Source organism: Dasypus novemcinctus, chromosome 18 (genome assembly GCF_030445035.2).
Source record: "Dasypus novemcinctus isolate mDasNov1 chromosome 18, mDasNov1.1.hap2, whole genome shotgun sequence".
In the NCBI taxonomy this organism is placed as follows: Eukaryota; Metazoa; Chordata; class Mammalia; order Cingulata; family Dasypodidae; genus Dasypus; species Dasypus novemcinctus.
Genome location: NC_080690.1, coordinates 66,899,332 through 66,960,279, shown reverse-complemented (window position 1 = coordinate 66,960,279; position 60,948 = coordinate 66,899,332). Strand labels below are relative to the sequence as shown.

The 60,948-nt window shown below is 52.1% G+C and overlaps 1 protein-coding gene and 1 long non-coding RNA gene across 2 annotated transcripts; one reads left to right on the top strand and one right to left on the bottom strand.

The window, feature by feature from the left end:
* The first annotated feature begins 882 nt into the window (after positions 1–882).
* On the top strand, positions 883–31,380 carry NOVA2 (NOVA alternative splicing regulator 2). The gene is made up of 4 exons (XM_058280460.2): positions 883–1,162; positions 9,312–9,455; positions 14,494–14,660; positions 29,969–31,380. Exons 1-4 carry the CDS (start codon positions 898–900, stop codon positions 31,049–31,051), a joined length of 1,659 nt encoding a protein of 552 aa, XP_058136443.2. The 5' UTR covers positions 883–897; the 3' UTR covers positions 31,052–31,380.
* On the bottom strand, positions 28,779–30,457 carry LOC139436882 (uncharacterized). The gene is made up of 2 exons (XR_011646380.1): positions 30,398–30,457; positions 28,779–30,094 (listed from the first exon to the last, which is right to left on the bottom strand). It is a non-coding gene; the product is annotated as an uncharacterized lncRNA (long non-coding RNA).
* Positions 31,381–60,948: the final 29,568 nt, after the last annotated feature.

Below are 60,948 nucleotides of genomic sequence, written 5' to 3'. Positions count from 1 at the left end.
TGAGTCGGAACGTCCCAGCCGCCAGGGTTGAGAGGGACACCGTCAAGCGGGATTTCTTATCTTGACCAAGTGAGGTCAGTCCTGTAAGGCTCAGTTTCCTCATCTGTAAAATGGGGAGAGTGAGATCATTCTCAGGGTTGGTTCCTTAGGGGATGAGAGGTGATAAAGTATGTACGGGGCAGCGTTTACTGAGGCCCAGACCTGACACATAGTAAATGCTCTAGAAACGTTCCTGAAAGGTGAGGGCGGGGATGAGCCCAGGGACGTGGTTGCGGGGGGTGGGGGGGAGGCCGGGAGGGAGGAAGGGCGTGGCCCTATAGAAGGGGCGTGGTCCGGGCTTCAAGGGCGGGCCAATGGGGGCGCCGAGGGGCGTGGCCCTGGCCGGCTTGGGCGTGGCCTCGCGCGGGTGGGAGGGGCCGGGCCGCTGTGGGAGCCTCCGGGAAGAAGATGCTCGGGCGACCAGCCACCGCCAGCCCTGTCGCCGCCGCGGCCCGCGCCCGCCGCCCCCCGGGCCCCCACTAGCGGTCGCTCCACCTCGCACCTCCGGCCCCCCCGCCCTGAGCCCCTAGGGCTTGGGGGGGCTCGGCCCTCCCCCCCCCCCCCCCAGGAGGCCGAGAAGGGAGGTCCGGTCCCCCCGGTGGCGCGGCCAGTCCCCGGCCTCAGTGATCAGGAGCGAGACCCCACCCCTCAGTCCTCTCCGGGCCCGTGGGAGACCCCCCCCTCTGCCCTCCCATCCCGCTCACACCCGCTCTCCAGGCTCTGTCAGCACCCCGAGAACCCGCGCCCTCCCTTCCGCGCTCTCCGGGGCTCCCCCTCCCCCACCCGCCGCCGCCGCCCCCTCCCCCTCCCACATCCCCTTCCCTCCCCCGCCCCCGCCCCCGCCCCCGCCCCCCCACCATGAGGATGATGGCCGCCGGCGCGGTGCACGGCCTCTTCACGGCCTCCGCGGCCCCGCAGCCGCCGCCGCCCCCGCCGCCGCCGCCGCCGCAACCCCAGCCTCCCCAGCAGCCGTCGCCGCCGCCACAGCAGCCGCCGCCGCCGCCGCAGCAGCAGCAGCCGCCGCCCCAGGCCCCCCCCATGGAGCCCGAGGCCCCGGATTCCCGCAAGAGGCCCCTCGAGACGCCCCCCGAGGTGGTCTGCACCAAGCGCAGCAACACGGGAGGTGAGCGGGGGCTGCGGCGCGGCGCGCGGGGGCGGGCGGGGCCTCGCGGGTCCCCATTCTCCCCGGCCGACCCCACCGGCAGGTGCAAGGGCGCTGGCGAGGGAAGGGGCGTCCCTCCCCTGGGCGGGGGACGGAGGGGGGGACGCCGGGGAGGGGGGCCGGACCCCCACTCGCCGAGGCCCGGGCTTGGGAGCTTTGTCTGCGAAGAGAGGGGGTGGGGGGGAGGGGGGGGGCGAGTGTCCTTGGGGGGGGGCGCGCAGAGGATGGGGGGCGTGGGCCCCGCGGGGCTGGTGTCTCGGTGTCCTTGAGGGGTGTGTGATGTGACCCCTTTCGGGGCAGGGGTGTCCCCGGGCTTACGTAGGCAAGCGATCCCAAAATTGTGTCCCGGCGGTGGGGGGAGGGGCAGGGGAGAGGCGGCCTGGGACCCGGAGCTTCCCGGCCTCCTCTCCGGGGATGTCCCGGGAGGGAAGCCTGTGCGTGGGGACAGATGGGGTGGGTGTGTTGGGTGAAATGGAGGAAAGGGTGGGTGTGTAAAGCTCGGCGGGGGGAAAGCGTGGCTGGGACAGGTGTGTGTGTGCTCACGCATGTGTGGGCCCTGTAAGGCCGGGAGTGTGTCATCAGGAATCAGGGCTATGACAGGAAAGAGGGGGTGTGTGTAAGAGACTGGGCGAGGTGAGAGGGGCTGGGCTCCATGTTTGAGACCCTCGAGAGATTGTGTGTGACAAGGGGAGGTGTGTGCCTGTCACCCCAGAGGAAACTGGGGCCGAGTGTGACACATGAGATGAGTGAGAAGGTGTGTGTGCCTTGCAGAGGGGTGTGTGGGGGACACCGAGCGGGCTCCGTCTGTGTGTGAGCCATGAGAGGCCGTGTGGATGCGGGGAAGGCTGTTCAGCGTGCGTGACACAGGCGTGCCCGGGGTGGGGTGACACTGGGCAAAGCTGCCAAGAGTGTGTGACAAGACAAGGGTGTGGGTGTGACTCCAGAGAGACTGTGGCTGGGTGTGACACATGGAGGTGTGCAACAGTGACATCAGAGGGGGTGTGTGCAACAAGGGAAGGTGGGTGTGTGAGGAGGGAGAGGCAGGGGCTCTGTGGGTGAAACACACGAGGGCGTGCAACAAGGGAGGGCGCCATGGGGCTCTAGGTGTGTGTGGAGCAGGGAAGATGTGTGTGCATATCATGCCCCAGGGGTGTAGAAAGGGATGATGTGGGGGGGTGGGGGCGAGAGACACCCGTGCGTGTGTGACTACTGTGTGTAACAAGGAGATCCAGATGTACAATGGCAGGGTGTGACCCCAGAGACGATTCTCTGTGTGTGTGACAAGGGGGAGAGAGTGCGTGTGTGTTGTGTGTGTGACGACTGACCACCGAAGGTGTGTGCACAAAGCCGTCTGTGTGTGTGTGTGTGTGTGTGTGTGATGAGAGGCGCCATCCGCCGAGCGGCCTCAGGAGGTCTGGGGGTCTACCACACAGCGGGGGTCTCAGGGCGAAGTAGTGACGACCCACCAGTGCTTGTTGGGGTCCTCAGGCCCAGCCCCCTGGCTCTTAGGAGGGAGACTTGAGAGCAGCAGAGAAATCCCTCCGGCAGTCACCTTGGCCAAAATCGCTGCTTCCTCTGGCCCTTTCCTCCGGATGGGGGGGATGGCCTGGAGGGGTGGGTCCCTCCCAGTGGACGAGGCGGGAGCCTCCCACTCCTGCTTGGGGGGGAATAGAGTCTCTCCCTCGCCTCCCCACCTGGCCACTTCCAGGTGGGGCAGGAACTAGGGACCCCCTGGCTCCTCCTGCCTGGGAGGGTGTCCAGTCGAAACGGGAGGAAAGGGAAGTTGGGGGAGGGGGCGGAGGGAATTTCCTGTCCTTCCTGCTCCCCCGCCCCCAGTGCCCGCTCAACATGCCCCCGGCCAGCTTCCTTCCCTCCTTCCTGCCCCACTGCCATTCTCAGTCCTCGAGAGGACTGGGGGTCCAGGGGGTCCCTGAGCCCTAACAGGCTGCCCAGCCACCCCCTGGGGAGAGAGGGATCCCATCCTGCTCTTAAAGGGACAGAGATGCTCGAAATCAGTTTGCTCAAAGGAGCACGAGTCGCAACAGATGCGGAAAACTGAGGCCCAGCCCCATGAAACCACTTGCCCAGGGTCACAGCTCAGAAGGGGTTTCTCTAACCCTGGGCTGCCGGGCTCCCGAGCTCACTGGATTGTCTTGCCTCCTTCAGCAATGGGAAAACTAGGATGCGCCCTTCGGCTCTCTCTCCTCCTGCCTCCTTGTGCCCCACTCCTGTCTACTCTTGGGGAAACTGAGGCCCAGAGACACAAAGAGACAGGCCCCCGTTTACAGAAATGGAGCTAGGCCAGGTCCAGGACTTGGATCTCAGAACTGGGAACTCCTTCCAATAATGCATCTTGATGGCTAAGAGACCCGGGGACAGCCTTGCCCTTTTTCCAAACCTCAGTTTCCTCATCTGAGGAAATAGCGATAACCACCACCATAATAGGAATAACAGCTACCAGTATTATTGTTCATTGCTTTCCACATGCAATATTTCATTGAATTCTTCCACTACTCCATGAGATCATCATCATAATCAATTATAATAATGGTTAACATTTATGGTGCTACAATGTGCCAGGGAGTATTATGGAAAGGGCTTGACATGGTTCAACCGTTAAATCCTTAATACAACTCTGTTATGCCAACCATTTTACAGATGAGAAAATGAGGCCCAGAGAGTCTAAGTAACTTGCCCAAGGTCAATCAGCTAAAAAGAGACAGAGCCAGGATTTGAGTAGGGTGGCTGGTTCTATTGTGTGGATGGATATGAACCATAAACTTCATTTTCAGGTGAGGAAACTGAGGCTCAAAGAGGTGAGGGACTTGTCCAAGTGACACCGCAAGTGGTGGCAGATTGGGCGGATTGAACTCTTGCCCACGGGGCCAACCTGACCTTCTGGCTCATTGCCCAGGGCTGGTGGGAGAACTGGAGGAGATGGTGGCTGTTAAACTGGCTTTCTGGGCCAGTGACTGGCTGGAAGACGCTGTTGGGAGGAAGGCGGGGCACTAAGGCAGGGGACTGACAGAAAGAGGATGGATGGAAAACCCAGTTAGGGGCTCATCGGAGAAATAAATGACCCCAGTCTGGTGGGACCATAACCCAAAGAGTGTCCCCCGAGTACAGATCATAATTCTTAAGCTGCAACTAGAATGGCCCCCACACTCTTGAATGTCTTCCCCCAAAATTATAGAATCAGCAAACCCAGACACGCACACACGTCTCATATCCCCAGCATAACTTACACCAGCCAGGCCTTGCTCCCAGTATCCCTGGCTCTCGGACACAAAGACAGTGTCACCAGGACAAAGGGCCCTAGGGTACGACCTTCTAGGTACACATTTCAACGCTGCCGCGTCCTTGGTGGGGGACCTTTGGGTAAGCTATTTCGCCACTCTGAGCCTCAGTTTCCTTATCTGCAATATAGGGACCATAAGACCTACTTCTCTGTGTTGTTGCATGGGTTCAGTGAGATTGTGTATGTTAAGCAAATAACATAGCGCCTGACAGGCAGTTAGCGCTCCACAAACAATAGCTGTCGTTATTATTATTAGTATTAGTACCTCCCAGAGCCTCAAAGACCTATTCCACCATCCAATGGTGATTCACCCCAAAGAGCTCATCCCCCAACCCCCTTTCTCTCACCCAGAGGCAGTGTCACAACTCAAAGTCAGCGTCGCACCTTGCAACATCTCACATCCCCGCGAGGCACACTCCAGTTGTATTACATTTCTCACACGAACCGGCAACTCCATCGGTCACGGGAAGACGTCACACACCTGACGTCCTGCCCCTCCTCGGGGGCGCCCCTCCCACGCCACACCCCCACCTCTCGTCCTTCGCTAACATTACCACCCCGTCCCGTGACAATATTCAGGTCGCACCCCAGTCGCCTCACACCCCCTCCAGGGAACCCTCACAGCTAGACCTTTCGACAGTAGAGACCAGGAGTACCACACAGCTTTGGTCTCCCCTGGGCGGACAGACTGTCCCCCAAACCAGCACCGCACCACCTACCTCTTCAGCCCTCCCTCTGTCGTTGGTCACCGCCCCTCCCCATCCCAGATCAAAACCACTTAACAGGGCCAACTCTCCCACAAGGAAAATGATCACCCCTATCACGACACCCCAAATAGCTTGGGTCGGCAAAAACTCTCCACGGACGGGGGGGATACTGGTTGACTTTGGAAGCCTCCAAAGGCATTCCTGGGGGGGTCAAGAGGGAGAGGGAGACTCCGTAACTAGAAGGGAAAGACAACCCTCTCTCAAGGGGAAACTGCTTGAAATCACAGCGAGAGGAAAACAGGTCAATCAGGAGAGGTGAAGTTTTCACCTTCAGACCCTCTCACTGGGCAGGAGTTGCTGCGTGGACCTCAAGGGAGGAGCTCAGGCGGCGGGGAGGGGGATTGTATGGCGCTTTGGCATCTAGATTCTGCTCCAATAGAAGGAAGACTCTTCTCACAGTCAGAACCTGGGTGATTGGGGGCGGCCGAAGCCTGGGGGGCTCTGGGTTCAGCCAAGGTCATGTGTCTGTCCCTGGCGGCCAGCAAGTCTGGGAAACAGAGCTCTGGCTTCTTCATGGGGGTGGTGGGACTTGAGGTGGAAATGCCCCCAAACAGGGAGGCTGTGCAGATGATTCTGGAGGAGCAAAGCAGACTGATGTCCACTGCAGGGCTCCTGGCACTTAGAGGTCCGCGCTGCTGCAGGCGGGTGGTCTCAGCCGCTCCCTCAAAAGGAGACTCGCCTGAGCTGGGGCTCCAGAAGCCAGACTTTCCACTCATCCGCCACGGGGACTGCCGAGCAGCCACAAGATGGCTTTAAGTGGTCCACAGACAAACTTTATTTTTTTGGACCATTAGATATTTATGTTGCTATGCACTAGGGGGCAAAGAAACAGAAACAGCCCTTCCAACTTTGGCTATTGGCAGGGATAAAAAAAAAAAATTCCTCTTTAAATATATGCATTTGCATTTTCAAAGTGAGTCCCCTTTGTTCCCTGCTGTATCCCCAGCAACAGAAGCAAGGCTGGCACATAGTAGGTACTCAGGAAGGATTGGTTGGAGGAAGGAAGGAAATACTAGTAAGAAGGACAAAATTAAAGAGGGTGGTGTGAGAAAGAAGGGAAGTAGATGCTGGCGGGGCGGGCGGGGAACAGGACCTCACGTCCATCAGTGAGAAGCAGAGACCGGCTGGAGCTGGGCGATGGTGACAGTAGTAGGGTCTCCCCTCCTTCTCGTGCTTCCCAACAAAACCCCCAGACTTTCGAGGTTCGTTTCTCGACACTGTGCTAAGCACTTGACTCGTGTCCCTGAGGTCGGTAAGATGATGACGGTGGTAGCTCACGTTTCCTGAGTGTGCTACATGTGTGGGACCACTCTAAAAACTTCACATTTACTCATTTAATTCATCACAGTAACCCTATGATGTAATGGTATCATGTCCCCCATTTTACAGATGAGGAAACTGAGGCCAAAGAGGCAAGCCGCTTGCTCACGGACACCCCCCTGTCAGGGACCAACTTCACACTCAGTTTAGGGCTCTTTCTGCCCTTTCCTACTGAGATCCTCGGGCAAAGCCTGGGGAAATTTGAGAAAGAGGAGCAGAAAGTGGGATGGGAAGTCAACCGATACCTTGCACCGTCCACCCTCGAGAGGGTGGAGAGAGGCTAGGGAGTGAAGTCAGAGAAAGAGGGGGAGCAGTCCTGAGGATTCGTGAGAATTCCCTCTCCATCTTTCTGAGCCTTCCAGAAACTGGTCCCCCATCTCTGTGACACATTCAGGGGCAGAGGGGAGTGGGAACACCCTCCCCCATTAGCCCAGCGAAGAAAGTGAATTCAGAAGGGGGCACAATGATTGATGGGAAAGCGCCCTAGGGGGTTAATTACCTAATAGGCTTAATGGTCTGATTAGGCAAATTTAAGAGGATTGCCTTGGGCTCAGGAAACCCCTTAATTCTGGACCTCCTCCCCCGCCTGCAAGGCCACATCTAGCCCCTCGGCCCCATCTTAATGCGTCAGGGAACCCAGACCTTGAATCTTAAGGGAACGGGCAGAGATGGGCAGGGGCTCCCGCCTCCCTGGCCCCTTGGCCCCTGGCCCCTGGCCCCGCCAGCGTTTCTCTTTTATCCGCTCTGTGTGCTGGGGTTTCTTGTGAGACATTGAAAACAGGCTTCCTTGGCTTAAAAGAAAAAAAGTTGAGAAGCTGCTGGGGGAGAGTTTCAGACCTTCAGCTTTGGAGGCGGAAGGCCTGGCTCCTCCCTCCTTTTCCCGGAGGTTTGTGGCGACCCCACGCACGTGGCCCTGGGGAGCAGGACTCTGTGAGGCATTGCTCAGAAGGCGTGACACGGGGTAGGGGGTGGGGAGACTCATTCTGTCCTCAGGGTTCAGAGAAATCATCCCAGACGAAGTGTCATTTGAGCAGGGAGCAGAGGAATTCGCTGGGGAGGGCAGTTCCAGGCCAGGGGAATGTGCAAAGGGCCGGAGGTAGAGGGAACATATGAGGAACAGAAAAGACATTCTGTCTGGTATCCATTGAGAATACAGAGATGAGGGAGGGAGGCCAGAAAGGTGAGGGGGCCAAATCACAAAGAGTTTTATACTAAGAGGGCTCCAGAAGTTCTACTCTGAGTAATTTGGGGCAGCAGTTTGATTAGGAGGTAGGAGAGTTTAGAGACTTGCCTTAAGTCTACAATAACTGAGTGCTGTACTCACAGCCACTAAAACACCACGGGCTCATAACAAAGAATAGCCAAAGCCCCATAAACTACCCTTGGCACCATCCCCCAAGGCCTCTGGGCTGCTCAAGAGTGCTGGTCTTTAGCCACCAGCAGTGGAGGGTGTTAGGCAAGGAAAGGCCGGGACCGAATCAGCATTGAGTTCAAATCTCAACCCAGCAGCTGTCTGGTTGTGGCATCTCGGGCTGGAGCCTTCGCTTCTCTATGCCCCTCTATGACTCCATTTCCTTGTGGGTGAAAATGGAGATCATTCTACCCACCTCACACAGGGGGCTGTGAGGAAGCAGCGCAAAGCTGAGCTCAGGGCCTGGTCAATAGAGAGTGCCCAGAACATCTCCAGAGGCCAGACCCTCTCACCCCTCCAGCCCTCGGCCCACGCAGAACCGCCCGGACTACTGCCGTCACTCCTCGTTGGGCTCCTGGCTTCCATCCTCGCTCCCTGTTTCCCATAGGGCTGTGAGAAGGGTCCTATTAAATCGAAGTCAGCTCCTGTCCCTCCTCTGCTTCGAGGCCTCCTGTGGGCTCCTGTCTCTCTTGGAGTAAAAGCCAAAGACCTCACCTTGACCCACAAGACTCAACATATCTGTCCCCTCACCCACTGCCCCAGGGCCTTTGCACTTGCTCTTTCTGTGCATAGTCACAGAGCTCGGTTTCCTTCCCTCCCTTGTAGCCTGGGCACAGTCGATCTTAATGGCTGGGGGCATGGACTCTGGGACCAGACTCCCTGGGTTGGGTCCACAGCTCAGCTCTGCTGCTCACCAGCTACGTGAACGTGGATGGTTTCTTCACTTTGTTTCCTCCTCTGTTGAATAGGTTTTAGAAAATAGTGCCTCCCTCATCAGACCAGTGTGAGAATTAAAGGAACTGGTATTTTTAAGGTGCTGGGAGGCAGGGTCTAGGCAAATTGGGTGCAGTAGAAATGTCTGATCAATAAAGAACGCCACATTCTGGCCCCTGCCCCAACCACGGCAGCACCTACACTCCCCACCCCCTTTGCCTGCCTCTTTTTGTTTACCGAGTACTTACCACCATCTGACATAAAATATATTGTCTGCCTCCCCGCTCCAGAAGCGTCTAGCCATGTGAGCTCTTGGCCGGATCCCTAAAACTCTTGGTCTGCCTCTTTCGCCCGCGAGAGCTGGGGGAGCTTGGCCTGCTTCCTTCGTGGCGGGGTCCCTAGATGGGGCCGCGTGCGTGGCAGGTATTTGCTGCACGGAGGCAGGAGGGAGTGCGTGAAAGGAGGTGGTGACTTCTCACGTTGTGTGAGTGTCGACGGCGTCCCTCACGGCGCCTTCACGGTCGTTGTCCCCGCGGGCTGCTGCCCTTCCCGCCGCCCTGCCCCCGCCGCTGACCGCCCCCCGCCCCGTGTGCCCTGCAGAGGAAGGCGAGTACTTCCTGAAGGTGCTCATCCCCAGCTACGCGGCCGGCTCCATCATCGGCAAGGGCGGGCAGACCATCGTGCAGCTGCAGAAGGAGACGGGCGCCACCATCAAGCTCTCCAAGTCCAAAGACTTCTACCCCGGTGAGCCCGGGCCCACGGCTCTTCCCCAGGTCCCCCCACCTCGGACCTGGGCCCCTGGGGGAGGTGGGGAGGGCTCCCCTCCCCCTACGGGGACCGAGCTGCCCCCAGTCCGAGGGGACTGGCCCGAGCAGATGGGGGTGGGGGCAGGGCCAGACAATGGGGCTGCTGCATATTCATGAGCTCATTTGCATGATGTGCCGGCAGATGTGCCCCTTCCCACACACCTGCCCCCTCGGGTCAGTTGGAGGAGCTGGGGGGGGGAGGTGGCAGGTGTCAGCGTGTCCCTCGGGGCTTGGGGGCCAGCCACGTTAGGCACACGCGCATGCACCCCGATCTCTCCACCCTTCCCGTTGGATTTCTTTGACATCCTTCCTGCCCAAGCCTGGTCTTCTCACTGTTTTTTGTTTTTCTCTGTCTCTCTGTGTCATTCTTTATGCATCTCTTTCCTGTTCTGCTTCTGACTTTCCCATCTTTGTTCCCAAGTCTCCATTCCTCTCTCTCTCTTTCTCTCTCTCCCTCTCTCCCTTCCTCTCCCCCCCCCACCCTCCCTGCCTCTGTGCATCCATCTCTCTGTGTCTCTCTGCTTCCGTTTGGTTTGCATATGCCTGGGTCTGTTATCCCGTTCTCTCCAGCGCAGCTTCTCCCTCTTGCCTCTCCTCCTTCGCCCCCTTTCTGTCTTCCTCTCTCTCCGCATCTTTTCCTTTCCCTCCATCACTCACACGCTCCCACATTTCTTCCTCTCGTTTCCCGCACTCTCTGTGTTCAGTAGCGCACCCTGCGAACATTTAGTGAGCGCCGCTCCAGGATGTCACTCTCTGCTGGGGCTGCCCCTCCTTTCCTTGTGCTGCTTCTCACCCATCTCCCCTGTCCCCCTCTATGTTTCTCTTTTCCTCCTGTCTCACGCCCTCATTGTTTCGAGCCCCCCCTCTAAACCCAGCCCCTTTTCTGCCACCCCTCCAGCTCCACCTCTGTCCCCACAACCATAAATTCTTCAAGGCCCCTCCTCCGTCTCTAACCCCCTCAATGGCTCTCATCCCTCCATCTTCTTCTTCCGAGACCAGTGCCTGAGCCTCGACATCAAGGAACCCACGCACAGCCTCCTGACTTGCGTCTTTGGTCCCGCGCTCTGGTTCTAGTGCATCCTTAATCCCCTTGGGATTTTCAGGTCAACCAGCAAAGCTGGAGCCCGGGAGTCAGGCCGCATTCGTTCTTTGGCCCTCCCCGCCTCCCGCCGTCTCACTAAGCAGCTTGGGCAGGGCGTTTAGAGGAGAGTCCAGGCAGCCAGGCCCACCCCCACCTTTCTCTTCCACGCTGACCTAGTCCCCCCCACACCCCTCAAGATACACATAAGACCTCTGCTTGGGACTGTCACCTGAAGACACTTTTCCCTTGCCCCTGGATCACATTCCGTGACATCAGACCTGCCATCCCCTCCTAACTCAGTGACATGCCCCACAGGCCAGGCAGCTGAGAACCCCAAAAGATGGGACACTCTTTGGTTCTCCAAAGCCAAGCCCCTTTGCAGACCAGCAGCGGGAGCCAGCATCCCTCCCAGCCCCTACCCCCGCTCCCGCCATGGGGCACCCAGCTCACACGGCCTGTGTTCTCTCCTGCCTCCGAGAGGCAGGACATAGCCCCCTGCATCCTGGTCCTGTCGCTGGGCCCTCCCAGGATCCACAGGAACACGGAACGGGGCTGCCGCTGCCCGGAACAAGGAGCACGTTTCCCGACACTCCTGAGGGGCACCTTCGTCATTTAGGACACGTTCTCTGAGCACCTCCTCCTAGGCCAGGAGCAGGCCCTGTGCTGGGCAGAGTGGGGGACACGGTGGCGACTGAGGCGGCCCCAGCCCTGTCGCATGGGTCTCACAGCCCGGTGGGGGAGACAGACCCAACACCAGGGCTGGCCCAAATCGGGCAGGCCTGGGACAGGTTCACCCCGAGCATGGCGGGAGCCCAGACAGGGCACCTGAGCCCGCCCGCAGCCAGGGAGAGGGTCAGAAAGGGCCTCCTGGAGGCGGGACCCACAGGGGTAATGAGAGTGAGCTGGGAAAAGAGCAGGGAAGAGGCTCCAGGGAAACAAAAGAGCAGAGTCAAAGGCGGTGGTTCAGCGTAGCTGGAACACCGAGGACAGGCGGAAGGTGAGTGGAGAAATGGAAAGGGTCCTCCAGGCCTTGGGCGCACAGCCACACGCACGTGAACACACCCGCACACATGAACACACAAACACATACACCAGCACACACGTACAAAGAGACATACACACATGCTCGCACGTACACACAAACACACACAAGGCACTCGTGCATCTACCACGTGAAGCAAAACCCACGGGCCCTGCCCCCTGAGGGAGGGGCCGAGGTACTGCGGGCCACACAGCGGTGGCGCCTCCCTGGCGCAGGCACCCTGTAGCGCCATATTCGGTCCTTTCCGGGCATACGTGGAGAAACCAAGGCCCAGAAAGAGGCTAAACTGTAGATGGATTACCTCCTTGCACCAAAGGGCGAAATCGTAAGTGACTACTTAGTAGATTCACTCATATTCTTTTTTTAATCTCAAAAATACAAAAACAAATAACCGTCATCTGATGCCTCCTCCTCTCCCGCCCTACACCCATAGAACTAATCACTCCCCACGCCCAAAATTTAGCGCCGGGAACTGCAGTAGTTAAGAGCGCTTTCTCTGAAGCCAGACATCTAGGGTCAAAATCCTGATCTTTCCCCACTGCCCGAGGGAACTTGGGGAACGCTTTCCCCTCTCTGCGCCTCGGTGTCCTTCGCAGTAAAACAGGGATAACTGTATGGCCTGCCTCATGTTAAGTGACTGTATGGACGTAAAGTGCTCCGAATGGTGCCTGGTGCGTGGCATTATGTAAGCGCCAGCTGGTGACTATTAGCCACTCAGGGTCTGCCTGAGCCCCCCACAGCCAGCCCTCATGGACCCCAGGTAAAGAATTCCAAGGAGGGGGGGGTGGTCCCAGACTTCCTGAGCCAGACGGAAGCTTAGCAGAGCCCCAGAACCTGGCCACTTCAGCAGGGCTCTCTCTGGGGCTTCCCCTTCCCCCCACCCCCAGTTCCCACCCTGCCCCACACCCTTTTCCTATTTACACCCAGACGGAGGCAGCCCGCAAGCTGACTCACCCTTGGCGCAGGCCAGGCCATTGTTCTGGGGCGGGGGGGAGGTCAGTGGCCCAAAGAGGGTGGAGGGCATCAAGCACACAAGTGTCCCACAGACAGTGACCCCCCGGCGCATGGCAGGACTGGAATCCCAGGCTGGGAACAGGCAAGCCAGGGAGTCGGGCTCGTAGCACCAGTGGCCGCACGGAGGTGCCTGGAGGACACGAGACACTCACCCTCGGGGGTCTCAGACACACCGGCTCGTGGAGCTGGCCTGTGCTCAAGACCCTCCACAGGCCGGGGAGCTCACCAGGTCCTGCACACAGAGTCCCACCCAGGGAGAGACACACTCACTCCACACCCAAAACTTGTCCAGGGTGCCCAGGCGCTTACATGCTCGCCCAGACCAGTCACGACAGAGTCTTGCTCGTCTCCCTGAAGTACGTATACTCAGACACACGTGTGCAAGCACCCTGCCATCCAGTCTTAGGTACTGACACCCGAGTCTGTCTCTCTCACACTCGCCAGTCATAGAGGCTTATCTAGCGGTCTTCTCTACACACACTCACACACACATGCACGCCTACCACACAGCAGTCATCAGGTAATCATATGAACACCTAGAGGGCTCTGACTCTCTCCTTACCTGTCCACACACACATACACAAATGCAGACACTCACACCATCCTCCAGTCTCAAAGTGAGTCATAAGCCTCAATTCCACTTCATGAGGTTCTTTGTTTCTTTCTCATGTACCCTCAGCTCCGTGTCACAAATAGTATACACAACCCCAGTCATCACAGTGACACCCAGAGTTCTTGCCCACACACAAGGGTGCACACTTGAATCAGGGTGTCGCACGTTCTGTTTACAGCACAGCATCTCCCACTCTTTCTCTTACACCTGCAAATACACATAAAGATAATCGAGCCAGTCCCACCCAAGCATACACTTCCGTGTGTGCACGCACACGCACACACACACCAGTTACCCAAACAGCCTCACAGAGATACACACGCTGCTCACGGTGTTACCCAGAGTCTCTCTGTCCCACACAGATACATCCCAGCACCACCCAGAATTGGCTTCTCTCCTTCCCTGCTGCGCACCCCCCCCCCCAAATGAGAAGGATGTCCAGGTCAGAACTGCAGCCAATATCTGGAGACTCCCCAACAAAGACACCCATGCCACACTCTTCCAGGCCCCCCTGTCCCCACTCCTCCGTGTGCTGCCTTTGACCCGCCCTGCTCGCCCCTTTCCATACCTCTGCCCTCCCCCACCCCTCGGGCCTCCATCTGGTGGGTCCAGGCAGGCACTCCATCCTCTCTTCCGCAGTCCCCATCCCCCAGCCCTTCCCCATCCTCTCCAAAAGCCCAGAGGCCATCGGCGTCGCTGCAGGCTTTCAGGGGTTGCCATGGCAACAGGGCCTCATCCTAGTCCCCCTGGGGGTGGGCTGAGGACCGGGCCAGCCAGACCGATAAGGGGGTACCAGTTACTGTGGCAACCGTTGTAGGCCTGAGCTCTCCTCTCCTAGAAGGGGGGTGGCGGTGGTGGTGAGTGAATGGTTGCCAAAGCAACCGGGAGCAAGCAGGGACTGGGAAGAGGCAGCTGAGCCCTCTCTCTCCCTGCCTAGGGCTACCGTGGGCATCGCGGAGCACTTAAGCATCATTCTTCCCTCTCCCGGGGTGGTTTTAGGGGAGGGGGATGGAGTGCAGATTATAAAACAGGGTTCCACTCGTTCCCCCAGCTACCCATCATGGCCTGGGGGCCATGCCAGGTACCCAGGCTCACCACGTGGCCCAGGCCCAGTCGGGTGCACTGTCTGGATCTCAGTTTTCCCCTCCCATTAAGTGGAGCCTGTCTCTCAGGAATGTCCCCGTTTGTGTCTGACATGTCTGCCCTCTCCCTCCCTTGCTCAACAGGAACCACAGAACGGGTATGCCTGGTACAGGGCACAGCAGAGGCCTTGAATGCTGTGCACAGCTTTATTGCCGAGAAGGTCCGAGAAATCCCACAAGCAATGACCAAGCCTGAGGTGGTCAACATCCTTCAACCCCAAACCACGATGAACCCTGACAGAGCCAAGCAGGTCAGCTGGGGCAGAGACGGGGTTGCTGTAAAGCTGGTGAGGAGGAGATACACCTCCCCCGCCTCTGGATTACTATGGGGTTCAATGGGATGGCGCCTATAAAAAGTTTACAACCCATTCGTGGTACCATATTATTAGGGAGTCAGCTCTCATTGTGTAGGTAGGGACTTCGGACCTCTTGGAGTCGGTTTGCTTCAGAGAAGGAGTGACGTTTGGGGGAATTTTCGCCCAGTTCCCCCATTTGTCCCTGCTCCTTGGGATTCTGTAGATCCTCTTTCTCTTCCACCTCATCCCATTGTCTCTCTGAGCAACCTGCTTCCCACTTCCTGTTCCCACCGGAAGTGATCTCAGTCACAGCTCAGCCACCTTCAGCAGAGTTTAGAAATGGTCTCGCATACTTCTTCCCCCCCATTAATGATTGTATGTGGGTAGCCACCATTTTGGATAAAGGACCCGTTAGCGAGAGAGGGGGCGGGCCGCTCTCCTACACAGCCCTCTCTAGAAAAGGATGCAAGGGGGAGGACAGCGCCTCTCCGTTGCCTCAGTTACAGGGAAGCGGTGGCGTAGGAGCGTGGCAGGGACCGGGCCAATCGCTTTCCGGGCCTCTCCGGTTGTCATGACGATGGAGCTCCCTGGGCAGGTGGGCTCGCAGCAAGCCCCTCGCAGACATAGTGCGGTCCCGAGCGGGAAGGGAGAGGGGCTCGTCCCGCCGGCTTCGGAAGCGGCGGGTTTTCTCTCCGCGCCTAGCTGCTGTACGCATGCGCACTCGGTGCAACTGGAGCGGACCGCCCGGGGCTGGCGGGCTCGCCACTTGCAAGTGCTCTTTAATGTCTGCCTAACGGCAACGACAGGAGAGGCGGCCTCGGTCAAAGGGATCTGGAATCCCTGGTCCTCTCCTTGACCCGAGGTGGGCAAGACCACGGGCCTAAGTAACCCCCCAAGCTCGTGGGGAAACGGTGGAGCCATGTAGGAGTGCGGAGCGCTCCAAAAAAAAAAACAAAACAAACGATGCGGGCTCCTGGCCTGCACCGTGGCTGCTGTCCTTGGTGCTGAAGCGGCTCTGCTCCTCGGGCCCCCAAGGGGCTTTCGCGAATCCCTTCTCTCCAACAGGCCGCAGTTTACCTCCAGCTTACAGGGAGGCGAAACATCGCTTTTTCTCCCCCGTCCACCTTGGACGTGGCCACAAGGGCCTCTGAATTTATCAAGAGTTTGTGGATGTTGCAGGAAAAATGAGGACAGCAGCACCTGTGCCTGGTCCTTACTCCCCACCCCCTAATCCACAGGGACTCTGAGCTAGGACCACAGGATTTGTCCTCTACGTTCTTACCCGAGGCTCCAAAGAATAAATATGAAGCCTCATGTTTAGGAGTCAAAATTTAAGTTGAATCCTGCTCTGATAAGTCTTAACCTGTGTTACTTTGAGCAAATGACTTGGTTTCTCCATTCCTCATTTTTCTCATCTGTACAGTGGGATTCATTAGGCCGCCTACTTAAGGATGGTGATTAGTTTTCATTGATGTTTGAAAAGTCCTTAGTATGCCTGTCTAATGCATAGAAAGCTCTCAAGAAATGTTAGCTGCTGCTACTGTTATTACTAGATTTTTGAGTCATGAGATAAGTAAACTCTTTTTGCCTTGGAGTCACTGTGTTTCTCTGGACCCTCTTTCCTTCCCTAGGCCTCAGTTTCCCTTTCTGTACACTGTGGTAGCTGGGCCAAATGAGGAATTATACATTGAAATGCCTATGGGATCCAGAAAGGGAACATAAAGATTGAAAACCATGGCCCTCTGAATAGGAAATGGCATCCTGAAAGGAGCTAGCTGCTACTCAGCTCCAGTCAGTATTTTCCCTTTGAGAACATGGGCATCATTGCTGCACATTTTCAGATTTTTCAAAGAAGCCAGAAATTTTTTAAATCCGCTGATTTTTAAAAGTTGACTCAATTCTTAAAATACTACTTGAGCCAAAGAAAACATGGTGATGAACTGGCTATGGCCCAAGGGCTGCCAGTTTGCCACCTCTGGGCTAGACCAGTTGTTCTCAGTCCTGGCTGACATTGAGTCCTCTCAGTAGCTGAAAACGCATATTCTTGGGTCCTGGCCAAGAGCTGCTGAATTAGAATGTCTGGAGATGAGGCCTGGGAATTTGAGCTTGGACTCTGACCTGAGATCAGTTCCTAGCTCTACTACTTACCATCTGTGTGACCTTGAGATCATTACTAACCTCTCTGTGACTTAGTGTCCCACTTTATAAAATGTGATCATAATACCAATCTGGGAGGGTTGTTGCAAAGATTAAATAATATGAAAGTATTTAGAAAAGGGCCTGGGCAAATGATAAGCATGTGTTGGCTGTTACGGTGGTTATTATTACCTGAAAATCTCCACAGGCTTGCACATGGCTGAGAAAGATGGTCTCTGGAGTCTTTCTGGCTCTAGAACTCCTATGATCTGTGACTTAGTGATTCCAAGACTCAAAACATACATTATTCTAAGATTCTACTGTTCTAACATCCTGGAACCCCAGGATTCCATGAGTCTGTGCCTGCAGTTCTCTCTAAGATGCCATGGGCCTACAATTCTGAGTCTATCTCAGAGGCAGCTGCCATTTTCTGAGTATTTCCCACATACCAGGCACTTTACTCATCAAGTCTTCCCAATAACTATATGGACTATGTATGATTATGTCAATGTTGGAGACAAGGAAACTGAGACACAGAGAGGTGACAGCATTTGCCCAAAGTCACACAGTTACTGACTAGCTAGGATTTGAACCCTGCTCTGTTGAAAAAACAACAGCAATGACCCTGCTGCTAGCAGTGGCTCTGTCCTCATCGCCAGCACTGACCGAGTGATCACTGGGGGCAGGCCTCCAGAATCTCAATGAACCTTGAAAAAACATGTGGGTCAGGAAAGATATTCCTCTTTCACAGATGTGGAGAAAGAGGTTCAGAGAAGTGCAGTGACTGTCTTAGGCCACCCAGCTAGAAAGTGGGAGAGGTGGGACTTTTAAAAAACTCTCGCCCTCTTTCCCACATGATTAGCCAGTTGTCTCCAGATCTCTTCTTAGATAATCCATCCTTCCCCCACTGCTCTTAAATCCTACATTACATATTAAATATCTTTTTGCTCTTAGCTCTGGGTTTTGGATATACTGTTCTAGCTCCTTGACTTGTCGGGCTGTTGTTTTTTTCTGGTTATTATTTTTTTCAGTAAGAGCTTTACTAAGATATAATCCACATGCTATAAAGTTCACTATTTTAAAGTGAACGATTCAGTGGTTTTTCAATTCTAAATTTGTGGGTCAATCACCACTAATTCCAGAACTTTTCATCACCCCTGAAATAAACCCCATAACCCTAAGCAATCAACTTCCCACTCCCCCCCTAGTTCCCCAGCCCCCGAGCAACCACTAATCTGCTTTCAGACTCTGTTGCCTATTCATATCATGGAATCATTCAACATGTGGCCTTTTGTATCTGGGTCCTTTCACTTAGCATAGTGTTTTCAAGGTATGTCCATTTATAGCATGCATAAGAAGCTCGTTTTTTATGGCCAAATAATATTCCATTTTATGGATATAGCATTGTGGTTATCCATTCATGCATTCAGTTGATGGACATTGGGTTGACTATTATGAGTAATGCAGCCATGAACATTCGTGTGCGAGTTTTTACACGGATGTTTGCTTTCATATCTCTTAAGCACATACCAAGGGGTGAACTTGCTGGGTGATACGGTAACTCTATGTTTAACGTTTTGAGGAACTGCCAGACTGTTTTTCAGAGCAGCTATACCACAGATGGGGGGTTCAGGTCTGTCCATGCTGGTAACCATGGCAATGACTGTTTATTGAGTACCTACCGTGGATACACATTAATTGCACACTCATATGGCATCCTATGTTTGGCACATAATAGGTGCTCAGCAAATGTTGAATGAATGATGTCATGTCCATGGGAGCCAAGCAGAAGCATCACTAAGGGAAGGAATCCAGGTGTACATCACGTGGTAGCGGTGGGGGCTGTGAGTCACCCGAAGGGCAGCTATGCTCAGTTCTGCTAATTTGCAGCCATGCTTGAATTTCAAGCTCATTATCGCATGCATGGTCTCAGTTAGGCTTCACAATAATCCTGCCAAAGAGGTGTGATTATCCCCATTGCACTAATGAGTCTCAAAGAGGTTAAGTCCCTTGCCCAGCATTAGCAGTGGAACCTGGATCTGAACCTGATCAGGTGACTCCTGAGCCCAAAGCAGCTTTTCTGGGATTTGTCTGCACAGATTGTAAACCGATGGCCTGCCTAGCACATTGGATTGTTTACGCTATACAGTGGTTCTTAGAAACTTTGGAGAAGGTTGCCAACATTTAAAACCTAGGATGTTTTATATTTTACAAATCAGAATTTGCAGTTAATCTAGAAAAGGCAATACTTAGCTGAGTTTAGCTGCACAATGCACAGCATCCACACACATACACACACATATACACACAGCCAGGTGAGTTACGTCTGGCTGCTTCCACACAGTCCTGTTCCTACTTGGTCCTTTGGGCGTATCATTCTTTCATCCATTCATACATTCAGCCAACCTTTGCTGAGCACCTATTGTGTGCCAAACACTCTTCTAGGCATTAAGGACCCACTATATGAATCTCAAATTATTTCAGGGAAAAGAGAAAATAAATAAGTAAAATATATAGGATGTCAAAGAGTGAAAAGCACTATGAAGGAAAATCAAAGAAGAGGGAAAGGGAGTGTTGGGCATATGTATTTTTTTCCTCCTAACTTTTTATTTTGAAAATGTTTACATAATAGTCCATTGAACTCCCTAAACACTGCACTTAGATTCACCAATTGCTGACATTTGTTTTATCACTTTACACATACAAAGACATTGTGTGGGTTTTTTCTAAATCCATTTAATTTTTATTTTTTTTAAAGATTTATTTATTTATTTAATTCTCCCCCCTCCCCCGGTTGTCTGTTCTCTGTGTCTATTTGCTGCGTCTTGTTTCTTTGTCCACTTCTGTTGTAGTCAGCGGCACGGGAAGTGTGGGCGGCACCATTCCTGGGCAGGCTGCACTTTCGCGCTGGGCGGCTCTCCTCACGGGTGCACTCCTTGGGAGTGCATGGGGCTCCCCTACGCGGGGGACACCCCTGCGTGGCAGGGCACTCCTTGTGCGCATCAGCACTGCGCATGGGCCAGCTCCACACGGGTCAAGGAGGCCTGGGGTTTGAACCGCGGACCTCCCATATGGTAGACGGACGCCCTAACCACTGGGCCAAGTCCGTTTCCCTCCAAATCCATTTAAAAAAAAGTGTAGACCCCATGATCCTAGCCACTGGTAACCACTAATCTTTCTATCTCTATGGATTTGCTTATTCTGGCCATTTCATACAGATGGAATCATGCTATATGGAGCTTTTTGTGTCTAGTTTCTTTCACTTAGCATTATGTTTTCTAGGTCCATCATTGTAGCATGCATCAGCACTTCATTTTTTTTTAAAGATGTATTTATTTATTTATCCCCCCACTCCTCGCTGCCTGTTGTCTGCTCTCTGTTTCCATTCGCTGTGTGTTCTTCTGTGTCTGCTTGTATTCTCATTAGGCAGCTCTGGGAACTGATCCTGGGATCTTCTAGAGTGGGAGAGAGGTGCTCATTCTCTTACACCACCTCAGTTCCCTGGTCTGCTGTGTCTCTTTTTGTTGTGTCATCTTGCTGTGCCAGCTCTCCACATGGGCCAGCTCTCCACTTGGGCCAGCTCTTCACGTGGGCCAGCTTGCCTTCAGCAGGAGGCCCTGGGTATCGAACCCTGGTCCTCCTATGTGGTAGATGGAAGTCCAATCACTTGAGCCACATCTGCTTCCCTCATTCATTCTTTTACCAAATAATACTCCCTTTTATGGATATACCACATTTTATGTGTCCCAAAAGATTTTTTTAAAAATAAAGGAGAAATAAAAGGAAAGTGATGTGTTATCAAATAAGACAAATTTCAATATGCAAATACTCTGCTAGGATCTCACTAGAAGAAATAATGAAATGGCCAGCTGCTTGCACCTAAACATAGACTAACCAGAGTGAGACAGCTACCAATGCAAAGTGATCCAGGGTGAAGTACTGGAGACTTAAATGGCACAAGTGGCATGACTACTGATGCCATGATTTTCTAAAATGGTGGACCTATCTTGCTAAAGTTCAGAGTGAAACAAAGTGCAATCCTCCCTTGGTTTACCAGTAGTTGGTGTCTGGAAATTTCAGTAGATCCTAAACCTGTGTAAAAAAACAAACAAAAAAAAAAAAACATACAAAAACTTGGCATATTAGCTTATATCCTGAGGTTCAGTTCTGGGCCCAGAGATTTACAAACAGGTTTAATATTTTTTTTTATTTTGAACCACTTACAAACTTACAAGACAGTTCCAAAAATAATACAAATCCCATACAGAGAACGCCAACATACCCCTATCTTCCCCCCGCCCCCGATGCCCAGATCCACCAATTTTAACATTTTACCACTTTTGCAATATCAGTCTGTCTGTCTATCCAACAATCCATTTTCTGAATACTTAATACTACCAGGTGCATTTCCTAAGAACAAGGATATTCATTTATGTGACCTCCTTAATGGTACTTATCAAATTAAGATATTTAACATTGCTATAAAGCTTACCATCCATATTCCAGTTGTTTCGTATGGCCAAATAATATCCCTTTGAGCCTTTTCTCCTCCACCACTATGTTCCATCTAGGATCATTTACTGCATTTAATTGCCATTGTCTCTTTAGTTGCTCATTCTTGTTCTTTCTCCTTTTCTCCCTCTCTCCCTCTCTCCCTCTCTCTCTCTTTCTTGAGTTGTGGAAGCATATACACAATATAAACTTTCCCATCTCTACCACTTCCAAGCATACCATTAAATGAGATTGATCACATTCACAAAATGGAGGTAGCTTCACCACCTTCCAATACTAAAATTTTCCCATCTCCCCAAATAGAAACCCTACACCCATTATGCATTAACTCATCATTCCCCTGCCACTCAACACTGCCCCCCAGCCCCTGACAACCTGTTCTCTAATTTCTGTCTCTAGGAGCTTGCATGTTCTCTGATAATTTCTTTGTAATTGCCATGGCATTTACCCTAACATCCTAATTCAATAGTAATCTCCTTTTGCTTTGATACCATCCTAACTTTAATAGTATATACAATCTATGTTCCTAGACCGTGTCATCCCACCTTTATGTAGCTCTTGTTAGAAATTGCATTTTTTTTCAAAGATTTATATTTTATTTCTCTCCCCTTCCCCCCCACCCCCAGTTGTCTGCTCTCTGTGTCCTTCTGCTGTGTGTTCCTCTGTGACCGCTTCCATCCTTATCAGCGGCACTGGGAATCTGTGTGTTTTTTTTTGTTGCATCATCTTGCGTCAGCTCTCTGTGTGTGCGGTGCCATTCTCGGGCAGGCTGCACTTTTCTTTCGTGCTGGGCAGCTCTCCTTACGGGGCACACTCCTTGCCCATGGGGCTCCCCTACGTGGAGGACACCATTGCACAGCACGGCACTCCTTGCACGCATCAGCACTGCGCATGGGCCAGCTCCACATGGGTCAAGGAGGCCCGGGTTTGATCCGTGGACCTCCCATGTGGTAGGCGGACGCCCTGTCCATTGGGCCAAATCCTCTTCCCAGAAATTGCATTTTATATATTATGAGTCCAAAACTGGTTTATCATTACATTTTGTGCATTTGTCTTTTAGAACCTGTAGGAAGCAAAAATTGGAGTTACAAGCCAAAAATACAGTAGAACTTGTATTTCTATTGATTCACGTTGTTGCCCTCACTGGAGATCTTTATTTCTTCATGCAGCTTTGATCTGTTGTCTAGGTTCTTTCCTTTCAACTGGCAGAACTCTATTTAGCATCTCTTGGAGGGCCAGTGAGTGGCAATGAACTCCTTCAGCTTTTTTTTTTTTAAGATTTATTTCTTTATTTCTTTATTTAATCCCCCCCTTGCAGCTTGTTCCTTTCTTTGCTGCCTCTTCTCTGTGTCCATTCGCTGCGCTTTTTTTTTTTTCTGTATCTGCTTGTCTCCCTTTTGTTGTGTCATCTTGCTGCACCAGCTCTCTGCGGCTCATGGGCCGTCAGCTCTCCACAGCGTGCAGGCGAGCCTGCCTTCACAAGGAGGCCCCAGGACACAAACCCAGGGCCTCCCATATGTGGACGGGAGCCCAACTGATTGAGTCACAGCCGCTTCCCTCCTTCATCTTTTGTTTGTCTGGAAGTGTCTTTTTTTTTTTTTTTAAAGATTTATTTTTTATTTATTTAATTTCCCTCCCCTCCCCCGGTTGTGTGTTTTCTGTGTCTTTTTGCTGCGTCTCTTGTTTCTTTGTCCGCTTCTGTTGTCGTCAGCGGCACGGGAAGTGTGGGCGGCGCCATTCCTCAGCAGGCTGCTCTCTCCTTCGCGCTGGGCGGCTCTCCTTATGGGTGCACTCCTTGCGCGTGGGGCTCCCCATGCGGGGGACACCCCTGCGTGGCACGGCACCCCCTGCGCGCATCAGCACTGCGCATGGGCCAGCCCCACATGTGTCAAGGAGGCCCGGGGTCTGAACCGCGGACCTCCCATGTGGTAGACGGACGCCCTAACCACTGGGCCAAAGTCCGTTTCCCTGTCTGGAAGTGTCTTGATCCCTCTCTCATTTTTGAAAGACAGATTTGCTGGATACAGAATTTTTGGTTGGCAATTTTTTGTCTTCAGCACTTAAATATGTCATTCCACTGCCTCTTGCTACCATGGATTCTGATGAAAATCTGGAGTTCATCTTGTTGAGGCTCCCCTGTACATGACCTGTTGCTTCTGTCTTGTAGCTTTCAGAATTCTTTTTTTATCATTAGCATTCAGTGGTCTGATTATAATATGTCACAGTGTGGGTCTATATGGGTTTATCCTGTCACATTTTTGAGCATGTTGGATGTCTATATGCAGGTCTTTCATTAAATTTGGGAAGTTTTCTGCCATTATTTCTTTGAATAATCCCTCCACCCCTTTCTTTCTTTTTTCTCCCTCTGGGATTCCCACAATGCTTATATTGGTACACTTGATGGTGTCCCCCAGTTTCCTCAGACTCTGCTTACTTTTCTGCATTCTTTCCTCTTCCTGCTCCTCATACTAGATGATTTCATTTGTCTTCTCTTCAGGTTCACTGATTCTTTCTTCTGCTGGTTCCAATCTGCTGATGAATCCCTCTAGGAATTTTAATTTCTATTACTTTGGTGTTAATTCTGTTTGTTCTTTTTTCATAATTTTCATCACTATTGATATCCTCTTTGTGTTCATCAATTGTTTTCCAGATTTTCTTCAATTCTTGTCCATGTTTTCTTTTTTTTTTAAGATTTATTTATTTATTTATTTGTTTGTTTGTTTGTTTCTCTCCCCTTCCCCCCCCACCCCGGTTGTCTGTTCTGTGTCTATTTGCTGCATCTTCTTTGTCCACTTCTGTTGTCAACGGCATGGGAATCTGTGTTTCTTTTTGTTGCGTCATCTTGTTGTGTCAGTTCTCCGTGTGTGCGGCACCATTCCTGGGCAGGCTGCACTTTCTTTCACGCTGGGCAGCTCTCCTTACGGGGCGCATTCCTTGCGCGTGGGGCTCCCCTACGGGGGGGGACACCTCTGCGTGGCACGGCACTCGCTGCGCGCATCAGCACTGCGCATGGGCCAGCTGCACACGGGTCAAGGAGGCCCGGGATTTGAACTGCGGACCTCCCATGTGGTAGATGGACGCCCTAACCACTGGGCCAAGTCCACCACCTGTCCATGTTTTCCTTCAGCTCTTAAGCATATTTAGAACCATTTTTAAAGATTTATTTATTTATTTATTTTTCCCCATCCCTTGTTGTTTGCACTCACTGTCTGCTCTCTGTGTCCATTCATTGTGTGCTCGTATTTTTTTTAGGAGGTACCAGGAACTGAATACAGGACCTCCCATGTGGGAGAGGAGGCACCAATCACTTGAGCCACCTCCACTCCCCACTTGTGTCTCTCATTGTGTTTCCTTGTTGCATCATCTCACTGCCTCACCTCTTTGTGTCATCTTACTGTCTTGCCTGTCTTCTTTAGGAGGCACAAGGAACTGAACCTGGGCCCTCCCATGTAGTAGGTAGGCACCCAACTGCTTGAGCCACATCTGCTTCCCTAGGGCCTTTTTTTTTTAAGTCTTTGTCTGGTGTGTCCCAGGTCTGGTCATCCTTTATTGATGGTTTCTAATGTTTTAATCTTCCCCTTTGCCTGGGCCATCAATTCCTGTTTCTTAGTGTATTTTGTAACCATTTGTTGAAACCTAGACATTTTGATATTTTAATGTGTTATTGCTGGAATTTAGATCCTGAGGCATCTATCCCTTAAGCTTTTATCCAGCTATTGTTATGACAGATGTTTCCTTAAATGGCAGGAGCTAACAAAAAAAGAAGGGAAAAAAACCTTTCCTAGCCTTTGCAGATTGACTTATGCGAATGCTTTTCTTCAGTTTACCTGTTTGCTTGTTTTTTAATTCATTTATTTTTATTTGTGGTAAAATATACATAACATAAAAATCATTTTAGCCATTTTAAGTGGACAATTCTTTGACAGTAAGTACATTAACAATATTGTATAACTTTTGGCACTATCTATTTCCAGATTATTTTCATCATCCCAAATCAAAATTCGTGCTCATTTAGCAATAACTCCCCATTCTCCTTCCCCCCACCCCTGGTCATAACTACTCTGCTTTTTATCTCTAAGAATTTGTTTATTCTTAAGTAGTTCATAGAAGAGAAATTACAATATTTGTCATTTTGTGTCTGGCTTATTTCACCCATCCATGTTGTAGCATATAGCAGCACTTTACTTCTTTTTAAAGGCTGAATAATATTCCATTGAATGGATAGACCACATTTTTTCAATCCATTCATCTGTTGATGGACACTTGGATTGCTTCTAATTTTTGGCTATTGTGAATAGTGCTGCAGTGAACAATGAAGTACAAATAAATGTCTGAGTGCCTGTTTTCAATTCTTTGGGATATAGCATAGGAGGAGAATTGCCAGGTCATATGGTAACTCTATGCTTAAATTTCTGAGGAAATGCCAAACTGTTTTCCACAGTGGCTGCGGCATTTTACATTCCCACCAAAAATATATGAGGGTTCCTATTTCTTCATATCCTCATCAATACTTGTTACTTTCAGTTTTTTTAAATAATAGTTATCCCAGAGACTGTGAAATGGTATATCATTGTAGTTTTAATTTGCATTTCTTTCATGGTTAATGATGTTAAGCATGTTTTCATAAGCTTACTGGCCATTTGAATATCTTCTTTGGATAAATGTCTATTCAAATCATTGGCCCATTTTAAAAATTAGGCTATTTGTCCATTTTATCTGTTGTTTTTTTTTCTCGTTGCTTGTGCTTTTGGTGTTAATCTAAAAATCCATTGCCTATTACAAGGTCCTGAAGATGTTTCCCTGTCTTGTTTTAATAGGAGTTTTATAGTATCAGCTCCCACATTTAGATTGTTGATCCATTTTGAATTGATTTTTATATATAGTGAGAGGTAGGAGTCCACATTCATTGTTTTACATGTGGATTTCCAGGTGTCCCAGTACCATTTATTGAAGAGAATATTCTTTCCCCATGAATGGATTTATTGAAAATCAACTGGCCATAGATATGTGGATTTATCTCCAGACTTTAAGTTCTATTCCATTGGTCTATATGTCTATTCTTATCTTATCACACTGTTTTAACTACTGTAGCTTTGTAGTAAGTTTTTTTAAATCAGGAAGTATGAGTCCTCCAATTTTGTAATTTTTTTTCAAGATTATTTTCACCATTAGGAGACTCTTGCAATTTCACAAATTTGTGGATCAAGTCTTCCAATCTATGAATATGGGATGCTTTCCATTTACTTAGGTCATCTTTAATTTCTTTCAGCAGTGTTTTATAGTTTTCACTCAACATATCTTTCACCCCCTAGGTTAACATTATTCCTAGGTATTTTTATTCTTTTAGATGCTATTGTGAATGGAATTATTTTCTGGATTTCATTTTCAGATTGTTCGTTACTGGTGTATAGAAACCCAACTTATTTCTGTGCATTTATCTTGTATCCTGCAACTTTGCTGAATTCATTTATTAATTTGAGTAGCTTTCTTATGGGTTCTTCGGGATTTTTTATTTATACGTTCATGTCATCTGCAAATAGGGCTAATCTGAGTTCTTCCTTTCCAGTTTGAATGCCTTTTATTTCTTTCTCTTGCTTGATTGCTCTGGCTAGAACTTCCAGTACAATGTTAAATAACAGTGGTGACAGTGAGCATCCTTGTCTTGTTCTTGATCTTAGGAGAAAAGCTTTCAATCTTCACCATTGAGTATATTATTTGCTTTGGGTTTTTCACAAATGGCCTTTAACATGTTGAGAAAGTTCCTTCTATTCCTAGTTTTTCTGAGTGCTTTTATCATGAAAAGATGTTGGATTTGGTCAAATAACTTTTTTGTATCAATTAAGATGATCATGTGGGTTTTTTTCTTCTATTGTATTAATGTGGTAGATTACATTGGTTGATTTCATGTTGAACCATCCTTGCATTCATGGAATAACTCTCACTTGGTCATGGTATGTAATTCTTTTATTTTTATTTTTTTTTAAAGATTTATTTATTTATTTAATTCCCCTCCCCTCCCCCGGTTGTCTGTTTTCTGTGTCTTTTTGCTGCGTCTTGTTTCTTTGTCCGCTTCTGTTGTCGTCAGCGGCACAGGAAGTGTGGGTGGCGCCATTCCTCGGCAGGCTGCTCCCTCCTTCACGCTGGGCGGCTCTCCTTATGGGTACACTCCTTGCGCGTGGGGCTCCCCTACACGGGGGACACCCCTGTGTAGCATGGCACTCCTTGCGCGCATCAGCACTGCGCACGGGCCAGCTCCACACGGGTCAAGGAGGCCCGGGGCTTGAACCGCGGACCTCCCATGTGGTAGACAGACGCCCTAACCACTGGGCCAAAGTCCGTTTCCCTGTAATCCTTTTAATATACTATTGGATTTGGTTTGCCAGTATTTTGTTGAGGATTTTTGCTTCTGTATTCATAAGGTATATTGATGTGCAATTTTCTTTCCTTGTGCTGTCTTTATCTGGCTTTGCTATTAGGGTAATTTTGGCCTCATAGAATGAGTTAGGAAATAGTCCGTATAATAAGTTTATGGAATAGCTCGAGGCCAAAGCTGAGGGGCATCCCTGGTCTTTTCTGTTGTCTAGAGCATGCACTTGGGGCCCTAGGAATTCTCTCCTTTACCCAGATACAAATGTCCCCTCTTCCCTAGTAAACAGTTTCCTGGTGGTCCTGGGAACTGCACTGTATGCCTTACAGCCAGCAATCCCATGCCACAGGCAACACAACTTTCCCCAGTGTCCTACAGAAGAGCTCTGTGAGCTGCTTTCTGCATGCTGGGCAAGTTCTGAAGCCCTGAGTTCCTCAGGCCACCACCAGACAGATTGGGCCAGGCATACAGGCTCCCATTATGTGCACAAGGTTATTCTGCTCCCTCCAGAATTGGGACCAGGGATCCACACTAGGAGCAGGGCTGGCTCCCTGCCAAGGGGTGGAGGAGGGGCCAGCCAGGGTGCCAGGAGATCCTACTGCTTTTAGGTAGCCTTTTTCTGGATTTGGCGCTAACCCCATTACTGCGGTCCTTTAACTGTTTTCTGGAACTTTGAGAAAGATGTATGTGCCAGCTCTTGATGGTTGTTCAAAGCTTCTGCGGGAGAATGGAGCCCTGAATCATCTTACTCTGCCATCTTGATAAGGGCAAGGCGTCTAGAAACAGGTTTTTCACCAACATGAATGACCAGTGAGACAAATAAAAGTCTCGCAGAACATAGGATGGATCTTTGTTATGAAGGCCTGACTCTCAAATTGTGGGGTGCAGACACGTGGCCCTGGCCCCTGCCTGCCCACATCGGCCCCTTGGTCACTGTGACACCCAGAACCATACCCACAAAGTTCCCAGGGCCCCAGGTCCTTCCTTGGCGCTGGAAAAGAGAGGCAGATGTGAGAGCTTCAACTGAGGGGAGATAGAAAAAACTCACAAGGACAGAATTTATTTTTTTAAAGATTTATTTTATTTATTTCGTGGGAGAGTGGGAGAGAGGTGATTGCTCTCTTATGCCACCTCAGCTCTCTTGTGCCACCTCAGCTCCTCTTCTACTACGTCTTCTTATTCTCTCTCCTCTGTGTCTCTTGTTGCATCATCTTGCTGCGTGCTGGCCAGCACTCCTATGTGGGGTGGCTTTCCCGCGTGAGGCGACATTCCCCCCCACAGGGTGGCTCTCCTGCTCAGGGCTGCATTCTCGCATGCGCAGGCACTCCTTGTGTGCCAGCTGGTCATGTGGGCCAGCTTGCCCTCACCAGGAGGCCCTGGGCAGTGAACCCTGGACCTCCTAGATGGTAGACAGGAGCCCAATTGGTTGAGCCATATCCATTTCCCAGAAGGAGGGTATTTAAATGTAGAAGTGCTCTTGGAGATATGAAAGCAGATACTTGGTTCTGAAGTAGCCCTACCAGAATGAAGATTGGTCAGATGTGCTGCTGCTCAGCCAGGAGAGGGCTAAAGCATGACTGCTCTGTGGCTGGGAAGGGGGAATGTCGACATGACCAGTTTTCTCATTCTTGTGAGGTCTTCTAACCTCCGCCTTCTCAGGTTTCGGGTTTTACATTACCTCCATTTTACAGATAAGACAGCACAGAAATGTAGTGAGGAGCCCAGGTCATAGGGCGGGCAGTGCGATGCATCGGGGTCCAAGACGCTGGATTTCCACTCTCTCTCACTGTCGGGCTGACCTGGAAGCAAGTCCCTGCAGCTGTGAGGCCTCAAGCCCTTCATCTATAAAGTGTGACTGATGATGCTTCCTTCTGGGCCTGAGAGTCAGGGTACTTAAGGATACAGATGTCTGGGGCACCAGAGCAGGCATGGAGCAGCTTCCTGGGGGGCCCCACCGGGTCAGGTGCTGGATGGAAGGAGGTACCAGGGGCGTGGGGCAGGGTGGCCGACAGGCTACCAAGGGAACGTGGAATACTGGCTACTTACTTCCAGCTAACCTGGCAGTATTTCAAGGTCTTAAGCGCCTGTAGGCCCATCCCGGTGCATTCCGAGGGGTTCTGCTGGGCCTGCTTTTGGACAGCGGAGAACAGGGGAGAGAAACAACCTCAGACCGCCAGCCCTGGGCTAAATGCCAGCCTCCAGCCTCCCTCCCCCACCCTAAAGACCTCCCTCTCGCTCCCCACCGCAGGCCAAGCTCATCGTCCCCAACAGCACGGCGGGCCTGATCATCGGCAAGGGGGGCGCGACGGTGAAGGCCGTGATGGAACAGTCGGGGGCCTGGGTGCAGCTGTCCCAGAAGCCGGAGGGCATCAACCTGCAGGAGCGCGTGGTGACGGTCAGCGGGGAGCCCGAGCAGGTGCACAAGGCCGTGAGCGCCATCGTGCAGAAGGTCCAGGAGGACCCGCAGAGCAGCAGCTGCCTCAACATCAGCTACGCCAACGTGGCCGGCCCCGTGGCCAACTCCAACCCCACCGGCTCGCCCTACGCCAGCCCGGCCGACGTGCTGCCCGCGGCCGCCGCCGCCTCCGCCGCCGCCGCCTCGGGGCTGCTGGGCCCCGCGGGCCTGGCGGGCGTGGGCGCCTTCCCCGCCGCGCTGCCCGCCTTCTCGGGCACCGACCTGCTGGCCATCAGCACGGCGCTCAACACGCTGGCCAGCTACGGCTACAACACCAACTCCCTGGGCCTCGGCCTCAACTCGGCCGCCGCCTCCGGCGTGCTGGCCGCCGTGGCCGCCGGCGCCAACCCCGCGGCCGCCGCGGCCGCCAACCTGCTGGCGTCGTACGCGGGCGAGGCGGGCGCCGGGCCGGCAGGAGGCGCCGCGCCGCCGCCGCCGCCGCCGCCCGGCGCGCTGGGCTCCTTCGCCCTGGCCGCGGCCGCCAACGGCTACCTGGGCGCGGGCGCGGGCGGCGGCGCGGGCGGCGGGGGCGGCCCGCTGGTGGCCGCGGCGGCCGCGGCGGGGGCGGCCGGCGGCTTCCTGACGGCGGAGAAGCTGGCGGCCGAGAGCGCCAAGGAGCTGGTGGAGATCGCGGTGCCTGAGAACCTGGTGGGAGCCATCCTGGGCAAGGGGGGCAAGACGTTGGTGGAGTACCAGGAGCTGACGGGCGCCCGCATCCAGATCTCCAAGAAGGGCGAGTTCCTGCCAGGCACGCGGAACCGGCGGGTCACCATCACGGGCAGCCCTGCGGCCACGCAAGCCGCCCAATACCTCATCAGCCAGCGGGTCACCTACGAGCAGGGGGTGAGGGCCTCAAACCCCCAGAAAGTGGGATGAGGCCCGTGGTGTGTGCTCCCGCCCTCCCCCCCGCCCTCCTCCTCCTCCTCTCCCTCCTTCCGCCCGATGCCTGACCTCTGCTCGGTGCCGTCCTGCCGCTGGTGGGCTGGGGCTGGGGTAGGCCTGATCGCACCCCGCTTCTGGTAGTCATAGGCAGGATTGAATGGGGCCCGGGAAGGGCGCAGCAGCTCCCTCTCCGGCCCTGAGCTGACCCCTCCTCCCTCCCTCCCTGCGCTTGGCTGGGCCTGACCTTCCTCTCCCAGGGCCCAGGTCTGTGTGATATCTGTATATATTGCATTTTGTTGATTTTAATAGAAAACAAAGCGTTATTTTCTCTTTCTTTCCCTCCTTTTTTTTTTTTTTTTCCGGTAAGGATTTTTTTTTTTTTTTCCATTTTAAGTTTTTTTTTTTTGTCTCCATATGGGAGAAGGGGAGGGAGCCTCTGGGTCTCCTGGATTGAGGGGCCTCCCGGAAAACACAACACCCCTCCTCTCCTGCCTTCAGTTCCAGATCTGAGGGAAGTGATGGAAGCAAAGGCAGCAGAGGAGTCTGAGCTGAAACGGGGGCATTTGGAGCAGGGACCCCAAAGTTCCCAGGGTTTCTCAGCTACTCTCTCCCCCCACCAGGGCTGCCCCCTGCCCCCAGGTGGGAATTTTCACTCTTTTGTTGTCAAGTTGTCTTGGTGGGGGGTGGGGTGCTGCTGGGCATGAGGCCAGGCCTGGACTCTTGTGAGAGACTGGAGCAATTCCCTGCGGCCTTTCCTAGAGTAACGGGAATGTGGGTCCCTGTTGTGATCTCACTAAGAGTCAAGTGCTTTCCGGGTTGCTTCTGGCATTCCCGATGAGGCCACGGGAAGCAGTTGTCTGGAAGTCCCTTCCTGTGATGTCTCAATGAGCCCTTCCCCCGAAGGTCACTCCTGTGAGATCACAGGGGCATGTACTTCCTGTGGTGCCTCAAGGTCACTTCCTGTGATGTCATTGGGATGCAGCATTCCTGTCTGTCTTGGGCAGTAGCCAATCTCTGATCCTCCTTCTCCACCCACACCCTTCATTGATGGATCGTTGGCTTGGGGTGGGGGGGCATCTTCCCAGAAGGAGAATAAGGGGTTGGGGACTTGGATCCAATCTGGAAAAAGGTCATCTCCGTTCCAACATACTAAGTGTGCGGACCCCTCCTGGCAGGGAGGGATGGGCGATCAAGCCAGGAGAAAAAATAGTTAAAGACCCCCCACTCCCTCCCTTGCCGTTTGTGCATGCTTGTGTCTGCGTGCTTTGTTTCATTGAGTCTGGTGAGCCAAGGGAGAGGGGGCTCTGTCGGGCGGCCGGGCTTGGCAGAGGGTGCAGTGAGCTGTGGTAGGGTCCGTTGGGCCAGAATGGTCGTGTGGTCTGCTGAAGTCGATGGGCTTGGTGGCTTGTGGCAAGCTGGTGTACTTTGGTAGTACCTGATGGATTGGAATGTTCTGGTGCAGCTCACCGTGGACTTTGAGGAGCTAGAATGTTTTGATGGGCTCCGACCAGCCAGGCAGCCCTGAGTTCCTTCGGGAGTTGCTCCTTGAGCAGGACAGCTGTGGTCATGCTCTAAGGACCTGGGGGCCAGCTGAGATTTCGGGCCCCGACAACCCTATGGATTTAGGATACCTGAGACCCATCTCTACCCTCTTTCATCTTCCCTCCCTCCCCCCCACGTGGAGACCACTGCACTTTCTCCAACCCAAAGCAGGGCCCCCAGCGCCCTGGTTCCATCATCAGCATCTCTGGGAGAGGGGCACCCCATGCCCACCCTCTCCCCCATTTGTTCCCCTCCTCGGTCTTCCAGACCCTTCTTTTCTCCATGGCTTTGGGAAGAATTTGGCCTCCTCATCTCTCTCCAAAACAAGGAGAGAAGAAAAGCCACAGAGACAATTCCCACCCCTAAAGCCGGGGAGACCCCTGCCCCTCGCTAGAGGGTCACCCCTAAATCAAAATGTGAAAATCCCTAGAAAGCAATAGCCCTCAAAGTACCTTGCACTGAATTCCTCACCCCAGCCCCTCCACCCCATGGGAAGCTGTAGCCTGGGCACCAAGGTGACTTTTTCTGTGCCCTCTCCATCTCCAGGGTGGGGGGCAGGCCCCACTTCCCTCTCCCCCTTGCCCCACCTCCCATCGCTGCTGCCCCAACGCCTAATCCTGAGACTGACCCCGGAAAGAGATCTGAGTGCCAAAATAATGCTTGATGCAATTTTGTACATATCTTCTGCAGTTGGGGGCTCTTGGGGTCAGAGGTGAGGGTCACCTGTGGGCCATTGCTCCCCTCTACCTCTCAAAAGACCTCACAGTATTTCACAGTAGCTCCATCCACCCATGGGTATTGCAGCATCTGGCTGGAATAGCCCCCTTGAGCCCCCCAGGCCCCCAGGAGGAGGGGAAGGAGCCAGGGAGAGGTGAAGCAAGGTCTGGGGGCAGGGAGGTGGAAGTTGAAAGAGCTCATTTGTCTATCATTTGCATCTTCAGCTGCCCCCAGCTTGGCAGCTGCTTTCTGTGGACCTATTCGGCCAGAGTCGGGATCCCCATCAGAGGGTCCAGTACTCTGTCTCACACAGACACATCTCTGGAGGCTGGGCCTCCTGAAAAATGTTCCCTTGGGGTGTCTGTGTGACAAGCCCCTCCCGATTCACATTTCTCGGGGCATCCCCTACCCCACCAGCCAGGGTCATCAGAAAGAGAGTTTGCTAGCTCAGTGAGCAGCACTCACCATGTGGGTGGGTGGGGAGCCACACACCCCTTTCATTATTTTACCCTGGGAAACTATTTTACCCTTGAAAGTCCCTTCTGCAACCTGACCTCAATCTTCTGTGCTGCAGTTTGTCCAGAGGGGACACATGGGGGATCAGGGGTAGGACTTATTGAAAACCCCATCGCTTTCTTTTCTGTTTTTCTCTTTCCCTGTGAACCATTCAGATCAGAGAGATTCTGTGTGACCTCCTTGCATCCTGCTCTCCAGCATCCGTTTGGTGCTTAATAAGTGCTCGCTACATTGAATTGTCTCCCTCTTCCTTCCCAATGGCCCTCCAGCTTCCAACACCTCCCCCACCGTCGCCATCTTCCTTTCTCGGGCCTCTCACGGCTTTGTATTTTTCCCTCCCTGTGTCTCCCAGTGTTACCTGTCCTGTCTCTCTCTTTGTCTGTCGGTCTTTCCCCTCCTCAACTCTCTCTTCCCCCAATTCCCCACTGATTAAAAGAAAAAAGTGCCAAACTTCCTTGGAACTGAGCCGCTGCGGGGGTAGAGGACCTCGGCTAGAGGGGAGGAAACGGGCCACCTCTCTTTGAAGAGGCCCTTACGAGGCATTGAACAAGTCTGCGGACACTTAGCTAACCTGGGTCCCCCTTATCCCTCCCACCCCGAGTTTTTCTTAGAATCTTTGTAAGAAAAAAAGAAAAAAAAAAAGAAAAAAACTCTCCTCTTCAGCTAATCCTACCCTTTTGGATCTCCCAAATTCCACCAGCCAGAGAGAACCCTACTTGCCTCCTTCTGGCAAATTATAGAAACTGGGGAGGGGGAGACATGCTCCACCCCGTCCTCTGCTGGCCCAAGGGTGGTGCCAGCTGGCTGTGAGAGAAGGACCTCAAAGCACTTATGAGAAGGGGTTCATTGTGCCAAATTCACCTCCTTCGTCCCCTGTGTAGGAGGCTCTGAGCCAACCTGCCCCAGCCACTGGAATCTGCCCTGTCCCAGCCATCTCTGCACGGGCAAGGAGGCTTCACTGCAATAATTAGGATGGGGCTGGCATCAGAAGGCAGAGATAGTGCCATCTTCATCTGCCCTGCCCCTGCAAGCTGGGGGGACCCCAAGTGGAGCTTAGCGAGAGTCGATTTAGAGACGGTGAGGTTGGGCACCCATACTTGGAACAATCGGGCACCACTGTTCTCGGAGTGCTCCTCCTCCCCCTCCTGGCCCGCAGGCCCCTGGACATCCCCTTGTTTTGTTTCTCCTCCTAGTCCTCCATCCTACACCCTCCTTCCTACCTTTTCCCTCCATCTGTGGCCAACTGTTTGGGAAGTGAGAGGCGCTTCCCCTGCATTGAGGATTGCTGTTTGGCGAAACGGATTCCAGGTGGCGAGCGTCTGAGCGGTGGGAAAAGCGCCCCCACCCCTCGGTGTCCCCGCGGTGGCCGCGGGGCGGCCCGCGCGGCAGCCGGGCCGGCTCTCGGGAAAGCCTGGACTGGATGTCGCGATGGGGAGAACGGGATCGCGACACCCATTCGGTGGTTCGGGCCCCGCGGACCCCCAGCCCCGCGCTGGCGACTCGGCGCCGGTGGTGGAGGAGGGGTCTCTCCCTAGCGCCGCCGTCCGTGTGTCCTGTAGGTCGTCCTCCGCCAGTCGCGACAGGGATCGCGGGGAGGTAGAGGAGGAACATTTCTGCGGGGGGGGGTGGGGGGTGGCGGCGGAGGCTGCTGGTTTTTAACCCCTTCTCAGCCAGTCCAGGACACTCTGGCCTCCCAGAGATAATGGGGGGGGACCGCCTACCCCCTCCCCCACCCTCTTCTTCCCACCCCCACCCCCCACCAAAACCACCAACCTCTCATCTTCTAAGTGACTCCATCACCACCGGCCACCACCGGGACCTGCGGCCTCATTGCTCCAGCCCGCCCCACTCGACAGACTCGCTCATCGAACTCTTTTTGATTAACCTTTTCTGTGTTCATCCCACGGAAAACTGTGTGTCCGGGGCGGGGGAGGGGGGAAGGGGGGAGGCGAGGGGCAGTAGCTACCTTTCCTCCATCTCCTCCCACCGCCCATGCCTCCCCACCCACACCCCATCCCACGCCCCACCCAACCTCCCCGCCCTGGGGAGCGAGATCCTCTATAAATAGCTCTGCTGTTTGGCTTTGACCCTTTAAAAGGCGGGGCCAGGGGCGTGGCCTCCCCCACGTGGAGCGGTCACTCGGGCCCCGCTGGCCCCGTGTCCCCGCACTCCCCACCCCTCATTGTAAATAGTCACTTTTGTACTGGGTTTGAGCCAGGGGAGGTGGGGAGTCATTTTTTTTTCTTTGTGTTGGCATCTCAGACCACTGGAGGCATGGCCCACATCCCGGTTCGATTTGGGAGAATCCCAAGGTGTGTTCCTTTACTTGCCCCCAGGGCTAATCAGTATTAATCCTCGAGGGATGGGGTGCGGCCCGGCAGGGAGGTGAGAGAGGTGCGGAATGGTTTTGCCCGGCAGGATGACTCAGTTTTCCCCACCCACAAAATGGGCTCGTTCTCCAAGTTCCCTCAGGAGCGCCCGGTGGACGGTGGCGGAGCCTGAGGGGCTGGCAGCTCTCTAACCCCCTGCCTCTTTTAGAGACAGGGTAGGAGAAGAATGGGTTCGTGTGGGGGCCGGCGGGCTGCCCTTAAACGGGCCTCTCCCTGGCCTGTTTCTCTCCAGGCGAGCAGGGAGGGGGAGAGGACATCAAGGGTCCCTTGGGCATCCTCATTCCTTCGATTCAGAAGGCCCCTGCCTGCCCCATTCCTTTCCCAGGCCCCAGACCACCGGCCATGCGGCCATGCCTCCAGTGCCTCCATTCAAACTCCTCTAACCGATTCCTTCCATCCTCTGCGACCAGAGACGCCGCCCACCTCCCCCACCACCTCCAGAAGCTCCTGGCTGGGGCCCACCGCCCTCTCCTCCCCCCCTCCCCCCATCGCCATGCCTGGGCCACGCCCACCCCCAGTGTCCGTCCTGTGATCTAGTGCACCATGTATTAGCTTCCATGGCCCCCCACCCCGGCCCCCACCACGCACCCCCTTTCCCCTCTCCCCCCCCCCTCGGCGACTTCACCTTTTTTTGCCGCGATAAACGCCATCTCAGCATCTATGTCTAATGTTGTCTTTTTTGCTTGACATCACACACTCCTTCTTAACCCATCCCCTTCCCTCTCCTTCCTCCCCACACCTCCACCCTCATCCTCTATTCTTTCCCTCTTTCCCCCAGGGCTCTGGGCATTTAGGGGAGGCGGGTGGGAGGACCTCCGAGAAGGGGAGGAGGGGAGGGTGGTCTGTTCTCTCTGGACTGGGCGACCCCCCCACAGCAAGCAGTGGGTCTGGGGGTCAAGGGCTCCGGTCTAGCTACTGGGGCCCCAATAGCCAATCAGGAACATTGACCCCCATGTCACCACACACACAAACCAGGAACCCCCCACCCCACCACTCTTGGACAAACATCCCCGCATGCAGCCTTGCAAATACACAGACCCAAGCAGGGTCAGTTTAACCCCGTGTCAAGGTTTGGAGTCAGGTAAGATCCCTGTTCTCCTCTCAGTGCTGCCACCTTCCTGCTGTGTAACCCGAAGACTCTGCGCCCCCCTGAGCCTCCATCTCCCCATCGTCAAATGGGGATAACACACACAATACTCCAGCCTCAGATGCTTTATGTTCGGATTCAACAGCACCATTTGCCTTTTAAAAGAGTTTTATTAAGCACCTACTAGGCATTAGGCACTGTTCTAGGCGCTAGAGATGCAGCAATTAACAAAACAGACCCAAATCTCTCTGCCTTCATGGAACTTGTTCTACTGGAATCTGGAAATTCTTTTCTTTCTGTTTCTTTTTTTTAAATAACAACAACAAGAAGTAAGACAGTCTTCCTAGCACGGAACCCAGCATATGGGTCTAAAAACAATTCAGGGGTCGCGGGCCATCAGCCAGCAGGCAGGTCCGGCGCACACAGAACCTCATTTGGCCTGAACAGTGTTTTGTGGAATTTGGTGCCAACATTGGGAGATGTCTCCTGAAAATCTGGGTTTCTCGAGCTCCTTTTTCGAAAATCACTTGTGGCATCTCTAGGGGGCGATGGCCACCTGGCCGTCACTGGCTGGCGTGGGGCAGCCACTGCCCATCACCCGGCCCATCATCTGTGTTTCACACCTGGTCCCTGGAGGCAGGTGAGTCTGCAACCCCTGCAGGAAATGGCCTTACATTTAAGAGGTGCCAGGGACACAGCTGGGCAGGTGAGGTGCCCAAGCAGAAGGAAGGGGGAAGTTCAGAGGTGGAGAGACAGAAGAGGCAGGCAGAGGCTGCGCAGGACCGGGTAGACACTGTTTCGTTTGTGGCCTCGGGCACGTCGCTTCCCCCTTCTGCATCTCAGTCTCCACATCTGAAAACCTCCATCACAGCTGCACCTGCCTTGTGGAATATGCCAGAAGAATTCCCACAAGCAGCTCACCCTGACACGGAGGCAATGCTCAGCCCACTGTGGTCACTCAAGAGACCCTGCCAACTGAAAAGTAACATTTTTCTAGAGGACAAAAACCAAGTGAGGGACAGGAGGAAAAATGAGACTCAGGCTAGAACAAAGTAAGACGGAGACAGTGATGGGCAAGGACATGGAGGTGGGTCCCCAACGGCTTGGGGTATACTTATTCATACATTCACTCATTCATTCATTCAACAGACATTTATTGTATACCGGCCATGTTCTGACCTGGCGGAGACCAGGACAAGTCACTGTCCTCGTGTTTGCTGCCCTCAAGCCATATCCCCAACTCAGCACATAGTAGGTGCTCAAAATTCTACCATTCCTGGTGCCGCAGACACCTCTGGTCCTGACCTGTGACCCTCAAACACTGACTGGTGGCCCCAGACTTCACCAAGCAGGCCCTTTTTAGGAAAAATTAGAGGATTTTCCACAGGGAAGCTGGGAATTAGGAAGGGAGTGGAGGGAAAGGGTAGGATTTAGCCTCTGTTCTGCTGTGTGACTTTCAGAAACTCTCATGACTTCTCTGGTCCAGGAAATGGAAGGGAGGGGCGATGAGGTCAGGATGCAGGTAAGTAATGGGGGGTTCCCAACTCCCTTGGAGCCCCAAACCCTCTCCCCTAGTGGAGGGAGGGGAATTTCCAGGCTGGGGGTCCTCAATGAGAAGAGAAACGAAGAAAGAAAATGGAAGAGATGCCTGGAGAAAATCCAGAAACAAGGCTGGGAGGGGGGAAGGGGAGGGGCAAGGGGCTCCCAGGTGTGGCTCAGAGAGGCCAGAGCACATCATTCCAGCGTCCAAGCCATGGCATCGAGAGGAGAGACCAGAGAAGGTGGAGATGGACCAGGGGGAGACCAGCATAGATGAGAAATGGGGAAAGGCAGACACAGGAAAGAGAGGGAGGTAGAGTTGTCCAACTCAGCAAATAAAAATGCAACATCCCCCATTAAATTTGAATTTCAGATAGAAAAGCAAAATACTTTTTCCGTGTAAGCATGTCCCATGTAGTATTGCGACCATACTTATGTTTTTAAGTTTTGTGTTGCGTATCTGAAGTTCAAATGTAACGGGGCAGCCTGTGTATTATCTGGCAGTCATAGTTGGATGAGAACACAGAGATCTGGGGGGGGGGGGCAATAAGCCAGGAGAGCTGGGTAGAGGAGCCAGGACATACCGACCCCCCCGGGTGGAATTTTAACTCGGCCACTGGCCCTCTCCCTGCCCCGCGGTCTCTCCTCTCTTCCTCACGCCCCCCCATCTCTGTCCCTAAAGCCCCCTCTCCTTTCCCCCCAAGTCACCCCCTCTCGCAGTCCCTCAGTCCTCCTCCCCTCTTCGGTCTTTAGTCTTCTTCTACCCACGGGAATCTGCCTCTGACATCAAAAGTGGCTGAGTCATCCTTGTTCTCACCCGCTCCCAAGTCCTCGAGTGGGGTGGGGGGGCTGGTCTGCGGGGGGCAAGCCTGAGGGGCGGGCGGCAACAGGGAGGTGGGGAGAGCCGGCAAGGACGGTCGGGCCCGGGAAGCTGGGGCTGGGAAGAAGCACTGGGGAAGGAGGCAGTCTGTCGGAATCACGGGCTCATGCTCCATCAGGGGGCACTGGTGACTCTGGCAAGTCAGGACCTCTCTGAAGCCCCCTCCATTCTCCTGCCTCCAACTGCTGTGCCTTCCAGAGTCTAGTGTCTAAAGGGCCCCCTCTGCCAACGCCCCACCTGCAGCATTCTGGGGAGGACCCTGTCGCTGTTTCTGTCCCGCGCCCCGCCCGCGCCCCGCCCACTCTCTCCTCTCTGCCTCTGTTTACCTTCTGTAAGCGTCTTCTCCCGCATCTTCCTCCCCCATCCCACTGTGTCTCTGCAGGGCTCTGTCTCTCTCCTCGTCTCTGCCGGGAGGCAGGTGTCTGTCCAGCTATGGATCGCTTTCCCTGTCTCTGCCGGTGCCTGCCCCTCTCTCTCCCAGTTTGTGACCCTCCATTGCTCAATGACAGCAAACCGAATCCACTCAGGCCAGTGTGAGCAGAAACAGATTTGCCAGCGGACGCCGAGCCCTCGGCCTCCTCCAGCCGCCACCTAGAAGGGGCCGCCAAGGAGCGGCAGCTGCCCCTGCGTGATCAGGGCCCCGCCTCGGCTGGGGGCCGCTCCCGGCCAGCAGGTGGCCTCTCGCTCCAGTTACCTGGGCTGGGAATTCAAGCTTCCCGCAAAGGCATCTGATGGGTGAGACCCAAAACCCACCCGGAAGCCAGCTACAAGGCAGTCTGGGAAATGCAGGTATTGGCTTTCTAGCCTGGCCGTCACAGGAAGGGGCTCGCGAACTGTGGAAGAGATGTTGAGCGAGACCTTTTCTCTTCCTCTCCCCCTCCCATCTCTCCGTATGTCTGTCTTTCTCACTCCCAGGCTTTCCCCCATGTGTCTCTCTGTTGTTTGGCCTTTCTGGTGTTATCTCATTCTGCCTCCAGAGCCGTCTCTGTCCTCTTGCTCTGTTGCTCTGTGGCTGACCAGTTACGGCCCCCATCGTCCACCTGCCTCCACCTCACCCCCTCCCCAGTCTCCTCCCTATGCCCACCTCCAGTACCGAGGAGAGTCTCCCTCTTGACCCTCCAGCCCATTTCCAACGGAATCTGAGGCTCAGTCATGGAGGGAAGGGGAGGGAGAGGGAAGAGGTGGGAGCCCCCTGGGTCCCGGACGAGCCAGCAAGAGGAGCCAGGCTCGCTTCTCAGCTGCTCTCTCTGCAGATGGAGAAGATCCAGTGCCTGCAGGCAGGCGGCAGGGATCTCCAGTCTGCAGTGGCCGGAGCTGCAGTGGCTGCAGCGGTGGCCTCTGGGTTTGGGGAGAGAGCAGGACCCTCAGTCGGCCAGATGTAGGTGAGCACTCAACCTGAAGCTATGGGCAGCTCGCCCCGCTCCCTTTTCACTGTTCTTTCCCTTACCCACTGATCTGAAAACTGCAGGCAAGTGGAGCCATGTCCTTCTCAGAAAGTAATAATCAAGGAGCCTACTATGTGACCGGCACTATTCTAGGCGTTGGGGATGCAGCAAGCAATAAAGGGGACAACAAATTTTCCCATCCTAGAGAGCTTATTCTCTGATGGTGGGAATAGACAACAATAAGTAAGTAAATTATCGAGCATATTAGACAGTAACAGACATCATGGAGAAATAGGAGGAAGAGAGGAGAGGTAGAGAGTGCTGGGAAAGAAAGATGGGGCCATTTTCAACACGGGAAACAGGACAGCCTTCACTGAAAAAGTGACAAGTAAAGATCTAAAGGCGGGGTGGGAGTGGGCGTGTGGGTATCTGGGGGAAGAGGCTTCCAGGAGGCAGAGAGAGCAGCAAGTGCAAAGATCCTGGGGTGGCACATGCCTGGAGTATGTGTGGACTAGCAAGGAGGCCAGAGTGGCTGGAACAGAGGGAGCAAAGGAGAAAGGGGAAGGAAATGAGGCCGAGTAAGGAAAAAGGGAGGCAGCTCAGTCAGGCTGTAGGACTCTCACCTCAAGCCAGAAGAGGGCCGTGGGAGGGTTTTAGGCAGAAGGACTTAAACCAACTCAAGTTGTAACAGGACCCGTCTGGTCACTGTGTGGGAACCGGTCTGTAAGGGACAGGGGTGGAAACAGGAAGCCCAGGGAGAAAGTAACCGCAGAAGTCCAGGCAGAAGATGTCGGTGAGGTGAAGAATGGTCGGACGCTGAGGGCGTTTGAAGGTAGCACCGTTTGCTGGTGAATTGGATGGGGGCAGTGAAAGGAAGAAGAGTCAGAGATGACACCAAAGTATATGACTCTGATAAGACTGGGGTTTGGGTTAGGATTAGAAATTAAAAACCAGGTTACAGGGAAGCAGACGTGGCTCAGGCGACTGGGCTCCCGCCGACCACGTGGGAGGTTGCTGGTTTGCATCCCGATGCCTCTTAAAGAAGACAGCGAGTTCATGTAAAATGAACGATCTAAAAATTTCCTAAAGTAATAAAAGGAGCATATCTCTAGGGAAAAAAAGAACGAGCTGAGGCGATGGGCAGGCATGGTGAGCGGACGCAACGAGAGACGGGGGAAGGAAAATAGAATGAGAGACGTAACAAAGCAGGGAATGGAGGTGGCTCAAGCAATTAAGCACCTCCCTCCCACATCAGAGGTCCTGAGTTTGGCTCCTGTTGCCTAAACAAGGACGAGGAACAGACAAAGTAAGTGAAAAACAAGGGGGTGGGGAGAAATAAATAGATAAAATAAATCTTTTTAAAAAAAGGATCGGGTTACAGCTAAGAATAAGGATCAGCAGTGATCACCATCTTTTGGTGTTGAAGACAGGGTTAAGATTAGGATAGAATGACAACCAGGTTTTGGTGTTGGGGTCATGGCCATGGTTGGGGTTAAGTATGGGATCAGGGTAGAGATTAGATAGATAGAGAGTTAAGATCTGGTAACAACTAGAACTAAAGTCAGTGCTAGGATTATGGCTTCGGCCAGGGCTGGGTTTGGGTCTAGGCTGGGATTGGGGTTACAGTTCAGATCACGATCACGGTGAATCTCTGGTTTGGGTCAGAAGGAAGATTTAGGCTTGGAGTATAACTGGGTCCTCAGCATCAGGCTTAACAGTTCAAGGGCAGCATCAGGACCAGGGGCATTAGAGATAGAATTAGGTTAAGATTGGGATCGTGGGAAATGGACTTTGGCTCAGTGGTTAGGGCGTCCGTCTACCACATGGGAGGTCCGCGGTTCAAACCCCGGGCCTCCTTGACCCGCGTGGAGCTGGCCCATGTGCAGTGCTGATGCGCACAAGGAGTGCTGCCCCATGCAGGGGTGTCCCCCGCGTAGGGGAGCCCCACACGCAAGGAGTGCACCCATAAGGAGAGCCGCCCTGCGTGAAAGAAAGAGCAGCCTGCCCAGGAATAGCACCGCCCACACTTCCCGTGCCGCTGACGACAACAGAAGCGGACAAAGAAACAAGACGCAGCAAATAGACACAGAGAACAGACAACCCGGGGAGGGGTGGGAATTAAATAAATAAATTTAAAAAAAAAAAAAAAAGATTGGGATCGTGGCTAAGAACAGGCCATAGGTTAGGGACAATGCTGGGGTTAAGGACAAAGTAAAAAATAGAATTAAGACAAGAATTGGGGTGAGATTGCATTTAAGTGTTGACCCAGCTTTTGGCAGGGTGTGGGTTGAGTTAAAGTTCTGGCTTAGTTAGGACTCATGTAGGTTAGGGATGGATATGAATTGTAAGTTCAGGAACGTTAGTGTCATGATCTTGTTAGCTTTCTATATGGGAATGCAGGTTAGGTGTAGTTTTAGGTAAGGTAGCACTAGCTGCTATAACAAATAGTCCCCAAAATCTCAGAGGCTTAAGAAAACAGCAATTAATTTCTGCTCACAAGGCAGTCTATGGCAGGAGCCTGCCATATTTTGGCTCAAGCATCTACTGCCCAAGGAAGGGGATGGTGAGGATGGAGAAACTTTCCTAACTTCCTTCCTACTCAAGTCAGCCCAGAAATGACACACAACACCTCTGCTCATCAGCCCTTTGCAAGAACTAGTTGCACGCCCTTCCCAGGGATGCTGGATGTGGCTGGCATGGGAAGAGTGAGTATCACAGCCCTGGAAGGGATGAGAACCATGGCTTGACGTCTCAGTCTGAGAAGGGGGCACGGCAAAGGTCCAGAGGACGGCAGAGAGAAGACTGAGAACACAGAGAAACTCAGAGACCAGAAAGAGCAAGGGCTGAGCCCAAAGACCTAAGGGCAGAGTCAAAAGGGATGAGACCTCCGAGATGGAGGGAGATAGAGCCCCCCAGGGGGGAGGGGACAGACCTTGGGGGGAAGACAGACACCAAGAGAGAAAAAGGAAAAGGGGACCCAGAGAGAGAGAGGACAAAGACCCAGAGAAGGTGGGGGCAGAAACCAAGACGGGGAGAGAGGCTGAGAGAAAGAGAGGCAAGGAGACGCAAGGTGGGAGACGGGGACCAAAGGGGGGGAGGGAGAGAGCCAGAGAGTGAGGACAGAGACGAGGTGGGGGCGGGGGCAGAGACGAAAGAGAAGAAAATGGAGAAACCCCTGCGAGAGCGGCTGGGGCGGCGCCCAGAGGCCCCTCCTACCCCGCGCCTGAGTCCCTCCCTCACTCTTTTCACCTGGGTCTGACCACAACTGTGTAGAGTTCATCTGTTGATTTTATAGATCCAGTGTCATTTCCTCTTTCTTTTCCTCTTTTTCTTGAAGGTTTTTTTTTTTTTGTATTCCAGAGAGAAGGGAGGGGGCTACCCAACTTCAACTTATGCCTCCTTAAAAATAAAACCTTTCCTTTCCTTTCTTGCTGTGGCTCCCAGGGACTGGGTGGAGCTGTGCAGGCGAGGGCAGCCGACAGGCGGGCTCGGGTGAGACGCGTCCTCGCATGCGCCCAGGCATCCTGGGCGCTTCTGCCCCCACCCGCGTCGACCCCCGGGGCTCCTTTTGAAAGACGCATCACTTCCGGGCACAGGGGGGCGCTGGGCTGGAGGTACCCGTCCGACCCCCGAGGCAAACCCCCCTCTGGGGACAAAGAAAGGCCCCCCTGCCCCGCCCCCTCTGAGGACCACTCGCGGCCTGGGGCAGCAGGGGTGTGGGGCCGGGGGCGCTGCGGGACCCGGGTGCAGCGGGCGCAGCCGGGGAGCTGACGGGGCGCCGCCGCGTAAGGCCTGAGGCTGGAGGACCGAGGGGGGGGGGCACAGCTAAGGGCCTGGGCTTGGGTTCGCGCAGGGGTCCGCGAGGATGGGAGGGCCCATCTTGTAACTAGTCCTGGGAGCCGAAGATCCGGAAGGTATGGAGGTGGCTCCCCAGAGCGCTCACAGTGCCCGCGATGGCACACACGGTACCCGCCCCACGGCCCACGGCGAGGCCGGCGAAATCGCACAGCGCGCCGTGCGGCACCACGCAGGCAAAGGAAGAGCCGGCCTTTCTCCAGCCCCGCAGCAGAGGCCCGGCCTGTGTGGGCCTTCTGACGGGCCCCATCACCTCGAATCCTCACAGCGCCCTAGAAGGTAGGGGCTGTGATTCTCTCCATTTTACAGACAAGGGAAAGGAGGCACAGAGAAGCTAAGTGACTTCCCCAGAGCCACACAGCTAGTGGAAGGTGAGCTGGCGATGACACCTGTGCAGCCGCACTGCTGAGCTTGTGCTCTGATGGAGACGCACGCACTCCCGCACACCCCGGGAGCGGCAGTTCCACACAATGCAAGGCAAGCCCCAGCTGGGTGATCTTTTCACCCACGCCCACCTTGCCATCTCTGGCACCCCAGCCCGGCACCCCCTCCCAAGCCCCTTCTGACCCAAGAAAGACAGCCCCTGCTCTACCCCCTTGTCCTGCCCGAGCTGGGGTCAAATAACTGACTAGGCTTTTGACACTGGGTCTTGGACCCCTGGGAAGACTTGGGGTGGGATTTAGAGGGTCCTTACCCCTGAGATTGAGTTAACTTGGAGGGAGACCTGGCCTGATGGCTAAGAGCAGCAATCAGAGCTCTTCAGTTCTTCACCCGACTACCTACGTCATCGTGGGCCGCAGTTAGCTTCTCTGGGCCTCGGTTTTCCCACCTGTAAAATGGAGCTAATCAGGTATCTTCCTCTTTAGGAGTGGTGAAGGCAAGTGAGTTATCTGCACCAAAAAAAAGCATTCAGATCAGAGCCCACCAAGACGGGCTGAACCAGAGTGCTTTAGCTTCCCAGCTGCTGTAACAAACACGGTACAATGGCTTGGCTCGAACAATGGAATATATTGGCGCCTGGTTTTGAGCCTGGGAGAAATACAAAATCAAGGCATCAGCGAGGCAACCCTTTCTCCCGAAAGACGGTGTCGTTCTGGGGCTGGCTGCCAGAGAGCCTTGGTCTTTGGCTTTTCTTGCACATGGCAATGCACATGGCCGTGTTTTCTCCTTTCTCTTCCAGCTTCCATTGGCTTCCAGCTTTGGGCTGCTACCCACAGCTTCTGTTTCTGTGTCCAGTCTCCTCTGCGTATGAGGATTTCAGCTACACTGAACTGAGTCTGGGCAACCTTAACTAAGACCATCTTCAAAAGTCCTATTTACAAATGGGTTCACGCCCGCAGGACCAGGGGTTGGGATGCACATGGCTTTTATGGGGGCACAGTTCATTCCCCAACACTGAGCATCCAGTGATTGCCCTAAAGTCACCCAAACGTGTTTACATACAGTTTTTATCCGATGCCCCAGTGGGTACCCAATGTCTCAAGCGAAACAGAGAGAGAGAGGTGTGTCTCTATACAACAAGGGTAAAAGGGGCCTCAGATCACATCACGCACTGCTTAACCCTGAGGTTCCTGAGTAAAATCCCCACTCCCCACCGTGGTCTGAAAGACTCCACTCCAAGGTCGGTTCACCACCCCGACCTCATGGGGCCACCTGCTCAGCCTCACTTGTTCTCCTCCACCTCCCCAGCCCTATCTCCACCCATCAGACTCACCAAATCTTGTCCTTACTCCAGGGCTTTTCACACATGGTTTCCCCTTTCTTCCCAAACTCCAGTCACCCCTAATCCCAGGAGTCCTCCCTGAACCTCCTACCAAAAATGCCACACTCCCCACCCCACCCTGGAGTCTTTTTAACCTATGCCCGACACCATTCACTCATTCATTTCAACAAGTATTTATTGCATATATGTGCCAGGTTCTCTTCAAGGCACAGACAGAGCAGTTAACTGGACAAAGCCCCTGCCTGCACGGAGCTGCCCTCTGAACCTCGTAAGTATCCACTCCTCTCCCGCCCCCACTCCACCCCAACTGGCATGTTTGCTCGGTGAGGGCAAGGAGCACTTCTGTCTCACTCTCTGAAATGGCAGGCACTTTCAAAAATGCTAAAATGTATCCTAAACAGGATCTTTGCATAGCCTCAAAGTGTTATTCCACAGAGTAGCTGGTGGTTACAAAGGAGGAAAGGCTCCCACAGAGGGGTTAGACCTGGTGGACCCTGCTTTAACCAAGGGATCGAACTCAGCATCACAAATTATGGGGCAAACTGACCTGTGACCCCCCCCTCCAGAAGGACACGAAAACACTTACGCACAATAATTATCCAAAATGCATATGCTAAATCTCATCACACGGAAATATCGAACAAACTAGAGCGAGGGATACTACAAAACACCCAGCCTGTTCTTTTTAAAAGTATCAATACCGTGAGAGAGAAAAAAAGGACTGTTGTAGATTAAAGGAGAATAAGGAGACATGGACCCTGTCTCAATGGACCCTGGATTTAAGCGGGGCAGGGGGAAGCACCGACATAAAAGACATGTGTTGGATGACTGAGATACTAGACTTTTAAATAATAGTAGTTTATCAAGATTAAATTCCTTGAATTTGATTCTTGTACTTTGGTTGTTTAGGAGAACACCCTCTTTTTAGGAAGTGTGTGCATGCTGAAGTATTTACTGGAGTATCATGTTTGCAACTAACTTTCAAATGGTGCAAACCAGTGAACGTTTTTAGTCTGCTAGGCTGCCCAAATGCAGATACTATGAAATGTGTTCGCTTTTAACAATGGGGGTTTATTAGTTTACAAACTTACAGTTCTGAGGCCAAGAAAATATGCAATTCAAGGCATCACCAGGTGATGCCTCTGGCTGCCTGGGATCCTGGACCCCTTGGTCACATGGCAAGGCACACAGTGGCATCTGCTGGGCTCTCCCTTCTCCTTCCAGCTTCCTTGCCTCCAGCTTCCTGTCTCCATGGCTTTCTCTCTTTCTCTCTGGATTCATCCCATTTATTATTAAAGACTCCAGCAAGAGGATTAAAACCCACTCTGGGCCATGCCTTAACTGAAGTGACCTAATCGAAAGGTCCCACCCACAATAGTTTCACATCCACAGGAACAGACCAGCTTTAAAAACATGTTTTTCTGGCAGCAGGCTTGGCCCAGTGGTTAGGGTGTCCGTCTACCACATGGGGGGTCCGCGGTTCAAACCCCGGGCCTCCTTGACCCGTGTGGAGCTGGCCCATGCGCAGCGCTGATGCGCAAGGAGTGCCGTGCCACGCAGGGGTGTCCCCCGTGTAGGGGAGCCCCACGCGCAAGGAGTGCGCCCCGTGGGGGGGCCGCCCAGCGCGAAAGAAAGTGCAGCCTGCCCAGGAATGGTGCCGCCCACACAGAGAGCTGACACAACAGGATGGCACAACAAAGGGAAACACAGATTCCTGTGCCACTCACAACAACAGAAGTGGACAAAGAGGACACAGCAAAGAGACACAGAGAGCAGACAACCAGGGTGGGGGGGGAAGGGAAGAGAAATAAATAAACAAATCTTTAAAAAACAAAAAATAAATAAATTAAATAAATAAATAAATCTTTAAAAAAAAAAACAAAAACAAAATCACATGATTTTCTGGGGTACATATGGTCTCAAACTACCCCAAATATATATATAGTACATACATACATATACACAGTATAACTATATAACATATATTTCTTAATATTATATTTTTTTATTTTTTAAAGATTTAATTAATTTATTTATTTCTCTCCCCTTCCCCCCGGCCCCAGTTGTCTCTTCTCTGTGTCTATTTGCTGTGTGTTCTCCTTTGTCGGTGGTACGGGAATCTATGTTTCTTTTTGCTGCGTCATCTTGCTGTGTCAGCTATCCATGTGTGCAGCGCCATTCCTGGGCAGGCTGCACTTTCTTTCGCGCTGGGCGGCTCTCCTTACAGGGCGCACTCCTTACAGGGCGCGCTCCTTGCGCATGCGAGGGGCACCTCTGCGTGTCAGGGCACTCCTTGTGCACATCAGCACTGCGCATGGGCCAGCTCCACACGGGTCAAGGAGGCCCGGGGTTTGAACCGCGGACCTCCCATGTGGTAGGCAGACGCCCTAACCACTGGGCCAAGTCCGCTTCCCAATATTATATTCTATATAATCTAATATACACATATCCATAGACCAATATACCTATATACATATCATATATATAAGAAAGCAAATGTAGCAAGTGTTAAAAAATGTTTTAAAAATGTGGTGCTGCTTCTAGCAGGAATGTATAATGGTGCAGCTGTTGTGGAAAAAACACTTTGGAAGTTCCTCAAAGCATTAAACATAGAATTACCATATTACCCAGCAATTCTACTTCTAGGTATACATCCAAAAGAATGGAGAGCAGGATTTCAAACCAGTGCCTGTATACCAATATTCACAGCAGCATGAGTCACAACAGCCAAAAGGTGGAAGCACCCCAAGTGTCCATTGACAGATTTAGTATAAATAAAATATAGTATATCCATATAAAGGAATATTATTCAGCCATAAAAAGGAATGAAGTGCTGATACATGCTATAACATGGATGAATCTTGAAAGAAACCAGACACGAAAGGACACATTGCACAATTTCACTTATATGAAATATCTAAAGTACACAAATTGACAAATGCAGAGTAGACTAGAGGTAACCAGGGGCTGAAGGGTGAGGAAATGGGGAGTTACTGCTTAATGGGTGCAGAGTTTCAGCTTTTTGTGATGAAAGAGTTTCAGCAATGAAAGGTGGTAATGGTAGCACAAATTGTAAATGTAATTAATGACATTGAATTGGATGCTTAAAAGGGTTAAAACGGTAATTATGATATATATATAATGTGGATATATGTATACTTAACATACGTATATAAAAAATGGTGGTTCAGAGTGGACTATATGGGGTGTCACTGCACTATGTGGCAACTTTACTGTAGGTGTGAATGTTTTCCAAATAAAATTTGGGAGAAGGAGAAGGAATGAAGCGAGGAAGCTTGTTCTATGAAGGTAGTTGTGGCAGTGCTTCCAGACATCCACATGTGAAACTGTGTTTATGTGGCTATAACCAGGTGAGTCAAGGACCTGTCAAGTTGGAAAGTGGCTCCAACTACAAATTCTACAAGGAAGGCTGGCCAAAAGCAAACACAGCCTCTGGAGGGGGCACATTCATGCCAGATCTAGGGGTATTCCCACAATTAGGTGTAGAAGGAAATGGTTATCAGTGACAGATAATCAGATCTCAAGGAAATAAGACAACATGAGCAAGAGCCAACAGAGCAGGACAGGTACACTCAGATTTCGGGGCTGGAATGGTTGGATGCTGATTTTAAAATAGTCATGCTCACCACAGTGACAAAGGAATGACTGACTTGAAAACATCTGCTTTGAAGAGGAAACTGTAAAGAGTGAATAGTTTTTTAAAAGAACCAAGCAGAACACGTAAGAATGAAAAAGATTAACTAAAATTTAAAACTCAATCTAAACTGAGGATGAATGATTTAAAAATAACATCTGATTTTAAAACAATAAAAATGAAGAGTGAAACTCAACAGGTGTATTGAGCAGCAGAATGGACACAGCAGAAGAGAGGATTAGTAAGCTGCAAGAGAGGGCCCAAGGAAGTATTCAGGATTGCCTTAATTTCCCCATTGCTCGAATACCATTCAATGGGTGGGCTTAAAAATGGGAATTTATTGGCTCACAGTTCTGAAGGTGGGAGAAGTCTAAAATTAAGGGGTTAGCAAGGCGGTGCTTTCCCCAGAGGCCTATAGCATTCAGGGGCTGGCTGCTGGCAGTCCTGTCCTTGGCTTTTCCGTCACGTGGCAATGCATGTGGCAATGTCTTCTCCTTTCTCTCCAGGGTTCCTCTGACTTTCGGTTTCTACTTCTTCCTATGGATCTTTCTCTCTATGTCTGACTTTCACTGTGCCTGTAAAAGACTTTGGGAATCTGGATTAAAGCCAAAATTGATTCACTTGGGCAACACCTTAACTGAAGTAACATCTTCAAGAAGTCCTATTTACAGTGGGTTCACACCCACCAGAATGCAAACAAAGACCAAGAATACTTCCAAACTATTATACAAGTCAATCACACAGGACATTGCACCAAGAGGGGGAAATTGGAAAAAAGATAAGAGAGGGCAAGAGAAATGGATGATATAGGGACATGGTTCAGCACACATGGTTAACGCCAATCCTAGAAGGAAAGACAGAGAACGGGGCAGTGGTAATATTTGAAGAAAAAGTAGTTGGTGGGAAGTGGACTTGGCCCAGTGGATAGGGCATCTGCCTACCACATGGAAGGTCTGCAGTTCAAACCCTGGGCCTCCTTGACCCGTGTGGAGCTGGCCCATGCGCAGTGCTGATGCATGCAAGGAGTGCCCTGCCACGCAGGGGTGTCCCCGCGTAGGGGAGCCCCATGCACAAGGAGTGTGCCCCATAAGGAGAGCCACCCAGCACGAAAGAAAGTGCAGCCTGCCCAGGAGTGGCACCGCACACATGGAGAGGTGACGCAACAAGATGACGCAACAAAAAGAAACACAGATTCCTGGTGCTGCTGATAAGGATAGAAGCAGTCATAGAAGAACATACAGCGAATGGACACAGAGAGCAGAAAACGGGGGTGGGGGTTGGGGGGGTGGGAGGAAGGGAGAGAAATAAATTAAATAAATAAATCTTTAAAAAAAAAAGTAGTTGGTCATTTTCCAGAACTTAAGAAAGATACCAACCCACAAGTCAAAGAGGCCAGCAAATTCCAAACAAAAAAATAAAAAGAAATACCCACTTTGACAACTCCTAGTAAAAGAGTTAAAAGCAGCCAGGAGTGAGGGCATGGGTAGGTAATTAGACTTCTCAGCAACACCAGGGGAAGACACAGGAACATGAAAGGAAAACTTTAATGTGCTGAAAGAACAGAACTTCTAAGATTGAATGTTACACCCTCAGAAATAACTTTTAAGAATGAGGGCAGGGAAGCAGTTGTGGCTCAACTGATAGAGTGTCCACCTACCATATGGAGGGTCCAGGGGTTGATACCCAGGGCCTCCTGACCCATGTGGTGAGCTGGCCCATTTGCAGTGCTGCCACATGGAAGGAGTACCATGCCACACAGGGGTGTCCCCTGCATAGGAGTGCCCCATGCACAAGGAGTGCACCCCAAAGGGAGAGCAGCCCTGCGTGAAGAAAGTACAGCCCGCCTAGGAGTGGCTCCGCACACATGGAGAGCTGACACAGTAAGATGATGCAACAAAAAAAGCAACAGTTTCCAGTGCCACATGGACATAATGCAAGCAGACACAAACGAACACACAGTGAATGGACACAGAAAGCAGACAACGGGGGGGAGGGAAGGGGAGAGAAATAAATAAATCTTAAAAAAAAAAGAATGAGGGTAATATAAAAACATATTTTCAGACAACAAAACTGAGAATTGGAAGCGGACTTGGCCCAATGGATAGAGTGTCCTCCTACCACATGGGAGGTCCACGGTTCAAACCCCGGGCCTCCTTGACCCGTGTGGAGCTGGCCCATGCGCAGTGTTGATGCACACAAGGAGTGCCCTGCCATGCAGGGTTGTCCCCCTGTGTACAGGAGCCCCCACGCGCAAGGAGTGTGCCCCATAAGGAGAGCCGCCCAACACGAAAGGAAGTACAGCCTGCCCAGGAATGGCACGGAGAGCTGACACACAAGATGACACAACAAAAAGAAACACCGATTCCTGGTGCCGCTGCTGGGGGGTAAGGATAGATGCGGTTACAGAGGAACACACAGCGAATGGATACAGAGAGCAGACAACTGGGGTGGGGGACGGGGAAAGGGAGAGAAATAAATTTTAAAAAATAAATCTTTAAAAAAAAAACAACTGAGATTTTACCATCATCTGACCCTCATTAGAATAAATTATAAAGACTGTATGCCAGGCAGGATGTGAGTAGGATCCCAGAAAGGAGGACTGAGATGAAGAAGGAATGAAACATAAAGAAAGGGGTTTATATACATAGAAAAATATAAAAGAATTTTGTTTGAAATAGTAATGCTAAAATGAAATGGAACATAGACTTAAATTTCTGATTTCAGTAGCATATAAATTGGGAGGGAGTAAATTGAGGTGGAGTGTTCTAAGGCCCTTGTATTATCCAGGAGTGGGCAAAAGTTTAAAATATAGACTTCAATATGTGATTTATGCATTTGTGATTTCTAGGGTAAGTCCTGAAAAAACGGGAAACATACATAGATTCCAACCTGCTGAACTGGGGTGGGGGTGGGGTGGGATTTGTGATAAAAAATACCTAAACAAATAAAAAGAGACAAGAAACCTAAACCACTTAGGACAAATAAAACGTATAAAATAAAATGATAGTTTTAACCACAAATACATTTGTAATTGCATTAAATGTATATGGATAAATACTCTAGGTAAAAGATAGGACTGTCAGCCTGGACATTATGAGATAGCTCACTAGTTACATTTCAATCTATAAATGATTGGGATTTCTTTTTTCAAACTTTTCATTTTGAAATAATTTTAGATTGACAGAAAAATTATAATGATAATACAGAAAATTCCCATATACTGTCACCCCACTTTCCCTAATTTTAACATGTTACAGAACCATGGTAAATTTATTCAAACTGAGAAAATTAATATTAGCACAAGACCGTGACAAAACTACAGACTTCATCAGTTTTTCCATTAAGGCCTTTTTCTATTGCAGGATCTGATCCAGGATACCATACTGTATTGCATTATCATCTCTCCTTAGACGCCTCCTATCTGTGACACTTTCTCAGTCCGTCCTTGTTTTTCATGACCTTGACACTTTGGAAGAGTATTCTGTATTTTGTAGAATGCCCCCTAATTTGGATTTGTCTGATACCTTCTCATAGTTAGACTGGAGGTATGGCTTTGAATGAACAAATGAATGAAGCAAGAAGCCAGTCTTGTCACATCATGGCAGGGGTACATGATGTCGACGTGACGTCAGCAGATGTACTATCCTTGATCTTTGGGTTCAGGTGGTATCTGGCAGGATTTTCCACTTAAAGTTGCTATCTTTCCCTTCCCACATTCTAGTCTTAAAATCAAGTATTTAAAAAGCTGAAATAACAGTAAGATTCCTAAAAAATATCAAGATTTGGGTCCTTTAAAATATAAAGCTGTACCAGAACGCCAGAATGCTGGAAAACTGCATTGCGGTCACCACCGTCCATCTCCTCTCCTCCGGTTTCCCCCATTTCTACCCCCGTTCTGTTTCATTTCGCTCTGTCCACAAGTTCTGGGTGGTTGCAGTGAGAGGGAAATGATTCAAGATGTTCCTGGAGAAAACCGTAAGAAAGTCTGCTCAGGTAAACGAGTCAGCGGGCGGCTCAACAGTGGGCTCTTGATACTAATGGCTACACTTTTGAGCCTATGCACCTGCAATAAGAACAAGGCCTAGAGTAGCATTGTGCCTGGGGGTTTCCTCCTGACAGCCTTCATGTTACTCAAATGTGGCCACTCTCACAGCCAAACTCAGCGTGTAGATGTGATGCATTCCCCCCAGCGTGGGACACGACACCCGGGGATGAGCCTCCCTGGCACCGAGGGATCACTACCACATACCAGCTGAAGAAGCAACTAGAAAATGACCTTGAATTAAAGATTCAATGCGGAACAGCAGAATATACCTGTCTACATATAATAACATGACTTCGGGAAGCAGTTTGACCTAATGTAAGGGGGAAATGGAAAGGAGAAATGAGATTATAAGGCTGTGAGTCTCTAAAAAAGGTCTGGAGGTTGTCAGAAGGAATACCCCTATGTACAACTGAACAGAGTCTAAGAGACAGATAGGGTGGATACAACCCCAGGTATTGGTTCTTTTGAGGGATAAAGAGACCCACGGGTTCTATGGTCATGGCAGAAGGGGTTCACTGCCATGACAGATGGCCCTTCTTTGGAGCTGGTGTTTCTGCCTGATGGAAATGGACTCTTTTCACAAGACTTGCATGCTACTTTATTGGAATTGTAGTTGGTGCTGAGTTTAAGATATATGTAGGGGATTTGAATCTCTGGACTGATAATATGACACCCAGGCCCAGAGCCTCAACAGACTTCAGCTCCTACACTTTGACTTATTGGACTTACTCCACTCAGCTAACATGGAGTTGAAGAAGGTCAACCACCACAACATGGAGCCTAGAGTGTCTACAACTAGAAGTGGGAAGAGTGCATCCAGTACCCATGTGCAATCTAAGCCCTCACTTGACATAGGTGTGCAATGGACACAACCAATCCAATGTCCACAGAGAAAATGTGGAATGGGTGTGGGAACGGTAGCCATGGGGGCTGCTGGGTGTGGGGAACGGGAGGAAGAGATGAGATGTGGAGGCGTTTTCGGGACATGGAGTTGTCCTGGATAGTGCTTCACGGACAATTACGGGACACTGTAGATCCCCCCAGGGCCCACTGGATGGAACCTGAGAGAGTCTGGGCTATGATGTGGACCATTGACTATGAGGTGCAGTGATGCTCAGAGATGAACTTACCAGGTGCAATGGATGTATCACGATGATGGGAGAGAGTGTTGCTGTGGGGGGAGTGGGGGGCGGGGGCGGTGGGGTTGAATGGGACCTCATATTTTTTTTTAATGTAATTAAAAAATAATAATAATAAATAAATATTAAAAAAAAAAAAAAAAAAACGAGTCAGCGGGGAACTGTAGACAGGGCCCATGGCTGGGGTTGGCCCCCATTGCCAGCCTCTCCTCCTGGGCTATAGTTTTTGTCTCATTCATTTATCAAAAAAAAAAAAAAAAAAAGTTCCCTGATGACCTACTGTGTGTTTGGCCATGTGCTGGCTCTGCTGGGGACACAGCAGTGACGGAGACAGTCCCAGCCTGCCTTCCTGAGGCTGAGTCCAGTGGGAAGGGGACAACAGGCCCGTCCCCAGACAACGTCTCAGAGTGGGCAGGACTGGAATGGGAGGTCTCAGGATGGGGGGAACAGAATCCCCGAGGGGGCACATGACCCAGCTTGGGAAGTCAGGGAGGGCTTCCTGGAGGAGGGGGCATATAAGCTGAGATTCGAGGGGTCAGCAGGAATTAGTGGATAGAAACATTTGATGCAAGGAAACAGTACATGCAAAGACCAGAATGGAGTTTTTTCTCACGGTCAGATATGACTGTGACCTTCTCCTGCTTATAAATCTTCCTTGGCTCCCCAGTGCCCTTAGACACATCCAAAGTCCTAAGCATGGCATGCATACATTCACCCATTCATTCATTTGTTCATTCAACAAACAGTCTCCTACTCTTTGCTCTCTGATGGTTTGGCAGTGACCGAAGCCCTGGACTAGGCAATGCTTGGGACACACAGCAGTGACCGAGACAGCTCAGCCCAGCTTTGGTACATCTGAGTCATGTGTGTGTTTGTGTGTGTGTGTGTAAACACAAATCCCTGGCTGCTCCTTCAGAGATTCAGAATCATGTGGGTTTGGGGACAGATGCACACAAACCTGCATTTTAGGCATCTCAGGTGACCTAGATGCAGTTGGTCAGGAAACTCGCTTTGAGATCCTGTCTGGCTTGGATCAAGTGATGCTGCCTCCCTGAGCCTCAATTTCCTCCTCTGTAAATTCCCATCCCCCTGGGTCAGTCGTTTTTTGAAAATATTTGTCTGTGTGATGATTTGTTTACTATCAGTCCCAGAGGTGCATATCCAGCAATTATCACAGAGAAGCCGCTCAGTGAGTGAATGAGTGAATGAATGAATGAATGAATGCCACGGATCCTCGCCATTCCCCACAACCCACATCTTCCCCGAGAGTCAGTGCAACGGTCACATGAGTGTTGAGTCGCAGGTTTGAATCCCAGCTCTGCTCTCTACCCACTAAATGTTGTCACGAGTTCTCCCACCCGGCTCCATCTCAAAATGAGGGGGAGGAGTTGTGCCTCCTAGGGAGGTCGTGAGGAGCAAAGGAATTAGCAGTGAGGTGCTTAGTAGGTGCTCCATAAATATCAGCAATTATTTTGATCTGTACATTTCTCTTCTTGCAGGATAAGAAGGGAGTGAGAGCAAACATGAGGAATTTTGGGGAAGTTACGGAGAATTGGGCTCTGGAGTCAGGTCTGTGCTCAAATAAAACCCTTTGCAGTGGGCTCTTCTTTCTGCCCATTTTCCAAGGGGAGGAAACTGAGGCTCAGAAAGGGAAGGTCAACCCACTTAGGGTCACGGGCGGTAAGAGGCAGAGCCTCGGCTGGTCCGATTCCGTTACTCTGCTTTGGAGCAGTCGTGCCAGATGCCCTCATTGAGCCCCAGCCAGGGGGGCCTCGACTCTGGCAACAATGATCAACGAATGTCCGCTGCGCGTGACGCGCCGAGCCTGGGAATACAACGCGGAGCACAGCTGATGCTGCCCTGCCCAGCCCAGGGCCGAATCACAGGGCGAGAAAATCAACAAGGGGCGAGGCGGGGAGGGGAGCGTGGCCACAGGAGGCCGACTGGGTGCTTGGGCTGGGACGGGGATGGTCTCCAGGAGCCAGCCTTGCAAACAGACAGACAACAACAACAACGAAACAAAACAAAAAAACAGGGAGGGAAGAGCCGTTCAGGGAAAGGAAGAGCACAGTTCAAAGGCCCTGAGGCACCTTCAAGGGTCAGTAAGGAGGCTGGAGGGCTGAAGGGGAGTGAGCAACTGGGGGAGAGGTGACAGGTGTGGAGTTCTAAGGAATCACAGGAGGCCACATCACCTGGGGGTCTGGGGCCACGGTCAAGTTTGGGGACTTTACTCTAAGGTTTTAAGCAGGAGGAGTGACAGATCTGAGTTCATTCTGCTGCTCTGTACTATTCAGAATCCCACAACATCTCACCACTTTCCGTCTGCCCACTGACCGGTCCAGCCACCATCACCTCTCACGCAGACCATTTGCAGCCACCTCCTCACTGGGCTACTGGTTTCTGCCCTCACCTCCCCCCCCCCCGCCCATCTGTTCCCCAACGTGGCAACCAGAGAGACCGTGCCAGAATCTAAGTCAAATCACGTCTCCCCTCTGCTCAGAAACGTCCAGGGACTGGCGCTTCATTCAGAGCCAATGTCAAGGTCTTTTCAGCAGCCACGAGGCCTTGCATTCTCTCTCACCTCCGTGACTTCTCACCTCCTCCCACTCTCCCCCTCAATCCAGCCAGGCTGCGCTGGCCTCCTCGCTGTCCCTTGAACACATCAGGCTTCTCTGACCTCAGGGCCTTGGCATGTGCTGTTCCCTCTGTTGGAACACCAATCGACAAGGCTCCTTCCCTCACCTCCTTCAGGACTTCTCTCAAATGTCGCCTCCTCCAAGAGGCCATCCTTGACTACTCTCTCTACCCTCTTTTATTTTTTCTCTGTAGGACACATCCCTACCTAATGCATTATCCACCCATTTGTCTATTTTACGTACTGTCTGCCTAGAATTTCAGCTCCACGAGGGGGGCAGGGATTTCTGTATGTTTTGTTCGTGGTTGTATGTTCAGCACCTAGAACAGTGCCAGACACACGCTGAGCATTCAGTATCCTGTTGAACGAAGGAGCAAATATTTGTCCACCTCTCTGTGCCCCAGTCTCTGCCAGCAAATATTTCGTGAAGGAATACAATTTAAAATACTGGCTAATACTTACTATTCACCTATTCTAAAGACTTTATCTCCATGGAGGGCGGTCTGCCAGGGTCTCCCTTTCTGTGAATAAGGCAACGGGGTCCCAGAAGCCACATCACCTACTCAAAGCCCCGCCCCTGGAAGTGGAAGTGGGATTTGAGGCAGGCCCCAGGGCTGCAGAGGCTGCCCCCACCCGGTGACAATGCCCTTCTAGCCTTGCTTTCTAGCTTCCCATCTCTGTCCTGTAGCCTGTCTCCTCTGGTCATCGCCAGCATGTCCCTGTTCCTCTCTCTGTACATCCGGGATTGAATCCAGGCTAACCGCGACGGCCACCCTCAGGCCGGGCTTCCTCCTCCGCTCAAGGAGGGTCTCCCAAGCCTCCTTGACAGGGGGAGGATTAAAGGGGGCCGCGTGGGTGAGCGCCCGACAAATGGGGTCTGTGGGGGCAGCGACGTGGTTGGTCCTGCGAGCCCCTCGTCTGGGGCCCTGCCGCCTCCCCAGGTGTCTCTCCTCCTGGGTGGCCCCTGCCCCTGCCCGGCCCTCCCTGGACCCCTCCTGCAGCTGTTTTCGCCATCCTGGGAAGGAAACTGACAAGTAAACAGGGCAGCGGTGGAGTCGCTGCGCAGAGGGGCAGCAGGCTGGGGGCAGGGCTCAGAGCGAGTAAACAGGCGGCTGATGAATTTCTCATTAATATCCTCTTCTGCCTTCCCTAGGAGGCGGCAGCGACCACCACACGGGGGAGGGCGGCTGCGTGGGGAGCATCTCCCTCCTCTGGACTCATCCTGGAAAACACCCGTGGGGCAGGGTGGCTGCGTCCCCAATAACAGGATCCTAGAAGAAAACAAGGGGGGGGGGGCGGGAATTACTAAGGAAAATAACAGACTCACAGGCTGCAGAATCTGGGACTCCCCAGACAATGGGTGGGATTGTTAAGGGGAGCCCTGGGACTTCGAAACCCTCACCTGTCCATGGTCCTTCCCAGAGGGCCCGCAGATGACACCACAGCTGCACGGGGCTGCGCGCTCAAGGCCCCGCTGCACGGGGACGCGAGCCTCCCAAGCTCACAGTCTCGGCTGTGGTTTCTGTGTAAAGCATTTAGTCCCCTCTACACACACACACACACACACACACACACACCAAGCCTTTCCTGGCCCCCCTCCGGAGCTTTGTTCTTCCATATAGTGCACCACAGTTTCCTCTAGCTTTCAATTATGCCCAGTCCTTCCTTGACTTCACTTAATCTCCCTGGGCAAAGCTGTGTGGTGCAGATTGCCCCATCCTTCCTGGTTCCCTGCCTCACTATCCTTTCAGCAGCAAGTCCCTCCACAGTCTAACCCCAGCCTCTCTTGCTTTCAGTCGACTGTCTAGGCAGGCTCTCGGCTCATACCTCCTGGCAGGTGGAAGGGGTGTGCTGGGTCGGGGTCAGATAACCCTGGGTTCAATTCAAGGTCCAGCCAATCACTTACTAGCTGGATAACTGTGAATGAGCACTTCAGCCTCTGGGAGTCTCCCATTCCTCATCTGTAAAATGGGACCCTACTTCTCAAGGTTTGGAGAGGACTCAAACTGATGACCGGTAAAGCCTCGTGTTTGGTATTGGTTCAGTAATTGAGTACCAGTATGATTATTGCCTTAATTGAGGTTCAATTATCCTAGCAGACATTTTTTTTAAATGGTGGTAAACTATATGCAACAAAAAATTTGCCAGTTTGGGAAGCAGATTTGACTCAACTGATAAAGAGCGTCCGCCTACCACATGGGAGGTCCAGGGTTCAAACCCAGGGCCCCCGACTCATGTGTTGATTTGGCCCATACACTGTGCTGATGCGTGCAAAGAGTGCCGTGCCACACAGGATGTGCCCCGTGTAGGGGAGCCCCATGCCCAAGGAGTGTGCCCTGCAAGGAGAGCTGCCCAGTGCGAAAGAAGTGCAGCCTGCCCAGGAGTGGTGCCGCACACACGCAGAGCTGATGCAGCAAGATGACGCAACAAAAAGAGACAGATTCCGGTGCCGCTGACAAGAATGCAAGTGGACACAGAAGAACACACAGCGAATGGACACAGAGAGCAGACAACGGGGGGGGGGGAGGGGGGAAGGGGAGAGAAATAAATAATGAATCTTAGAAATTTTTTTTTGCCATTTTGACCACTTTAAGTGTACGATTCAGTGGCATGAACTACATTTGTGAGGTTGTGCAACCCTCACCTCTATCTACTGACACCATTTTTCACCATCCCAAACAGAAACTCCTCACCCATTAAGCACTCACTCGCCATCCGCTTGTCCCCCAGCCGCTGGTGACCTCTAATACACTTTCCGTGTCTGTGAATTTGCCGATTCTTGA

Bases quoted from the DNA above. Each gene is read 5' to 3' on its own strand.
- NOVA2 (XM_058280460.2), top strand. From the start codon at position 898: ATGAGGATGATGGCCGCCGGCGCGGTGCACGGCCTCTTCACGGCCTCC. The intron at 1,163-9,311 runs GTGAGCGGGGGC...TGTGCCCTGCAG, and splicing joins CAAGCGCAGCAACACGGGAG to AGGAAGGCGAGTACTTCCTG. The intron at 14,661-29,968 runs GTCAGCTGGGGC...TCCCCACCGCAG, and splicing joins ACCCTGACAGAGCCAAGCAG to GCCAAGCTCATCGTCCCCAA.